Genomic DNA, 72,089 nt, shown 5'->3' on the forward strand with positions numbered 1-72,089 from the left:
AACTGAGGAGCTAAGTGATTTGACAGCTCAGCATTCCTCACATGCTTCTCCATCTTCAGCCCATTTTGAAGCAGAGGTCCCTCAGAGTGACTGAGGAGGGCAGGATTTGGGTGCAGAAACCCCAGTTACAGCAGCTTCCCAATCTGAATGCCAGAGTTTGTTTCAGGGTTTCGCAAATGACGTATGCGTGACATACTCTAAAAATGATCAATGGTCTCAGGGAGGCATGGAAGCCAGAAAGGCAAGCCTTGAGTTCTTCAATGGATAAAAGCAGCACAGGTTTGCTCTGCTCCTGGCAGGGGAGGAAGGGGAAATTTCCCTATCTAATGGTACTCCTGCTGTTCCTTGTAGGACAAGTCCTCCTGAGTAGGAATTTAAAATACAGAAGCATAATTCTCCATTATCTACACTGTGCTAAGGAGCAGTACTTCTGGTACAAAATCGTGAAGTGCACTGTCCCAGAGCAGCAGAATGGGACATACTGTCTCTGGTTCCAGTGTACAATAGAGAGCATGAACTGCTCAAGAGGTTCAGAGAGGCTTGGGAAGGGATACAAAGTCCCTAGGGCCCTGGAAGCACAGACATGAGCTGGCCTGGTGCCATGGCTGATAGAGAGCTGGGTCCTCCCTAGGCTTTCCCAGTAATGGTGAGCAAACCCCATCCTGCTGGGTGTTGAGCATTTCCACTCAGAGCTCAATGCCTCAGCCATGCTCCAGCCTCTGCCTACTGCAGAGAGGTGGGAGTTGACCCAGGCTGGGGCTGACTACTGTGCCTGCAGCTACGTGCTAGGAAGGAAGGAAGGTGTGTGGTGTGAAGCTGCATTTTTCTCTCCACAGGTGTCTTTCTGAGTCAGGCATGTGAGCTCCAAAAAGCAGAGGTGCTCTCGTTCCCTGTTGTCTTATCAGGCAGGTTTGGTGCTCAGTAGGCAAGCTGTTTTCAAAAATAACTTGGAAGCTCTTCACTTTCCTCCTGCAGTCAAGCAAGGAGGCAATGATTTACTTTGCCTCTAGGATAAGGCTCCTTCTCTGTATTCCTAAATTAGATAAAGGTAGAAATTCTGACTGCCTCAAACCATTTTCTTCTTTCTCATGGCCAGTAAGAAAGAGATTTCTTTCTCTTCTCCAGTGTTCCTCTGTGTTTGTGGCCACTTAAGTCCCAGGTTACACTCTTTTAAACACACAAGAGGAAGAAAAATCACCATCTTAAAGAAATTTCCCACTTTGCACCTGAAAGACAATATTTTAACATTAAGCTATGCAACATCTTCTTAGGTTTAATTCATCAAATGACTCACAAAAGCAAAAAGTGTGTGGTCTTTCTTTCACTTTTTTTAGAAAAAAAATTGCATTGATTTAATTGCAAAATCAAATACAAGAATAAAAACCGACAAAAGATAGTGTTCTAATGCAGATTAGCATTCACATTTAAATATATTTAATATTCAATTACCTTTTTTTGTTTGACCAAAAAAGGTGGTATCCATCTGTTATTTTGTTTATATTTCAATGTGATAGAAGTAAAAGCTACTTTCAAAGATGTGAGGTAATGTCCATCAATAATTCACTTTCAATGGCTATAGTATTTAAAGATAATCACTCACTGGGCCATTTATTAGGCCTGACAGAGTGAACACAGTGTCAGATATCACTGAAAGGCCTAGAAGATTAAGGCACCAACCCTGCAAACTCTGACATGCTTGCCAGTCAAACTAGTCTCCAGGACATAGTTAAACCATGTCATAACCCTTTGCTTGAAGTTAATGCATTTAAGTCTGTTCATGCTTTGGATCATTGCCTCTCTGCCTGCAGGGAAAGTATAAGGGTTAGCTCAGCGCTGGTAAAAAAATTTTATATAAATGTAATATACCTTTTTTTTTTTTGGTACATCATATAACAGATACAGTCTGTATCATTTGTCTATAAAACTAATTATATACTCTATAAAATATTGTAAAAACTAGAAGTAAAAAAAAAAATCAGACTGGTTGAATCGTTCAGTGAGGTTAGGAATTCAGTAAGCAGACACCTCTCAGCAATTACTTTAAATCCTTTAGTTATGTGCAAGAAAGAAAAAAACTTTGCCTTCAAATTCTTGAATCATATTTGCTTATATAAAAACACTCCACTTGTTTTCTGGTTTAGAGAGCACCATAAAATCAGATCGTGCTGCTATAGCATCAGGATGCATTTTATTCTTGTAATAGCTATGAGGTCCCTGATTTTCTGTGCATCCAAGGAAATAAAAAAAATGCCAACTCACTAATATTCTTTTTTCCCTAACTTAACACCTTGTCATATTGGGCTAACTGGTAATGTATTATGATTAGAAGTAATGATGCTAAAGTAGGATAAAAATGAAAGACTGAATATTAAATCTGATCCACATGTCCAGGTCAATGCTGCTGCCTCATGTAGCAAATACTCTTTATTGGCAGTACCCACCCCTTTCTCTGATCTGCCATATCGAACCACGTGCTGGTTGACAAGTGTGCATTAGTCTCATTTAGCACTCCTTCTCCTGGAACAGAAAACAGGACAGTAATTGGGTTGGGCTGTGTTTGGAGAGGAGCCCCATTACTGCCCATGCTTGGCCAATGACTCCTTCAGGCTGCCCATGCTCCTGAGGGGAGCAAACTGCTTGGCAGCAGCAGCAGAACCATTCCTGACCCAGTGCCCAAGTTCTCCATGCCCAACACCCCAGCCAGGAGGAGGAGGAGGAGGAGGAGTCTGTCACTGATCTCCTTCCCAGCTGGTGCTGCCCTGCTGTGCCCTGCAGAGCCACCTCCCAGCCACCTCTGCCACAGCATGGCTTTATCTTCCCTTTGCAGCCACCAGCTCCCTGCTTCCTGGAGGGCAAGAAGTTCCTGCCAGAAGCACAAAAACCATTTTATTGCCATGTCAATGTCATGAACTGCTGGAACAGAGCCATGGAAACTTCTTCTAAATGGAAAATTAAACTTTTTTTTTTTTTTTAGCAAACTTGGGAAAACTAGGTATGTACTTTGCTGCAGCAGTGTGTATGGAGCTAAATGTGACCCACAGTGATGCACTGTGTGAGTAAAACAAACCTGAATGCTTCTAGCCCAGTCTCAAAGAGGCTCAGCTTTTCTTGCTTGGGTCATACTTAGCTTAAACTCTTCCATTTAATTATTAAAATGTTCCTACTTTGACCCAGAAAATCCCTTCTGCCCTGGAAGTAAGATCTCAGTATGTTTTTCTTCTTGCCAATTTTCACACTCTTCCCAGAGTAAAGAAGCTGATTTTTCTTTTTCCAATACATATAATTTACACTTACCTTAGAGCCACAACTTCTCATATACAATATGCATTCATTCCATCCTTTTCTAAAATACAGAATCTGAAAGAAAACATAGGTAATATCTAATATTCAAGAAAATTTGAAAAAAGAGAAATGGAACATTTGTTCTCATCAATTTTTTTGTAGAAAGTCCATAAAGTCAGATTATGACAGAATGTCCAGTATTATGAACTAATAAAACTCAGCCCATTATTACAAGAGTGCTGCTGAAGGCAATTAGTGTGCTGGATATCTTCTTATATTTTAAATCAGTGAGCTTATTAATTAAATATAGAGAAATTTTTTAACACTGTAACTGATTTGAGTGTCATTGTTTTGCCATCAAGACCAAAAATACCTTAAAATTCAGTGAAAAAAACGCCGAAAAATGATACAAGTCCTAAGTTTTTACCAGGAAAGCTGAAGCAGCAGTTAGTTCTATCTGGGTCTATGAAGTGGTGTATGCATGTGTTGCAGCACTTCAGAGGTGCTGTTTCCAGAGGCTGTCTCCCAGGTGGACTCTCTGCTATCTAACGATGCAGCTGAGCACTGCAGCCTTTTCATCACTGAAGGAACTAATCTGGGTGTTTCACAGGGGGAAATGGAGCCAGGGAGAATTAGTTTACAGACCTGTTACACCTTTGAGATGTCTACCCTTTCAGTCAAAGGTAGCTGAAATTAGCTGACAAATGAGCAATTGTAAAGCAAGAGCTGAAAAACAGCTCACATAAGCCCAACTCCTTTTGGAAAGTAGGCTATGGAGGCAGAATGGACCAATGCAGTTCTTTGCATCTCTTGTACACTGAGAAAAGCAAACTCACACTAACAAATAAATCCACAAAAAACAGCTGGTATATCTGATAGAGGGTGTCAGGAAACAAAAACATACACAAATGATGTAAAATTTACAAAAAATTCTCCCTTACTGTTTAAGGGAGAATTTTTTATAAATTTTACATAATTTTGTTAACCACAGGGTTTTAACCAAATGGCATTATTTTCAATAAGAGAAACAGAGTTTTCAGGACAGAAGAGGAAAAACTTCAATGAAGGCAAAGCTTCAAAAGGCCAAGATGCTACTATTCTGCTTCTATGTCAGAAGGAAAGACTTCAGTAGAAAAACAGTAGGTTACACTTATCTTTGGTGCAGCTCTCAGGTAATTTCATCAGCCTTAACAGAGTGATATCTGTCACCCAGGAATGTTTTCTATTTTTGGTGAAAGTGCAGAATACAGAGGGATTTTCTGTCTCTGCCTGCCTCTGTGTTTCCATTCTGAAGCCCAATTTATCCACCAGTTTAAAGCCATGCCTAATTGTGCCCAATGTCAATTGTGCTTTCAAGTCTTTTGCTGACACTGGACCATTGTCTCTTTCAATTTTTGGTTAGGTGGCCATTGTGCCAGTAGTAGACAGAGAATGAATGTGTAGACTTAACAGCTGTTTTCAAATGTTTCCAAATTTGTAGCTTGGTTCACACATTGAGCCATTGTCAGATTGCTGTGCTGAGCAGAATCAGTACAGTGTGCTTTAAATATCTAGACTGAGACAACTACAGAAAGTGATCAGCAAATGGCATGAAGCAGATGTACAGTAGCTATAGAAACCACAGCTTACACAAAACAAATAAGCTTGGACCATTACCTACAATTTGGTTCACGTTCCTTCAACAGCACCATAACATCTGTTGTAAGGAATCTTGTGGGGTGGGCTGAGAAAATATGCTAAGCACAAATATTGCTGAACAAAGAATAAAGCCGTTTCAAACTTAATGGTGCTACAAGGGTATTTAAATGTACCAATAAAGAAAGTAATGAAGGATGCTGTCAGTGCCAAATAAAAACATTAGAGAAAATTAGCTGCAGCGACCTGCCTGTGGAGCAGCACACATCATACCACACTGCAACAGCAAAACAGTGTCATAATAGCTTCAGCATCAATTTTAAAAAACTCAAGCCATTAAGAAGTTTGGCACTATTTTTATTACTTGATGGTATACAATATTACCCTTGAAGATTTTGGGTTTTCTCCAAAAAGTGGGACTCTTTCCTCAAAAGTAGGTTTGAAATGAAGATTGGATTGTAGCTGACAGCAGTGACCACAAGCTTCTTTGCCTCCTTCAGGGTCTCCAAGGGTACATCAAGAAAATATCTGTCTTGTTAAAAGCAAAAAAAAAGTTAAAAAAAAAAAAGAGTGACAGAGAAGAAGATATAGAAACAGACATCAGAAATAGTGAGGTATATATATTTATAGAAATAGATATCCTATATATATATCTATATCCTATCCTAAGGCACAAATTAAATTCTTACTACTCACCTCTTTGGTTTCTTTTGCTTTAATTGTAGATCCTATGTGCTGATGCCCTGGAGAGCACTCTGATGCCAGAAAGGTGCAGACTCTAAGTCAGGTTGATGAATCCGGAAAGAAGCACGAGAAAGCAAAGAGAATATTGGGGAATCAAGTGGTTTCATAGCATCATTGAAACTTTTAGTTTGGAAAAGGCCTTAAGATCATCAAGTCCAACTGTTAACCCAGCATTGCCCAGTCCAGCACTAAACCATGTCCCTAAGTGCCATAAGAGTGCCTAAGGGCAGGGCACACCCAGCAGCTGACCTTGAGAGGCAGCAAGTTCAGCCCAGAGCTCTGTCTGAGCAGCTGTGTCAATCGTGGTGGGTGTGGGTCTTAGACAAGCCATGGCTTCTGCTAGGTGGATGCCATCACTCCCTGGTCAAACCACGAGGGTTTCAGCACCCTTCCTGCATGCTCCTCCACAAAAACTGCTGCCCAAGCTGGCATGTCATTCCCTGTTTGCCCGCTCTGCTTGTGGAGCTCCTGGTTGTTAGTGTTCCGTTGCACTAGGTGATACACAAATATATCAAAAAGAGATGATCCTTGACCTTGAATTGTTGCAGTTTGAATAGACAAGAGAAAAGGACTGCAGAAAGAAAGGGCTGTTGAGCATGTTTTACAGGTAAAAAGCTGAGATGTAAGGAGATAATACTTCAATATACAGAACCTGCAAGTGCACTTAAAGAAGTATTCCTGCTCTTTCTCATTCCAGAAAATATGTCCTCAGTCTGACAATAGCCCATGTACTGAAATAAAAAGAATCAGTATTTTCCAGGTTTTGAGACTGAGGTAATTTCACAAGTATCCTGGGAACAGAGGTAGGAGTGACCACTCTAGGTAGGAGTGAATAATGCTCTGTCAGTCTGAAATATGCAAAGAAAAGAAATAATCTCCTTCAAGGAGAATGAACCTTTTTTTTTTTTCTTCTAAAATCACCCCCTGTAATAGCTGTTTCCAACCTATCTTTTCGTTCTTTGAGATATTCTGCAATAACAATCTCCAATGCTATCTAAAAATTTGATTGGTATGTGGAAAATCAGTGTATGTCAAGTTAGAAGCAGGACATGTAGGACATTTAGTTTCCCGAAGGATTATTGAATAATATTCCTCAAATATCTCATTCAATGCATTTAATGATATTTTTCCATACATTATTCATTTTTCATTACTTTCACACCTTATAGAAGAATTTTCCCCAAAAGTTTAAATAAAATATTTTCAATTTAGTTCATTTCATTATTCATTAAAGTCTTGCTTTCATTTTCTTTTTCATAAGCACAATTCTTTAAAAACAAGTGTTTAAGCAGTAGATAGAGGGTGGTGATGTAACTGACATAATATGGAAGTAAAGAAAAAAATCCCACAATTTTAAGTTTTAACATCTGGAAAGCAGAACTCAGAAGGCGAAAGACATGAGTTTCTCTGTGAACAAGTATCAAGTTTGCAGTGGAAAGGAATGATGGAGACTGCTCCCAGGGTTGCCACTAAAAAGTAGCCTTCTTTTATGCAAAGAGGTTTTATTTGCCTCTCCCATAGAGCAGGACACACTGAACTATGCAGGCTTGCTAATTGTTTTTAAATTATTTAAAATTATTTGGTATTGGATTTGTATCAGTTTGTATTCATTTCTGGTGAGTGGCTGGAAAAGGTCATTTGTGAAGAAGCAGGAGGCACCTGAGCATTGTGAAGCATTGTGAAGAAGCAGGAGGCATCTGAGCACAGCCTGCCATCAGAATTTAATGAGATGATCCAGCCTGTGCATGTGTTTGTAATGTCACAGCCATGATAATGGAAAGCATATGTCTAATGGTTGTTTCTTTTTTTTCTTTCCTTGTAGATACAGGAGTTAAAAATGGGGTAGATAAGCTAAGAAGGGGAAGAGGAAGGAAAGCTAATATCTCATCCCATGTTTCCCATTCTGTAATAAGGTGTCATTTTTAGGATATCTTGTCTCTGGTTAGCTGAATTCATACACTGCATAACTGACCTACTGGGAATTTAACTAGCAAACTCCAAGTTTAAACTGCAGCTCTAAGCCAAATTTCCATATTTTCCCAAGGGTGAGCTGTCAGCTCCTACTCATTGGCACTTTTTACATTAAAAGTGTTGCATTAGGCCTAATGCATCTTCCCTTCCTGAAACATGAGTAATTGGTGTTGACTTGAAAGTTCCACATAAAAACCTGTGGTAAAAAAATTAGACAGAAATTATGTTATAAACAAACAGGATATTTCTAAAACTATATTTCACATTATTTATTATGGAATATTAAAAATGTGCCAGGAGGCAAAACAACGTTCATTGTTGCCAGTCCATACAGAGGCCTCCAGAGGAGGAATTGGAGGGTCATGTCCAACCCCCCCTGCTCAAGCAAGGTCACTTAGAACAGGTTTGCACAGGGCCATGTGCAGTCAGGTTTTGGGTACCTCCAAGGACAGAGACTCCACAATCCATCTAAACAAACCTTTTCAGAGTCTTACCATCCTCACAGTAAAAAAACCCTTTTTTCTTGCACTTAAATAGAATTTCCCATATTTCAGTTTGTGTTCATTGTCTGTCCTGTCCCTGGGCACCACTGAAAAAACCATCATTCTTAATGCCTCCCATGAGGTATTTATGCACAGTGTTAAGATCCCCTTGAGCCTTTTCTTGTCCACACTGAGCTCTCTTAGCTTCTCCTTGTGTGTCAGATGCTCCAGGCCCTTCATTGTCTTCATGGCCCTCTTTGTCCTATCTCCAGTATGTCCATGCATCGTGCTGGGGAGCCCAGAACCAGACCCAGCTCTCCAGATGTGCCTCACTGTTGGAAATGTTTCTTCCCAAACAGGTTGAAAAACAGCGAAAACCATCCCAGTCACTTGAAGATACTGCTAGGATGTGAACCAAGAACTTCTAGGCCCAAGAGTTTCCTCTGCTTCACTCATAAGGAATGGCTTTAAGCTCCTGTTGGAGCTGTTATCGTCACAGGTCTGCTGTATCCCAGATATTATTCTGTTTTCACTAATTCTTCTACAATTGTTTCAAGATCCTTTAAACTCTCATTATTCTTCTCAGAGGAGCCATAAGCACGTCCATTTACACCCTTTAAATTCAGTCTAACTTTGTAGAATATTCTTGCCAGGTGATTTTTCCAACATCTGTGTTTTGCGTCTGTGTGGAAATGAGAGAGGACTAATGAGTTTCTATTCACTTGGGAGTAGAATATCTCAAATTTCAGCTATATCTGCTCTTTATGCTTTGTTTTAGCCCCAAACTCAGCCACCAGAAGCAGCTGCAATCAAATTAACTTTTTTCCTTGAATGTTTTAAGTAAAGAGGATCAGATAAGCACTGACATAGCCAAAACTCCTCAGGTGTGCAAGACAGAAGACATCTCTCCAATTAAAAAAAAAAACAGATTTGTCCTCAGAGGATGTAATTTTCTCAGGAAAACATCATCTGATATGCCAGCTTCTTCAGACATACTACCTATCATCACTAGTATGCAATACTTTTGTCCTCCTACCTGACATTGAGTCTGGCAGAGAAAAGAAGTGGTTAATGAGCAGAGAGAAACCAATTCTAGTTTAAAAATATTGCCAGTGAAAAAAAGTCAAATAAAAAGGGAGAATAAATTTCAATTTCCACATCAATAGTTCTTTAAAAATACAACCATGTAAAAATGTGGAAGTGAATATGAAGTACCAAAAATAAATTGATTGGCTCCATGTAGTTTTGTATGCCCATTATCCTGTGTGGAAACTGGGAAGCTGGTATATTTATACACTGTGATAATTATTTCTTATCTGTTCAAATCCAAATTATGTTTAAATATGGATTTTCTAGGATCGACTTTATAATACCTTCCTCCAAAAGCCTCAGGGAATAGGGGGCTTAATTAAGAGTGCTTTAGAACTGGACTTCAGAGTGACATTCATTATGTTTACTTTAGCAATCATTTTACATGGAAATCTGCAAACAATTGCCTACCAGAAAGATGTCCACTATGAAAAGTGTTCCTCATGCAACCTCAGATATTTCTATCTTTGACTTTTTTGTCATTGTTTGCATTCTTAATACACTGAATAATATAGAAGCACTTATTAATTGTGTGCAATTGTAGCAATTAATTTAGAGTTCATTTAAATGAGTTTATAAAAGGAATCAGAGATTCCTGTTGCCTCGATTTTTTAAAGTAGAAGCTAGCAGCACTGCATATTTTACACTTGGTCTTATTAATTGTTCTATGGTGTTACCTTAGGACTTGCTGATGACAATAACACAGACATGGATATGCAGGAAATATGCATGTAAAGAAAAAAATAGATTTAATGTAACACTACATTTAGCTTAGACTTTTCAGATTTTTGAAGGAGTACTTGTTAATAATTTCCAGTTTATAAATGGTAGAAAAATTAAGCTCTAAAATCCATTTGAATACTTCTAGAAAATTCTAATGGTAATCAATTACTCAAAGAAAATATCAAGAAAGTACTTGTCTGTGGAAAAAAAAAAAAAAATTTCCTGGAAATTCAAACATTTGGTGTGTCATCCTCATCTGCAGTTCACTTTGTTCTGCTTCTCACTAACTTGCATGTCTCTGATCAAAATATTGTGGTTTAAACACATTTGTGGGCCAGAAAAGTTAATCGAGTGTGTTCTGCGAGACACTTATGAGTTTTCAGTCTGGTTTCCCAGGGGAATGCAGCTTACATGATCTTGCTCTCTGTCCATCCATCTATCACATGACAACTACAAGCCCATCTGACAGAAAGGCAAGGTATCAATGACAAATCATTTCCTGCAAATTCCAGGAAAGTCTGTGGCCAGGCAGATGAGAGAGATCTAAACAATATCCCATGCTGAGACAGAGCACAGGAAGGTTGCAGAGGGAGCCCAACCTGGTCAGAAGAAATTCCTCACAGGCACTGGCTGGCTCATGGGTCAGCACATGGGCTACTGTGACCCACACACAGCCCCTGACCCAGCCAGGGAGAAAGAGGAACACAACAAAGACTTAGGGATATCATGGGCATGGGATGATGGGCCATTCAAGCCCAATGGAAGAGGCAAAATGGAGATAATGCAGGGGAAGTTGGACAATGATACAAGGGGACAGCTGGTGGCTTGTGGTGACAAGGAGTATGGAAGGTGCTGAGTTACTGTTGGGAGGAAGTGAGGAGAAAATGGAGAAAACAAATCTCTATGATGGCGTTTGTGTTAGTTTCATTGGTTCCAATGAAATTGTTTGCAATTTGTTTTCCTGGAATAATAATGGAAATTACTTTTATATTTGCTGTTTTAATATGACATTCTTGAGCATTTCACTGCAATAGAGGCAGAATGCAAAACTCAGTATTGGATCTATTAGCATGAATTTTGCTGAAGGACTTTGAGGACTTAAAATGCTGGGATTGGAGTCAATATTAGATTCAAGCCTCTTGAGGGGAAGTAGAGCTATGTTTGAAAATGTATTTAATATGGTCTATTTGTTTATTTATTATATTGTAGTTTCTCAGTATTTCCTCCCACAGTTACTGTTAAGAAAAAACCAAAACAACAAAACAAAACCAAATGAAACAAACAAAAAAAGTCCAAACAATAAAATTACATTTAGTATTATATAGAAAAAGAAATGGGAATAAGGTCTGTAGATAGTATATCATTCTGGAACCTCTGTGAATGGAAAGATTTAATACTCCTATTAAGAGCAGCAAATAAAGAGTGATTGAGTACATGAAGCCAAATAGCTTGTGTTCCATTAAAGTATGTCTTCCATCCAGGCATAATTTGAAGTTATCTAAAAATTAGGAATCTGCTACCAACACTGGTAATTTGTTTCTCATTGATTACAAATAATGCATGTTCTTCATTTTTCATTTGTATTTAAAAAGCTTGAGCTTACAGCCATTTTTTTTACCACAGAACTATAGAATCAGAGAATTATTTAGACTAGAAAAGACCTTCAAGTTCATCAGGTCCAACTGTTACCCCAAAAGTGACAAGTCCTCCACCAAACCATGTCCTTAAGGGTCACATCTACACATCTGTTGAATAGCTCCAGAGATGGTGACACCACTTCCTTGGCCAGTCTCTTGCAATGCCTGACCACCCTTTCAGAGGAGAATTTTTCTTAATGTCTAATCTAAACCTCCTCTGGCACAATTTAAGTAATTTCCTCTTGTCCTATCACTTGTTACCTGGGATAAGACACCAGTCCTCACCTGGCCTCACCCACCTTTCATGCATTTCTCGAGAGCATTAAGGCCTTCCTTGAGTCTCCTTTTCTCCAGGCTAAACAAACCCCAGCTACCACAACCCACAGGATTTGTGCTCCAGAGCCCTCACCAACTTCATTGCCCTTCTCTGGACTCACTCCAGCCCTCCAGTGTCCTTCTTGTAGTGAGGTGGACACAGAACTTGAGGTGTGGCCTCACCAGTGCCCAGTACAGGGGACAATCCCTGCCCTGGCCCTGCTGGCCACACTATTGCTGATCCAGGCCAGGTGCCATTGGCTTTCTTGGCCAGCTGGGCACAGCTGGCTCCTGTTCAGCTGCCATCAGCCACCTTTTCCTCAGGTCCTTTTCCTCTGGGCAGATTTCAAGGCACCCCTCCCCCAGCCTATAGTACTCCAGGGAGTTGTTGTGACCTAAGGACAGGACCCAGCACTTGGCCTTGTTCAACCTCATGTAATTGGGCCCATCAATTAAGCCTGACCAGACCCTTCTGCAGAGACATCCTGCCCTCCAGCAAATCAATACTTGTGCCTACCTTGGTTTCAACTGCAAACTGACTGAGGATGCCCTTGATCACCTCATCCAGATCATTGACAAAGATATTAAACTGGGCTTGGCCCAACACTGAGTCCTGGGGAACACCACCTGTGACTGGGTACCAGGTGGATAAAACTCCATTCACGTCCACTCTGGGCTCAGCCAAACACAGGTGGCAAACACAGGGAGGCACCTGCTCATAGCAGGGGCGCTTATATGAATTATCTCACTGACTGCAGCACAGTCATATATAAGTAAATGTACTCTGCTGCAGAAGAACCCTCACTGAGAGTAAAGGTGCACATGAGATGTGGGAAGGTGCAATTTCATCCTTGCTGATATTTGAAAAAGCTACAAATTCATCAGGCTTGAAATAAGATTGTATTTTGAAGTATTTTTAAGCACCTGGTAGCACTTGTGTAGTAGAAAGTCTGTCAGCCTTTTCAACATGAAATTATAAACACTTGATAAGATCTAGGGGCTCACACAGTGTACACAGTGTCAAAATGACATGGCTGGCTAGTTGTTTTTTGGTTTGTTTTGGTATTTTCCACTCTGAGTTGCTCCAAAAGGAGATGTCTTTCTATGAAAGAAGAATGGGGACGTGTAATTTCTTTCATTATGACAGGCAAAATATTCCTCAAAATGTATGATTATGTTTAAAAAATATTTAATAACCATTGTGCTGTAGCTTAAATGAATCCTGTGCTACATATTGGTTTTGACTGTTCAGTTCTCTTTTCTTTAGTATTTTTAAATTATTTTAAAAAGCATGGGCTTTTTTTTTCTCTCTCCTTGAGATATAATTTGGTATCTGAAAAACTTGAACACTAGGTGATTTCAAAGTGACATCTCCTTGCCTGCTGGCAGCTCTCCTCTAGGTGGTCATCTCCACTCCTGCTCCAACCCCTGTGGCTGCCCAGTGCCCAAAGTGCCCTTGGAGCCTTAGCTGGAGTAATGCTGAGGTGTGCAGAGGCAACAGCAAATGTGCAAAAACTTAACAAGTGACCAGTGTGCAACATTTGGGTCTGATAAACACACACACTCCAGTTAGCGTTAATAACATCACTCACAGCAACCACCAGTAGGGATCTTGGGCAGGTCCTGCTCCTTCTTGTCACCTTCAGTCCTGATACTGGGTGCACTGGAGACAGTCCCAATAGGGGATGATCAACTGAGATCTTACCCCTCTTCTTCCTGGCTGGGTACTGGGGAGATTTTTTTTTTTTTTCTGTTCTTTTCCTTTCACTCTTCTGTCTTTTATTTTTTCTTTTTCATTTTTTCCCCAAGACTTGATTTGTACCTTTAAAATCAACACATTCCATCAGCTTCAGATGCTCCTGATCAATCATTTTGCAGATGGACCAGCCTCAGCATCTTCTGTGCAGCTATTTCTCCCACTATCTTTGATGGCCAACATAAGTGAATGTCAAGAGCAGTGTTACAACAGGTAAGTCCATAGCAATGACTCCCCAGAATACCTTCCTAGAACAAATAACTTGTGATTTAGGAACTTTCCTGACCCAGAAATTCTCAAGTTAAATGCTCGCAATTAGGAATCCTGGTTGGAATTTTCATACACATATTTCCCATGCTTTATAGACCCAAGCAAGCTTTTAGCACCTCCAACACATGTTGATGGGGATTTCCATGTCCTTCTGCACGGTGTATGTAGCTCCTTTCTAATTCATTTCAACCTGTAATTTTCTGGCTCTACCTAGTGCCCCTCATTCTTGTATTAGAAGGAACTATGAACAGTTTCCAGCCTTTTCCATGCCACTGCATGCCTCAGCATGACTTCCTGGCTGTTTTTTGGGGTTTTTTTCCCAGGCTGTAAAGCCCCAGTCATGTAAGCTAGAGGTTCATGGCCCATGAATGAAGAAAGAGAGGAGTGGAAGACATCTGCTCACGTCACACCATCAATGGGCATGTTTCTGAAAGGCTGGGAAATTCCATGAACAGAAAAGTGTGCAGTCTGCCCCAGCACAATGCAGGACCATAAAAACCAGCATGATGAATGCCATACCACTATGCACAGCACAGTGAGTAGCTGTACATGAGCTTTCAAGGGAGTGCACATGATAGGATTTAAATGTCCATCATCTGCTTTCCCAACTTATTGAGGAACCCAGGTAAATTTCCAAGAATGAGGAACAAGGTAATAGAAATTGTATTTGATTAGCAAAGAAAATAGAAATTGTATTTGATAAGCATCCTCTTCTGGCTAAATATTCAGTGATTGCAAACAGTATTTTTCCAAATATATAAATTTCTCATGCTTGGGTTGCAAGACAGGCACAAGTTCGAGGCCACTGGTGTGAGCATCTGCACATGCAAATTTTTGATATGTATCTGTAAAAGAGACAATGCACACAGAATTCTCATCAGGATGAAGAGACCTTGCCCAGACAGGAATGGAAGGCTGCCCATGTCAGAAGACTCCTACTTGCACACAGTTCCAAATTAAAAAGTGTTTTATATTTTCATGTGAAGTCATACAGAGAACTCCAAATGAGCCAGAATCTCCAACAAGAGAGACAGCTCTTCCCCTTGAAAAAGAAAACAGACATAGGGGAAAAAAGATAACTATAAAGACACTGTAAAGTGTAATCTTTGTTATGGCATAGTGGCTGAACAATGAAAGGTCACTAACATCATAACAACTCATAATTGCATCTCAGACCTTATTGGTGTGGGACTTGAACAGCAAATGAGTTTAAATGCAAGTTTTGCTTCTAATTTTCCTTCTTTTTGGTTTTTGGGGTTTTTTAAGCCTGCTTTGTGGCAACTCTTAAATCTATATTTCTGGTTTAATTAAAAAGCAGCATAATATGTCACCTTCTATGTGATGGCATGGAAATTAATTTTACAAACTCTAGTTATAAGTAATAATGTTAAGTTTGCACCAATTTCATGAATAAAAATAGCATATGCTGCATAGTGAGCTCCGCATACTGGCAAAAGAATAGAAATAGGCAAAGAAACATTTACTATCATTTAGTCTTGTAAAAGAAAAATGGATTAAAACCTTGTTTGAAGAAGGTCAGCTCAGACACCAGCACTTTTCAGAATCAAGACCTCACATTTCTGCCATGTTGACAGATATTTCAGTCAAGGAGAAGTACACACTGAGGAGCAGCTGAATAAAAATATTCCCTCTTGGTCTAAATTGTGCAGTAAACAGATCCCTGGAGTACTCATGCATTTAAAAATTAGTGTTCTAGGCAGATCCCACAAGCAACAAGCAAATGGAAATTGTTTAGTTAAGATAATGCAGCACAAACTTTTGCTACATGATGGACTAATGCTCCCATGTCCACTGTCTCAGATCCTTGGCTCACTCTGATTTTCATTCTGAGTTATATATGCAGACCATCAAAAAACCATATCATCCTATATGCCTTAACTGACATGCAACCTAGATAGCACCAAGTTACAAATCAGCCTTTTTCTTGATTTTTGCTTTGTGGACTTCCCAAATGCAGTCAGACAGCTGGAGGACAAATGGCAAACCTGGAAGTATACTCCACTGTGAGTCATGGCTCAGGTAACAGCTTTCTGCCTGGAATGAGCACCCAATAGTCACAAGCACCCTGTCTTTTCTGTTCTGAGAGGGCTGAATGCAGTGCTGCCCACAGGCCCGAGGTTCTTTCCCTTCAATAAATGGAGGCTAAAGCTGTTCAAGAGCAGTGGAGAAAACAAAAAAGCCATCACAAAAACCTGAGAGCCAGCCGTTTATATGAGCAATGGCTTTAGTCACTGAGATGCTTTTGTATGCATTTCTAATGCATTCATTACCATAATAGCAATGAAACAATTCATTTTCTTCCTTTCATTTTACTGTTATGATAATCATTTCTATAAAATAAGAGTTACATCAGCCAATTTCATATAAGATATTGCCCCAGTTTAAAAATGTTACCTATATTGGGCAAGCAAGATCTGTATTTCAGAAATTATTGATCTCCAGGGGGTCACAGCTCCCACCACAACATTACTACACACAGAGAAACACAACCCATTATTTTCTGCAATAAGAACTGGTACACTATGGCAGATCAGCTCAATATGCATTAACTGAAACTCCCAAGAACACATTTTCTAGGGCTTCCCCCAGGATAAATTTTTGAACCAATACTGCATGTCCAGATCAACTCTCTCTGACTCTTGTGTAGGAAAAGTATTTCCCTACCAAGGGTGGATACATGCCAAGTGAGAAAGGAAGGACAAACTTTGTCTTGAAAATATATCTGAGCTCAGTATAGGATCTCAGCACTGTCTTGCGCACCATTCCCACAGTTACCTACGGACATCAGGCCCAGCTAAAAGTATCAAAAAAGCAGTCCACAAATAGTTGTTAGAATACCCCAAGAGAAACAGAATGGGAAGGTATGTCAAGTGAGTTGCCTTATAGTTGTCTCCTCTGCTCATTCTACTCAATATTTTCATTTATCTAGGGCTAAGTGGTAAATGAGAAGTTATAGAGGTGACAAAAGTTGTGGAAGACCAGGACAAATTCTGAAATGAACTGGTGATGTAGCTGTCCGGAATCAACAAGATTAATTTAGCCTGTCTTTGCTTCAAATGGATTGTGAAGGGTTTATTCCTGGCAAGCTATTACAGAACAAATCAATGGGGATAACAATCAGCTAGACAGCTGTGTGCTGGTGAAAGAGCCGGGTGTATAGGAGTCACAAAACTGGTATGGATGCAGCAATCTAGCTCTGCAGAAGAAAGACAATACTCATTTTGGAAAGCATTACAGAAATGGGGTGTGCAACAAGACAAAGACATTTCTTCTGTCACACAGAGTGCCAGTGAAAGGTTTCCTCAAGCACTGCATCCTGGCCTGGATTCTTGAACATAAGACAGAGAAAATGCAAGGAAATATGAGCAATAAGAGCAGAAAGAGGTCTAAAAGAGAAAATCTGTAGAGGAAAAAAAAATCTGTGGTAGTTCAGTTTGGAGAGTGAGGACAGAGAAGGAAATGGAAACCTTGCATCATTATAAGGGCTTTTACAAGTCCTTCTTGCTAACTTTATTCAGAGCAGATACTAGGGAGGACTTCTTAGTAGGGTAGAGAGAGGGTAGCATGGTGACCACAGAAGACTATGAACTCTGCATCAGTGCAGGATGCACAGGTTATGTCAATATCAGCAATTAGCAATAGTAGAACATAGACTTGGGCTCTCAGTCATCCTCCCTGAGAAACCATCTGGGTCCATAAGCACTTCCTGTACAGGCCTGGTGTTCCCAGACAGGTTTAATAGGAGCATTCTTGACAGCAAGATAGGAGAGCTTCAAAGTATATTTCCCTGGCCTTTTGGTCTCAGGGCCAGAGAACTGTGTCAGGTATATTTAATGTTTTTGTACTGCAGTCAACCAGTAGAAGTCTGTAAGAAGGCAAACCCAGCTCTGCACAGGAGGGGTTAGGATATCTTGTAATATCTTGTCTGGTCCTATATGAGTGCAGTTCTGTTTACTTACTATTGACCTTTGTTGCAAAATACAGAAAACTTTGGGCTACAGTACAGTCTCAATTAGATCCATTTTCCAGATTCCTTATAAAGACATTATGAAGCTGACCTTCATACAAAGAAAAATAAGTCCAATATAAATCAAGTCCAGCAGCTCAGCTGAAGATAAACAACTTTTATCAACCAGAAGGTGCGGAAATAGATTTATTGTTATATGGCATCACACCATACCAAATGATGCAAGGATATTGCCCTTTCATCATTTTGGAATTCAGAGGGGAGAGAGGCTCCACACTGCATCACAGCTCTCAAAAAACAGCCTCTCAGCACCAGCTGTGGGCCCAACTTTATCAGGTTTTACAAACAAAGACAATGTCTATAACAGAGTCACTTCTCCAGCTGTGCTGTGATTGATGGCAGCTTAGCTGCCATAGCAAGGAGCTCAGTGTGGGCTCCATCTGCATAAGCACATTGTTGCCCTAGATGGATTCCTGCTGGTTTGGGGGCACTTAACCTAATCCTGGCTCAGACAGGTCTTTACTGCACCTCCAGTGTAGAAATGGCAGGCAAAAAAAGGCACCTCCATTGGCCAGCTGAGCCACTGGAGACAATCACTTTAATTCCTAGAGGGCTCTGTTTCTGAAGGCTCAGCATCAAGAAACACCTTTTATGCATACACTGGGAAATATTTCAGCATGAAGTCAAAGTTTCATCGACATATACTCCTCGCTGTCACCACTTTTCCCTCACACACCAAAGTCCTACTTCATTTCTCCCACTACATCTTGGCATCCTATTTTTTTGGGGATATGGTTAAAAGAATGAGAATATGTAGTCACTGGGTGGCATAGAAAGTGGAAGATAATGTTGAAGATAATTTGTCCACTAATAATGAGCAAAAAATTCTTCACCTTGCTGTAAGTAAAGGAACAAAATGCTAAGTGGCATTTGCCAGCCCATCAAATTGGGGAAATCTTATTCAAAGTGCACACTTCCCTGCTGTGAATTTCTTGCCCCCGCTCCTTTCCATATTCATAGAGAGACTCAGGTTAGGCACTTTCAGTCATCTAGTTTTATTGATGCAAAAAATACAGAGGAAACCACTGGCTTTAGTGTAGGTAAAAAGAGATGATGAAGAGCCCCAAATTCTTGAAATCTATCAGTAGCAGAAGACTAATAAAGGCAGATCAGTAAAATGTGCTTTCTGAACCCAAAATACAGTTTAAAAATAGAGGAGAGAATTTGAGATACTTGAAGTGATGTAGCTTTAAAAGAAATCTAGGTATTCTGAGGTGGAAGGTGACTTTGAGCAATGCTTGAAGGACTTCACCCACTCAAGCCTCGGTCTATTCCCTTGTAATCCCACAGCATTTGGTCTAAGTCACCTGAGAGAAAAAAAAAATGTGAGTGTATAATTTTTTTCCTATTCCTCCTGGGCAGTCTGCTGCATAGCTTGAAATCTGTATTTTTGTAGCAAATATAAATTGACCCCCTTGAGCCCAGCATATAGGTGGGACATTTATTACACTGCACCTTTGAGTCATCAGACCCAGACCCCTGCTATCTCCAGCAATCACACTACATAAACAACTTCATAAATCTATCTTGTTCCATATTAAGAATTTTGTGGATGGTTGCCCAATTTTTAAGGTTTTTTTAAGCTCTATCTGAAGAATGGAAACTTCTTCAAACACGCATTTAACATTTATTCACAGAGAGCTTTACCCTTCGGTTTCATGGCAGGGAACCATTTTCTTAGCTTTTCACTCTGTACAGCACTAACCCACCAATCCAGACAGCCTCAAAACAGCCTTTCCAGCCTCATACAAACTTTGCTTTGCCAGAGGGACCAAGCCAAGCTCTTTCCAATTGCCCCCAGCATGACAGAAAGCCTCTGCTCCTCTAAGTGATCTTCGTCTGCATGTACAGCAGCTGGAATCCACCTTTTTGTTGATTTGTTTGCGGTTTTATTCGTGGGCTTGTTTTGTTTTTAACTGGGTGTCCAAGGTTGCACTCAGTTTTCCAGAAAGGCTGTAACAGGCTTCATACTTGCTAATCTGCAGCAAAAATCATGAAGCCAGTAGGTTTTAGCCTTGTTTTTCCTTTCTTCTTTAGAGCATCTCATTGAGTATGATTCACCATCACATGTATGTTTCTTCTTTCCTCTCTAATGGCAAATCTCAGGTTTATAATGGTAGTTATTGCTCTAAGTTCCTTTTAAATTTTCTCCCATTTCTGCAATTCCAATTTAAATGCTCAGCCAAGTTCTTTATTTGATATTCAAATCCTCGTTTGCAGTGCTGGCACTGCTAACTTTTTCATTAGCAGCAGTTTTCCTTGCCACATGATTTTCTTTTCCTATTTAATTCATCGATGAAACCAGTAAATAATAAGAACTTCATCCTATATGATATATTTTCAAATCCAAAATACAGTATTGGATTTTTTTTGTGTAGAAAATATATGCTATACAGCTGCAGTACCACCCATCCTACATAAACTGTCTTTTTCTATTTTTCACTTGCCCCCATATCTGATTATTTTAATAAACATCTTGCTTTCTGATGCACACTGGGTTTCTGAATGAGAAGAGCACATAAACATTTGGAAAAAAAAAAGTAGAAAGTTCCATATCTTCATCAACCTTTCTACCCTAGATTGATTTGGGAATATTTTTTGCCTGCTGTATTGAACTGTTCAGTAGCATCAGAGTTACTGTTTTATTGAGGTTTCATTTATAAATGTAGAACCAAGAATAGCCTTTATCATAACGCTGTTTCCTTAATAAAAAAATTAGTTGATGCTTGCTTGTGATCTGAGCTTTGCCTGGATGCCTGAGGTTAAATATCTAGATTCACGTGGAAATCCCTAAATAAGTGTGGCCTGAAGCACAGTATAACACCATTCACTTTGATTTGACTACAGGTGCAAGTTATTAGGTTTGCTGTCCTTTTACAGGACAGGAAGATTTCATTTTGGTGAGAGCTGAAGATCACTGGTGTTTCCACGCTCAGTGTCTGCCTGTGAAACCTTTTATCACTCTTCACTTTTCATTCTCTTTTGGAGATAGATTAGGCATTTTGCTGCCCAGTGCTATGAGACAGGCAGCCAGATACAGGATGTTCTGAGGTTGGATGATTCATGCACACTGAAGAGGAAAAGGCTAGAGACAGTGCACTGTCCTCAAAATTAACCCCCTAACAGCAGATCCCAAAATGGAGCAGAATGAGAAGCACCGAAGTGCTTGTTCATGCCTCTGCCTTCTCTAAGGTTAGAAATGTTTTCCTGTTTAGTTTGAATTTGGTACAATTTTGTGCTTAACAGTGGAAACGTGCTAGGATTTGGCAGCTCCGTGTTTTGGAGCACTTTCTTGCTCTGTCCCCAGAAAAATCTCTGAGATAAACTTTTTCAAGCAGGACTGTAAGCATGGAGATCTTCCCCCATAAGATTAGCTTCCAGCCAAAGCAGAAGCTAGCCTGGGACTTCCTGACTAATGTGAAGCCTCCATGAGTTTCCTGTGCTAATTTATTCCTTCCGTTTTGAGCAGCTTTTTAATATTGAGCTCAGCCAGAACAAGGTGGGTGGTAGAAACAGAAACGTGTTTTTCCCTCTCTCTTCTCCAAGGTTCCCTGAATCTGCTGACTAAAAATTTTATTGTGAAGTACTTTGGGTTTCACTCTAAAGTAGAAACAGCAAAGTTTAGGATCATGGAGAAAGCAAAAAAAGAGCAAAAAATTAACAGGCTGAATTTGGAAGAAAATTGTATTGTGTGCTTCATCTGAAGGGGTATACAGTCAAAAGGGAAATCAGTTTAAATGGCAGGAAAGGGAAGAGAGGCTGGATGAAATACACATGGAAACCCTGGAAGATCAGTGCCTTAAATTATGATGAGACAAGTGACTCTCAAATAAGGAGTCTCCACAGGCATAATCCAAGTCCATTTTTAACCTCCCTTGTCCTTGCTAGATTAAGCAAGTGCTTGGGAGCAACTGGACAGCACGCCAGTAGGAATCTCCCTGCAAACCACTGGAATAAGATCAGTCAAAGAGTTTTAGAGCTAAGTACCACAAAGAAGCTGAGCACCACTGCACTGGGGCAGCACTGCATAGCAGTGTGCATGCTGTGACAGCTGACACAAGGAGCAAGGACTGCTCCCCCTGGCACATCCATTCAGCAGTGCCCTGAGAAGTGGAAAAGCCTGAAGGCCTCTGGGAGCTGTGTGTTGCAGCCATATGAAGGACAGAAGGAAAAGAAAGACAAGAAAACCTCACGTGCCATTTCACATAATGATTGTCCTGCACAGGCTGCGCTGAACGCACCACACCTAAGTCTCAGCATTTAAACAGGGCTAGGATAAGAAGAGTGAAGGGGAAGTTCTGTTTACCAGTAAAAAGAGAAAAAAATCCCCAAAATTATAAGCTGACAAGAAGGCTTTCTGCAGTGTGGTTTGAAGTATATTTTGCATTATCTAACATGCCCAAACGCTGACAATCTATTATCGGCTATGGGCAACATTCTCAGGTTGTGCTGCTCACAGCCTGCTTTTCAGCAGCAAATCTCACCTCTGCTAGCTGCTTTCAGTGGTGTCTGCACTGGGAGGAATAAAAAGCTCTGCAGAGAAGCATTATTTTAGCTTTCTACTATTCTCACCAGAATATCCTTTTTCAATCACAAAATAAAGAGCTTTATGAATCTTTTATCTAAAACTAACTTTACAAAAGAGGAAAATGTATGCACACATGGAGAGAGAGGAATATGTATACATGTGTGTGTTTGTTTTGGGATTATTAATCTCGCATATTAGGATATATTATGGATGACTAATAGAGTAAAACTCAGAATATGTAACAGAAATAATTCTGTCTGTCAAAGGTATGAGCCTGTAAACTTAATTACAGAAATAGTGTAGGTTTATGCAAGCAATAAAAACCTAACAAAACAAACAAAAACATACAGAAAAGCCCAGAATTTCTCCAGCAAAATCATGATGTCAGATTTCCTCAGTGTGCATATCTGTGTACCACCTCTTCTTTGCCTTTATTCTGGCTGAATTCATAACTGCTTGCCTACCAAATAATGCAAACAGCAAGGGAATTAGAACATCAGGATTCCATGGTGTTGTGACAATTTTGAAACTAAAAGCATCCTACCTGATGCTTTTCTTTTTTTTTTTCCTTCTTCCTGGTCTGCCAAAGTGTGAACAGCAATGGCATGTATTCAGTGCCTCTGCAATGCCTTTTTGGACAGCCTCCCAGTGCCTTGGCCCCGACACGTGTTGCTCGTCCTTGGCTCTGACCTGTGAGGATGCATCTCAGCTGGGAGCTATGGTACTGCTCCCTCAGCTCTGACAAAGCCCCTCTGCTTTCCAATCAGAGCTGATGTGCCAACACTGTCTCTAAAAAGCAAAGTATGTGCACCTCATGTGATTTCCCTTCTCTTCCCACCTCTCCACTGCCTCTGGGGCTGGGCAAGGATTAGAGTTTGCTTGGGCACCAGTGGAGCACCATACTGGAGACCTTGGTCTTGGCTGAGCAGTTGTGTACTGCAGTAGAACAAATTTTTGGCAAGTGGTAGACGTGTTTACCCCTCAAAAGCTGTGCTAACAGCTTTGGTTTCTTCACTGGATAGTTGGGCTTGATGCTTTGCTATTAAAAAAAAGCACATGCCATTTATGTAGGCTAAATAGTACATTGAACTATAAAAATCACACAAGTTTAATGGATATTCTCTGGGGATTCATTGTTCCACCAGGTGAATAGAATCTAATTAAGAATGAAAATTCAGGAAAAGTGAATGCAAAGTCACATGGTCATGTGTCACCTTAGAGGAGAGGTTTGAACATGAGAGCAACTAAAACGTATGGAGAGCTATCATAAATATTTATATAGCGTTGCAGAAATAACAGGTATGTTATAATAGGCAAAGTGTGCCAAACAGGTAGAACCTCTGAAGAGCCAATCTCCAAACAGTGTAAAACAGAGCAACAGTATCTCTGGAGATGGGATACAGCACCTGTTACCCTGAAGTGGAAGTGCATCAGGCAGGATAAGTCAGTGCACTAGAATCCCATGTGTATGTTAGAAATTGACTGGATTTACCACATGTGTACCTCAGGCAGAGCCTGCTGGAAAGACAAGCTTTAGATCCAGAGCACCAAGCCAGGAACAAGATTATCTTCATAAGATATGGGGTTGTACCCATTTTCTGTTTAGCATTTTCCAGGTGAAGATTTAATGCAGATTTAGAGACACAGATAAACAAAGTATCTCTGAACCATGCTGGGCATCTACCTCTCCTTCAATCCTCTTCTCTGTCCTTATCTAAACTGAATTTAATGCATCCTTTTAACGAGACATTTTGCTATCAAGACATTAAGAGTTTAAATAACTTTTTTTTAAGAAGGAAAAGTATGAAAAATACCATCAGAACCAGCAGAAATGCTATCAAGCATCAATTCATCAGCATGCTGACCTGTTGAAGGGAACCAACCCCAAGATGCAGATCCTTTGGAAACACATGGGTAATGGTACCCAGGAACTATTTTTCCCCTTATGGTTTCATGGCAAGCCATAGTAGGCATCTCTCAAACTATGTTAAAAGCCCGTAGAGAATTTGTTGGTGAAAGTTTTGATAGGGCTTAAAGCTGACTGGAGCTCACCCACAAGACTGGGAAGATTAGTCTTTTAATTTTTTTAAATAGAAAGTTTAGTTTAAAATATTCTCTTCCTTGATTTTTACCTATTTCATCTGCAGAATGACTACAAGCAGCTTTTTTTGCATATGCCATCAATATTGTTCAAGTGACACATACTGCTGTGCTACTGCCCTGAGATAATGTTCTGCTAACTGGGTACCTCTGCGTTACTGTCATACCTTGCTGCTCACCACCAGCCGAGTTGCCTGAGCTAAAACAACTCTGCCTGATAGTAAATTTGTCTGTATTCTTGTATAATTTCAATTACATACCACCAGTTTATCATAACCTCCTTACACTAGTAAGCAAAGTGACATTTACTGGTCGTAAATTCTAGAGCTTAGATGAAATAACACTTTAAATAGCAGTTGGGTCTTAATGCCCCAGAGACAAGCATAGAATCATAGAATAGTTTATGTTGGAAGGGATCTTTACAGGTCATCTATTCCAAACCCTCTGACCTTTATAGGTCATCTGATCCAACTCCCCTGCAGGGATATATTCAGCTAGATCAGGTTTCTCAGACCCCCCATCGGTCCTTGAATATTTCCAGGGATGGGGCATCCACCACCTCTCTGGGTCATCTGTTCCAGTGTTTTACCACCTAGGTTGTGAAAAAATTCCTCCTTTTATCTAATCTGAATCTACTCTCTTTTAGTATAAAATCATAATCCCCTGTCACATCACAACAGGCCCTGCTGAAAAACCTGTCCCTATCTCTCTTATAGGACACTTTAAATATTGAGAGGCTGTCGTGAACGGCAGAGGAATTGCCTCACACAATATACGTGAACAGCAAATCCCAAAGTTTATTGATAGCTCACACATATTTCTATTGGTGTTAATGAAGCTTATATATATTGCAAAAGCTGAGCTCATTATTGGTTAAAGCACACTTAGATCAACCACACCTACTTCTATGCTCTAATGATTATTTTGTTTCTATGTTTACATTCTTATAGCTACTCTACCTAAGCTATCTTCATTTTCTGGCAAGCGATTTTCTCCCCCATCTTCCCGTTTCAGCGAAGGTCACTATGACCTTTGTCAGTGATTGGACATTGGTTGCTTAATCCCCAGCTTGTTTCCGCTATCCTTATCCAACGGTATCACATCGAAGTGGCCTTTCTCAGCTAGCCAATTATTCACAAAGCTCTCCACAAGAGGCCTCAATCAGGTCTCCCTTTTGATGTATTTGCATAAATGACGTACACCTTTTCCAGTAAAATTCCCTGTGCTGGGTGCATCTTTCCAATCACTTTGTCACCAGGGCCAGTAGATGTCATGCTATCCAGTTTTCCACTTCAGCTATCTCAAGGTTTCACATTAAGTAAACAATGAGAATATCTAAGGGGAAAAGCTGGATAGTTTATCTACTCACTCACCAGGAAGAGTCTCTTGCACTATGGACACAACACATATGACCTCAGCCAATGGTAATTCCATTACCAACACTTGTAAGAAGCTCATGAGAACACATTCCTTTTTTCCCAAAACTTAGCTCAGGTATTTGTGAGTCATGGAGGAACTCTTCTGAGGCCAGGGGTGGGACCTATCTCCCTCAGGTCTCAAAAAGTTAGTTTCCAAACCCTCAGCTATTTTCACTGCTTTCCATTATAGGCAGATGGGAGAAGCAAGCACATCCAGGGAGAAATTAATCTCCTCTGGAGGTAGTTAGTTAAAGTAGGTCAGAGAGATTGCATGTGTGGGTTGCTCTTCCATGAATGTAGTGGAAGCCTAGAGCAATCAGTAGAGAATTAGACAAGTAAACCTTAAATATCTCTACTAAGATGGAAATAAATTTGCCCAATATTTTTCTGTCAAACATAAACAGCTGCTACATAAAAAAAGAAGTTGTGCTCTTGGTCATAGTTTCATGACTTGGCTTGTAAAACATGCCCTGCTCCAGGGTCTCCAATGTCCCCAGAGGCTCCTCAGAGTGTTATGGTGGGTAAGTAGGTCAGCTCTCCTGCTAACGTTATACCTCTCCAGTGATAAACCTTTTGTTTCTGCAAAAACAATGTTTAAATGCTACTTCTCTAGCATCTGTTTGGCCATGATAGCAGGAGTATGGCTTGCAGTATAATATTTGTCCTTTTTAAATAGATCCATTAATTTATTCCCTGTACAGGAAACCTTTGTACAGATTCACTGCTGGAAGAAAATAACAGTTGTATAAAGGACAAATGCCTCTGAAAGGGCAGCTTGTTTTAATCCACATGCTGATCACAATACCTATGTTTCTTTTCTGTTTTAGAGACTAAGCATTATAGAAAGTACATCTAACCTGTGAGGATTGATGAGACTTTTTGGTGTTGCTTGTATAATATTTTCCCAAAAGAAAACTGTGATTTTATGTTTGGTAAAGCAAATTAAGTAGAAAGATGAGATAGAAACAATTTGGAGTCTTGAAAAATCAAAACTAATTTTACACCACTGTTTCTACCTAACTGCTCCACTTTTACTATTCTCGCCAGAATATCCTTTTTCAATCACAAAATAAACAGCTTTATGAATCTTTTAACTAAAACAATCTTAATTGTGGCTTTGTCTTTATGTATAATCCCTATTTGAAGATAGTGATAAATGACATTATTGTAGCCAAATATGAGAACTTGGCTAGTAAAATGATGGAGCTCTACTCAACAGACATGAAGAAAGAATGTATAGCTTATCCTCTAAGAAAAGCATGATATTATATTTATTCAACTTCTGTCTTATTGTCACCTTACAGTAGATTAGATCAGTCACATTTTCTTATTTGCAAAATAAATTCTGAGAACAGGTACATTTTTTGATTACAGCTTGAAACTTTTTCTTTCAAAAGTCTCAGTCAGAGTTAGAAAGGCCAATCATTTATGGAAATATCTGTGAAACAGTTCAAGTCATTTTGATAAGTTACATTTTCTAGAAGAGTGTTTTCCCTGAGTTTAATGGCAAGGGAGCACAGCTTGCTGCCTTCAGTTCAACAGGACCAGCTGGCCATTTTCTCTCCTATTAAGTGAATTGTGGGCATATTGCAGGCATGAAGACTGCACACAGCAGTTATCACCAGCTCCTCACTGTGTGTCAGCATATATTCCTAGATTTCACTCCATCAACAACATTCTTCCCTCAGGTTGTTTTTTTTAAGCTCAGATTTGAAAAGCCTGTGTTGATCTAGCAAAATTTGACACCATTAACTAACTTGGAAACTTGAGCATCTTTAACTGTAACTTTGAAGTTAAATGGCACTATATTTTTAAAAGTACATTATATTCAAGTTCTTAATTTAAAAAGACAATGTTAATGTTTTTTCTGCTTATGATAGTGTCAGTAAAACATATTTTAAAATGTATTTGGAGAAATTCTCAAATTTTATCTGAGTATACAGATAACAGTCCAAGTAAATTGCGTTTTCTAGCATGTTGAGGGCCTACTAAGTAGCACATTCCAAGACTGGATAATATTTTGATTACAGCGATACTTTTATCAGCAAGGACATTTTATGGTAGTACAGATATGAAAGAGACCAGATGTTCACCTGACCTTATCTGGTCCAACCCATGTCCAAGCTGTTTCTTGTGACAGTTCTCTGTGACTCTGGGAAGTTGTGACTCTCCTTCCCTCTCTCTGTGCTGAGATAAGCCATGGTTTTAATTCCACATCACCAAAGTCATCTTTCCAGGAGGTCTTTGGTTGAATACTTCACTTAACAACACTTGTAGCCATTGAGCTTTTACATAAACACCAAAGCTAACACTGATATAAGATTTTCTTGGCAATACAGTACTGAATTCCACCAAAAGATACCTCCAAAGTTCTCCACACACAAAACCATGCAAGCTGTTTTTCCCACAGTTTGCAGCATCCACATTCCAGAGAAACCCTAATTCCAATAAAGCTCTATTATTATTGTATAATCAAAATATTTCTCTAAACCAGAACATTTTTCAGATCTCTTCTGCACATGTCTTTAAATCATCCGGACCTTTCTCCACCTTCCCAGTCTGATCTTAGGCTCAAAATGATTTATGTTGTTATTCTGATGACAAATACTACAGCAATGAGCCAGGGCATGGATATATTTCAAGTTGAAAACCAGGAAGGAATCATTAGATACGTGAAAAATCAATTATTTGAACAAAACCACAATCATGAATGAAAAGAAAGAAACAGAAGAGAGTCAATCAATTTTAGTGACTGACAGAAGCAGTAGGATATAAGTACAAACTTATTTTTTCTATTTTGTATTTCTTATGAGAATGCAATATGCTTAAGAAATGTGTCAGTATATTTCAGTGATATACTGTAGAAGCTGTCATGCAGAAGAGGAACCCATCAGCAAACAGGACACTGGAAGTAGCAGCTAGGGAATATATTTCAGTGTTTCAGACCAAATGTGATAGAAACTCATGTGAGTAACTGAACTGACCTAATATGGTATTTGTTGATATTTCAAGCAGCTGTTGTCCAGTTTAACCAGTTCTTATATACAACCACTCACAAAAGCTGATGTCTGTCTGAACAAGTACTTGGAGTATGTCTGGTCTTCATACAGATACTCTACCCATGAACAACTGAAATTTTTATTTGTTACTCAGCATCTGCCCTTCTGGTGAGACTGCTCTGATTCTCTGATTGGAGGGCAAAAGCAAGTTCTGGATGATACAGGTGATCAGAGATGATGGTAAGGACACAGGGATCATGTCACTAATCACTCATCTCCTTTAGAAAAATTGGCAGAAGACAAATTTCCTGTGCATGGAAATAGAATCATATTTTTCTACCAGTCATAAAAGCTATGATATAAAGTTATGTGAATAAAATGAAGGACAGAAGTTGAAGGATAAATCAATAACTCACACACATCACTCACTCACACACTGCTGTCTATATAACACCAAGAGAGGGTTACATTGAATTTTCAAAGGCAACTGAGCTTCTTGCTTTCTGCAGCCAAGGCTAACGTTCCCTCTGGCAGGGCTTTTGGCCAGGGTGAGACACTGAACTCTCAGTCCCATAAAGAACACTTCTATCTCTTGAGCTGAAGGACTAACATCTTCCCTTATCAATGATGATGACAGCAGGCACATTAAAGGCTCTATCAGAAATTCAGTGCTGATTCTGGCTGGGGCAATTGAAGCTGACACTGCACCCATTGCACTGACACTGACACTGTTCTCCCCTCCCTCTATCACACCTTCCTGCTCCACTGGGGCACAGGACAGACATCCAGAGCTTGATTACCAGAGCTTACAGCCTCGTAATTTAGACAAGACCACTGCTTTAGATGTTTCAGCTGAGGTACCAGATGAAACAGGACAGCTGAGTGCACATAACCTTCTACCCCTGCTTGAAGAGGATTACCTGCTGTAATACTGATCCCCACCATGGCTTACTTTAGCAGGGAACATGTGACATCCTCCGCTCTTATCTCCCTTCTTGCTGCTTTTGATTCCCAAGTGACGTCCAGGGGTCATGGAATTAGGTGTAGTAATCAACATGGCTTCCCATTAAACCAAAGTATACAAAAGGTGAGAGGACATAGCAGTTGAGCAGAGGATGGCTGAAAGCTCCCAGTTTGGTACAGGCAGCCTCACAACAAATCTGCAATGTGGAACAGATATATTGGTGCATCAAGCAAACATGAAATATTAATGCACCTGAAAAGAACAAGCGATGACTGACAGGGAATGTAGCAAACAGTGCTGGTAATTTCTGCACCAGAAAGAGAATCTCAACCTGTAAAAAGTGCATAGCAGGGTAAGGAATTGTGGAAAGTCTTCGTAGGAGAAAACCTAAAACTGCTTGTCTTTCTTGCACTAGAAGAATGAAGGCTGAGAGAACAGGCACCTGGTTGCAAAGATCAGGGAGGTAGGAGGGCTGTCTAGGTGAAAGAACAAGTACAATCTGATCCCAAAGAAATGTAGCCTGAAAATTAAAAGATTGTAGCAAACTGCAAGAACTTTAGACATCAGCAGTGTACTCAGTCTCCATACCTGATCCACCAGATGTTGTCACTTGTGCTACAGATATCCATGTGCACTGGGAACTGGAGGGAGTTCTACAGTCCAGAATCAACATGGTTGTCCTTAGGATTCTGGAAAGACTCCAAAGCTTATAATGGGTATTAGCAATGCCATTTGACTGGGGGATACCTGTTGTTGTAAGGTCCTTTAAAGCTTCTTTTACAGCCCTGCTGTTTGGGAAATGCTGTGTGCCAAACTTACAGTAACCCTCAGAACATTTTCCAGTGCAGTGATCAGTTTAAGGCTATGGTTAAGAACTAAGCAGTGGGGTGGCAAACTTGGCTCTGATATTATTGTGGAATTAGGATCCTCCAACACGTATCAGTGTAATCACCCCAGATTGCCATCAGTGGAAAAGAAACAAAATTTTGTGGGTGTACAGCTGCAATCATTTAACTTACTGTCATGCAAGAAATACAGGCAAGTGTCAAGTAACAAAGACATCATGTGCCAAATTATGATCTCCTTAGCACTTTGGTGACTTCAGTGGACAAGAGCAGGGTACAAAAAAATTGTGCTTATTCCTGATTTTCACCTTGACCAAGAATTATTTATAGCTACCAAAGGGGAATTTAAAATTCCCTCAGTCTGAGAAATTCCTCACCAATAGCATTTTGGAAAAGCCTTCTTGTCTTTTTAGCCATTTCTTTATGAAGGATTTCATTCCAGTTTTTAAGTTATCCCACGTATCTATAGGTAGGAGTCTCTTAGAATCTGTGCTCTGCAGCATTCACCTGTCATTTTAATGGCCTACTTTTCAAATGCAAAACTGAAAATTGAAAAGAGCTGAATTTTCTGGTAATAGGCTTCATTTTCCCAAATGGTATTATGATAGATAGATTTTTTTAATGGAATTAACAATACCTTATTGAGGACAGACATCGAAATTTACATTTCCATTTACAGAAAAATTTACCAAAGAACCCTAATTTCAGGAGGGAGCATGCTGTACTGAACTTGTAAGTAACTAAGATACAGTAAGCCAAAGAAATCATGCTCCAGAAGAGGCAAAACTGAATAATCTAATATACTGATAAACCACAATATTAATACATTGAGGTGATACATTAATATAATCCACAACATAAGAAAAATAGTCTGCTAACTCCTGTACAGTTTTCTGGTGTGTTTAAAGAGGCTCTTTGGAAAGATAACAAAATATGGCAGAAATACACCACTTATTTGAAAGCATTGTGTTTTACAATATTGCTCTCCAAGGAAATTCTGTTCTGTAAATTTTGAGCTCATCTCAGAGCCAGAAGGCCCAAGTTGTGCTGGCAACTCCACAACTGTCCTTGACAGGAAAACTCATTTTGCTTCTCATGAATACGCTTTGTAAGCAGTCACCTTTCCTCCATCTTCAAAGAAAGGCTGCCACCCTTATTCCATGAGTACAGTCATCTTGATCTCTGCATGCATAATTGTTGGCTATTCCAAGACATTAGAAAGAAACAAGCAAGTTGCTGCAGAATGGCAAAATTATTTAAAGATAAATGGCAGATCCATAAAACCAGGATTAACCTGTAGTTGGATACTTTTGATATTGCTGTTATCCTGCAAAAATGTTCAGTAAGCCTCTACCTGAACACTAACTTGCAGGATTGTTGAGTAAGAAAAGCAGTAAAAACTATTTGAAAATCTTATTTAGGTACTGAATCTTTTAAAACTGCCTTTCTGGGCAGTTTGGTAATACTGTCAAGTTGCATTGTTCTTTTGCTTTAAAAGGAAAGTAGGAAGTCAGAAGTAATCCCAGAACTGCAGGTGACTTTTTCAACTGGCACCTGCACTAAATTCTTTTCAAGTCTCTTGCCAGATGTGCAAAGGTAAGCAGCATCTCAGGAAGAATAGTTTTCCTGGCAAAAAAAAAAAAAACTGAAAAAAAAACCAAAAAAAACCCCCAAGAGTTTATTTTGTGGAATACATTCTACCATTCTTTTAAGATGCATTTTCATGTCTCTTTTAGAAGCCTGTATGTTCAGTATTACCATGTGATGTACTGCAAGTCTCTGCATGATTGTTCCACACAATGAGTGCCAGTGAAATTAAAACTAGGTTCTGCTGTATCTGGTTTGGAAGTGAATATGATATGCATTTGCCACCATTTAAAATTATTTCCTACTTTTATTTGCCAGCATGTTTGTCATCATATTTCCTTTTTTGATCAAAAAGGAACCCTTTGCTCCTCAGGGCCAGACCCTCAGCTGAGCTAGTCACTCAGCAGTACATATTGGCAAGTGCTGACATTTGAAGTGCCCCTGCTGGAACATTATTTGACTAATAGAGGTGAAACCTAACACTTTGTACTTGGTGCTATAGTTCAGGATCCTTTCAATTATTTTAATCCCTGTTTGTCAGGGCTTCTTTGGAAGCAGCTTGTTGTATTTTCATCTCATCAGCACACCTGCTATTTCCATCCTTGAATATATTCTGCAGCCCACCCTGTTCTCCAATATCCTTCCCACATTTCTTCTTTGCTTGGCTCAGCAAAAGGCTTGACCCCTTCTTCTCCCATCAGTCATTTCAGCAGTCCTCACTAGGTCCCTACTCCTCAGGCTATTCCCCTCCTCCTGAGGATCTTCCCTCAAAGCAGAGGATATTGAAACAACAGTGATGCTGTGTGTGTGACCTCGTTTAAGATCTCTGCCCTCTGGGTTTTCCCCTCTGAAAAAAGATTCTCTCTTATTCTTTGAAGGTTAATTAATATTTGCACAGTTCTTTGTCCTTAACTAGCACACTGAAAGTGCCAAGTAGTATCAAAAAGTGAGGATTCCAGCCCTGGTGAGGCACAAAGTAAACATCTGTTAGATCTTTTCCAGATATGAAACATTAAATCTCTCTTTTGTCTAGTGAACCGAAGTGCCCTCTTAAAACTCCAGTTTTGCCTAGGAGAAAACCAGCTGGCAATGGAAATCCCTTTATCCTTCTCCTCACAGCAAGTTGGTAGGGGAGCAAATGAATCTCAAGCCTGTCCCCATGTTGTGTGGTGGCACAGTGGACTCAACCTCCAAGGAGCTGGGCCTGAAACTCCTGCCTGGAGCAAGTGCTGCATGTGAAACACACTGAGGATGGAGCAGAGGCCTGCCTGGGCTGTACCCCACAGCAGCTGCCCCAAGGAGACCTGCCAAACTGCACTCCCCTGAAGTCTTTACACTAGCAGCAGAGAAATCTTGTGTTCCTCATGTTAGAGCCAACTCACAACACCTTCATTTACCTCATGCCTGCTTCTGTAGGTACCTGACTTCAGCTCCCTGATCAGCAGCCATCTAATCCTGTAGGCATCTGACATCTGCAAATGCAATATTGATTTTTACTGATGTTTACCTATTTCCCTAAGCACTTCTGGTGTTGATACCAGAATTACTTCAGACTGCTTGTCTCTGGCAAAGAGATGAGAAGCCCCTCTCTAGCTCCATTCCTTGTCAGCATCCAAATCATGGGTATTTGGAAGACTATGTCTTTATAGGGTTGGCTACAGCACTGCTGTGAGGGAGTTACACCCCAAAAAGGAACATGAGTTCAGACATGCCTCCTCCTTACACATTTCCTACTTACTGCCTTTGGCTCTCTGCTCTGAGCAGGCTGGCCTCTCTCCATCCCAGTATGAGCAGCCTTGTTCTCCCACTGAATTTCATCAAAGCCCTGGACACCTGCATCGTGACAAAGTGAAATGACACTGTGTTTCTGTGAGACATGCTTGTGACTGAGCTAAAACATTTTCTGCTTCTGTTCTGGCACTTACACAGCTAGCCTGTGTCACACCCACAGCCCATTTGGATAACTCACCTCTGGAGCCCCACAATGCCTCACAGGTGAGCAGGCTTAGACCACCTCGTGCTCTGGAGCTCAGTGCACAGCCATACAGCTTTGTTCAGCCTGGTGCTGCCTTGTAAGCAGCAGGAGGAAACTGCAGACACATTGTAAGTGGCTGGCTGACTCCCACAGCCACTGAGCATCAAAGGATTTTTCCAAAGGAAGGCAGCACTGATGGTAGCAGTTGTGTTTGCTCAAATGCTTGGAGAAAGCTGGCACTAATTTTGGACCGAAGCCCAGAGAATCTTTTTAATGAGTTGCAACTTGCAATATGTCTGATCTGTGGATGAAAGCACATCCGTTACAGGGAGTAATTGTTAACAAATTTTTTTCCAAGAGAGGTTTCTGTTACAGTAGAGTCTGTCAAAAAACTAGGACCTTCCAACCTCTGAGGCTTTGAGCCTCATTATCAAGGGGGGATTTGCTCAAGTGTCTCCTCAAGAACTGAGGCACACCAGCCTACGATTCTCCCAAGAATTATATTCAATCATCTCTGCCTTTCTTTCAGTTATAAACTTGGCTGTTTTCCTGGAGTACTTCTCCTTCCTTCTCCCTCTCACATTTTCTAAATCCTCAATCCAAACACGTTTAAGCAAACTTCATGCTTTGAAGGAAAGCAACTGGCTGCAAATCAACCGGTCACTGTGTGGCCAGCTCTGAGCCAAGCTGTCTGTCTGGCACAGTGTAAGGGCTTTACATGAACCATTTTACTCCAGGAAACCTATCAGGTGGCTTTGGGGCTTGCCAAGGCTGCTGCTTTGTACAAATTTGAGGCACTGATACTCACAGCTGGAGGTCACCAGCTCAGAGATTTAATGGGAATGCAGTGTCATACCCTGGTCTTGGATGTGATCTTGCAGCAGGGATAGTCCCATGGGATCTGGTCCCATGGTCAGGGTGAACCATCCTGTTCTTGCCTTGCCCTGGACCCACCTCTCTGCCTTGGAGTGTATGGGAAGTCTCTTAAACCATCAAAAGTACAGCCATGCTGGTAGAGTTCTGTATTGTTTCTTTTGTGGATGAAATAATATTATTGCATTATCTCCTCTAATTTTCAAGATTCTTGGATATAAATATCTGTTGAAGAGCATATTGTGCAAGCTGCTCCTCCTTTACTGTTCTTCCCCAGTGTGGTCTGCAAAAAGTTCTTTCTGTGTACATTTTTTGGTAATCATTACACAGTGTCAATCACCCTTACTACACATCTGTCTTGCCTTTCCTCCACCTTCACCTGTGCTCCCAGGAGAACTGGATGCATTTGACAGACAAGCAGGAGATCAGCACACAACAAAACAGCCATACACAGCACAGTGACCACCACAGAAAACAAGAGAATAGATTAACTTTCTCCTGGAGTACTTTTGAACAAGAACTTACCCAGAGTAAATGGCTGCTCATTTAGTTGCACTGCTGAGAATATGTACAACAGCTGCAATACTTCCAGTCTTCCCCTGTTTTAGTAAGTGGGAGCATCCATTTCTGATTATAGTGATAATGATCTTAGCCCTTGACCAGGTTTATCCTGAGTCATTTGCTAGTTCCTATTATTTGCATGCAAATAGTGAAAAGCACTTGAACCAAAAATCACAGACAGTTCTCTTCCAAACAAAGTTTTGTGTCTGTCCTGTCCTCTAGAGCAGCTTCTCCATGGATTTACCCTTTTTCCCTCAATCAGACATCTGCACTGCACATGTTTGAGCTCTTTGTAGTTGCCCACATTCTAGTGTAACTAATCCAGAGACTTTTCTAATGGCAAACAATTTTCTTATTGTACACATACACACACACATACAAGACTATATATTGAAAACAATGCCTGTCTTGGTAGATTTGCAAATTGCATGGAAAAGCAGCATATAGGGAAAAAAACCAAAACAGACAAACAAAACCTAAGACCTTGGTCTATAATATACTTTTGTTTGTAAGTGTTGAAGTCATTGACTACTTTCCACCAATTCTGTTTGATAAAAAATTATCTGGCAAGAGTCTTTCTCTGAGTTACAACAGTATCTGGTCCCGTTCACTTATTAAAATTGATAACTAATGCTTTGCCTGTTTTATGGTGCTCTAAAGAAATCATTTTCACCACTGAATGAAAATCATTCCTTGGGTGCACATGAGTTCATACTTGACTTTGCATGCAGAATTCTGAACCTGGTGGAGCTCTTCATATGGAAAACAGTTCACAGCCTTTCATGGACTGGAATAAGTCTGCATGTACACAAAGGCTTGGGCAGTTCCCATTTAAAAAATAAAAAATGAGAAAAAGAAGGGTACTTCTTTTTAGAGTACTTCATTCTCATTTGTTTAAACTTAGTGAGAATGGAAAAGGACACATTTATCTGGAAATCATCTTGCTGGCAATCTCTACTGTAAAGATGAAAACCAGCTTGATTTTCATTACATTTTGTTCTCCCTTGAACAGCAAGATCTGTTCCATGGGCTTTGCTGCAGAAACCTGGTGGACACGTAATGCAGCACTGACCTCAATTTATTTATTTTCCACCTCCATTTTTTTTTCAGTGAAGCATGACTCGTGTTTAACTGTGCTATTCATACAGTACCTTATTTGGAACTTTTTCCTACCTGTTACCATGTACTGTAATTCATAGATGAGTATGTGTAAGGGGTTTCATTGTGACCCCTGGTGATGATACAAAGATTTTGTCACAAAGAGGTGTTTCTTTTGAATCAGTTGAGACATTTCTGATAATGAAATATAGCAGTGATATCCTGTTTTTCCATTTCCTAGGTTTGTGGGTTACGGCGCATGACATTGTTAGGGAATTGTTAAACGCCATGAGGCAGCTTCTTCCAGTCTCATACAAGAAAGAGCCACTACCTTTTCTGTTGTCATGGGAGTGGGAATTTCTTTTCTTCTGTCTGGATTTATGTTCCATCCCCTTACACTAATCTCTCTGAAAATCCCTGACTTTGACATCCATGTAATGATGTCGATGAGGAAACCACAAAATCAGAAAAAAAAAAAAGCTTCCAGTCTCCATTGGGAAAGCAGGATTGATTTTAGGACATACTTGTCTCTGGTTTATTGAAAACCAAATTTGACTGGTAACATCTTTTTCATGGTCATGGAAGCAGAAGTACTCACTGAAGGAGGGGGCAGAGAAAAGTGAAACAAATGTTTATTTCTGGAGAAAGGCATTCAGCTGGGTGAACTGAGCAGGCAGCAGGAACTCCCATCCAGGGAACTTGCAGCATCATCCACCTCTTCATCCCAGACCACAAAACAACCCTCCTTGCCCAGCTGAGCCCAAAGGAACGAAATAGCTGGGTTTCTTCCTTTTTGTGGTCCTGTGTCAAAGGTTCCTCTCAATGTGCAGTGGCTTTGCATCCTCATTTCTCCTGTGATGGGATGGTCTGAAAAGCTGCAAATGGTGCAGCTCAGCACAACCTGCTTGGTGTCAGCCTGGCAGGCACTCATGGCCAGCCCAGAGCAACACCTGAGTTGTGATTTCACAAGAGCAGTCACTCTGCACAGGTTCCCATTGCTCCCTGTGTACCCACAGCTGGAGCAGTGTATGGGGAGCAGCAGGGGAGACACAATGGCCACACTCTCACCTGAAATCCCTGATCAACTTTTTCCAAGGAATCAATGTTATTTATAAATGTAAAAATGTTGGGTTTGTGGTCATGGGGGAAAGGGATGGGACAGCCAGAATTCTCCCCAAATTGTCTTATTTTTAAGGAGTTTTCTTAACTCTGATTCTATCATCATGTTTCTTTCTTGGTTGTAAGTTAATCTTATGTGATGAAGGCTGGATGAATTTGGGTTCCACGACACTCAGCATCACCAAATCCTTTCCCACTGATAAAAAAATCTACCAATATCAACTGAAAATACGAACATTCATGAGGGAAATGTATGCAGTATACTGTACAGCATATTTAAAAATTTGTTTCTCTGCCTCTAAAAATATATTTTGAAATAAAACAGTGTTGTGCAAATATGCATAAGCACATCTTCTACTTTCAGGTCCTAGATAATTATTCAGGATTGAGTACATATCATAGAAGTGCACAGAAAGGAAAGCCAAGAAGAAATTTTTCAAATACATTTAAAGTTTACTTTGCTGAGATGCTGACACTGATATAATGAGACAGAAAATGTCAACATCTTGTCTTTTTGAATTAAGAACTTGATATTTATAGGCTTTAAACTTAAAAATAAAGTCACATCTTCAAACTTTCAGTTAAAAAATTCTTATGCTGACAAGTTTTAACACTGCAAAACTTTGTCAGATCAACAAAAGCTTCTCAAATCTACTTCACCCTCCAAACAAAAGGGAAGCAGTCAGAGAGATTGTGAGCAGAAGGAAAGGTTTAGGAGGGAAAAAATGATTTTCCAATATTAGAATCTCCTCAGGTTGATAGGGAGATTATTTTAAAGTTTTTGAACAGTGGGAACTGTTGAAAGATAACTTTTCTGAAGGCTTTTCCTAGACAAAAATCAGAGAGAGAATAATCTTTGGCAAGGTCTCAAACAAAATGGGGTTATCATACATAAGCACTAGGTAAATATCTCCTTTAAAATGTCCTTTGAAGAAAAAATCTTTATCTTTTCTTCCCGCAGCACTTCAGCTCTGATCATGCACAGAGCTGCTTTATATCAGGAAGGGAGGAGTTATGAATGATTATGTGGAATACTTGGAATTTTCCAGAAGAAAAAAGTTTTATGAGAATTATTAGAGGTTCCACAATTAGTACAACAATTTCTGTTCTCATCCTACAGACTGAACTGCCAGGTTAAAATCATACATAATTAAAGTTACAATTAAAATCAGAGGTTAATCTGTGTCAGATTTTTATCATTTCAGAATGACACCGTTCCTCAGCTGGAAGGATTAATTCTTTCTATTTTGTTTTTGTTTGTTTGTTTTGTTTTGTTTTGTTTTTCTAAAAAAAACAACATTGCTGAGAAAACCAAGATGTGTCCTCCAATGTCTCTTATCCCTGTAGAACTGACCTTGCTGGTTCTACTCTACAAATGAGCACAACCAAGATCTTTTGCAGCATATCAAAAAACTTCTGGCAGACAGTGAAGTTCTTTGTATCCTTTATGCTAGTAAAGCCACACTGTGGTCAGCCCCTGAGGTCTGTAGAAAAATGGTAGTTTCTCCTTGTTCTTTCTGTGACTTTTGGCCTCTGCTTTGTTTTTTTGTTTTGCTTTGCATTTTTGCTCATTATCACAAGAAACCCCACTGACTGAAAAATTGTGTCAACAGGGTGTAGAGTATTGCAGCTTCTGTTAACAAGCCAGGTTGTATATACAATAAATGTGTTTATGCTCATAGGTGGTGTATATTGCAAAAAAATTTTAATGTTTAACTTCTCAACTGTATAATCTGATGCAAGAGCTATTTTTACATGAAGGAATTGAAAGCCAAATTCTGTTTTTCTTTGTTATTCATAAAAAACAAAAAGCTTTGCAGTGTAATTGAAGTTGGTGAAACAGAGCACAACGGATTGCAATCATTCAATCTATAAATATATCTCCATAAATTTCTTCAAACTTTGTCAAAATATTTAGACCATACATTTACCCCACTGAATCTAGTTGCAGTCTCCAGGAGGGATGACATTTCCATATGGGTCTAGCCCTGAGGTCCTAATTTCTTCCTCCCTTTCTAGTGTCCTCCCACACCTTTCACCATTGTCATATCAAGGAAAATCTATAACTTACTTTCTTCTTCTCTTCTATGAGCACATTTTTCCTTACCTATAGTCACTGCAGGTTATCAACTGGTACTGAGTGATAACTTAAGAGTTCCTCACCTTGAAAGACTTTCTTTTTCTGCTGAGAAGAAATCACTCTTCTCCATCACAGCATCCAAGGATATGGAATGCGTCCTTTGAACAATTTCTGAGAAAGTGCCTTAGGTACCAATAGCAAAGAGAGAGGTAAGGTGCAAAAAATCATGGCAGCACTTTCAGATCTTTTTTATGAAATAATTCATGTCCATCTAAAGCTGACTTGTCACCATCTGTCTCTCTGATAGTGCTTTTCTACTTTTTTATATGTGATGTAAAGGCTTGAATCAATAAAAAGACTCAGCTGCTGAGGTACTTTAAAGCTGCATTTTCTCTCCATGTCTCTTGACACAACACTGGCACGCAGCAATGAGAAAAGCACAACATCTATCCCGTGTGACACAAATTACACCTTTGCTGTCACAGAGGCTTCTGCTCAGAGTACATGATAAGCACATTATGCATCCTCTTAGGCTCAGCCCCGAGTCTGGGTGCAGGTCTGGAGTCACTGCTTGCTCTCACAGTCTGCACTCTGGCTTGGCCAGAGCCCTCCCAAACAGACTGAACACACACAACTGGCTGGAGCTGGCTCTGCCCCAGCCCTCAGCAAGCCTCACAAGCTCCTCCATGCCTCAGACCATCAAATTCCCACTGACATCCTCCTGCCTGCTTCCATGGGTATCAAGTCTGCAAATCTGCTCTCCCATTTCTAGCACTGTGTCAGATATTTTGATGATCTTCTGCCTACAACCCCTAGACAAGAGAAAGACTAATCAACAACTGACATGATTTTGCAGATGGAAAAAGAAAGAATCCAGGTGTCAGCCAGCAGAGCTGAAATCTGGCTGAGAAACGGAGAGGAGAGGAGAGGAGAGGAGAGGAGAGGAGAGGAGAGGAGAGGAGAGGAGAGGAGAGGAGAGGAGAGGAGAGGAGAGGAGAGGAGAGGAGAGGAGAGGAGAGGAGAGGAGAGGAGAGGAGAGGAGAGGAGAGGAGAGGAGAGGAGAGGAGAGGAGAGGAGAGGAGAGGAGAGGAGAGGAGAGGAGAGGAGAGGAGAGGAGAGGAGAGGAGAGGAGAGGAGAGCCAACATAAATCTGTTTAGGAATCTGTATCCACGTTGAAGAACTCTTGCAAAGCCAGTAACCAGCTGTCATTTGGGGCTTGGGGAGACTAATGTGTGAAAGTGCTTCTGCTCATTCTCCATGGTAGCAAGGATTGGTTGTGCTCCCATATAATAAGGACCAGACCCTAGGACAGCCACAGGCAGCCTGACCCAAACAAACCCTTCTGCTCATCTCTCTCTGGGCCCTTCAAGCCCTCTGCCCCCTGCTGTTTTCTCACAGCCCAGCAGGCTCGGAGATGCAAGATGCATCACTTAACTGATTTCTGTATTGAATTTCAGCCAAGAGGATCCCCAGGTGGTCCCAGACCAGCCTGACTGGTGGCTGAGTGGTTAATGTGCTGCATTAAACTCGTGGTGGCCTCTCTTCTGGATCTCTTTTATGGCATCATATCACATGAAATGGGTCTTTAGCAAATGTGGCCAGAGAAGAAGTCATACTCAAATATCTGCTCTAGTTCCCAGAGTGGAACCTGAATAAGCAGGAGTTTCTTGAATCTCCCATCACTCTCTAAAGACTAGAAATAGGTACAGCAGGGACATATCAATAACAGGTCCTCTCATGCAGCAGAGTCTGATCAGCCTGTCTCCCTGCCTCCATCTCTTGTTTGATGCTACTGTCTCCCACCTGAGTCTTCAGCAGCTTCACTAACAGCCAGGACAAGGACCAAATGGCCAGGCTGGGTGATTAGGGGCTCCATAACAGAAGATGGCTTCCTGTGAGCCTGGAATATTCACACAGGGAGATGAGAGCTGGTACTCTCCTTCTCCACCAGTATCAACCCCTGGAAGAGGCTTCTTCCACTCAGTCCTCCCATTTTAGCAATTAGTAAATTGGGCAGTGTACCTTAGTGGAGATACACCCTGGTAGCCTCTGCATGCCCTGGTGCAGAACTCTGAGGAGTGCCATGCTGAGCCCTACAAGACTGCCTGGCCCTTAAGAGTGGCCAGGCTGGCAGTAGCACAGAGCCACACTGCATGTCAGTTCACCTGGGGGTGGCTTTATTGCTAGGCAGGACATAAAGACAGTATATTCATAGAAGGACACAGGGGAGCACAATTGTGATGCAAGGCTACAAAAAAAAAAAAAAAAAAAAAGGAGACATTTTGCCAAAATTAAAGATATTTACAAAAAAGTAACAGCATTGCTCAGTTCTTTCAGTACCTTAGCTGTGGTGGGAGGCTCACTAACTGTTTTTTATGGCTCACCCCAGGCAAACACCTCTCAGAAAGGCTTTTAGAGCAGCAACATTTTTTTTCCTCATGTTAAGATGAATAGCAGATACAGAGCAGGTGCTCTGGGCAAGTTGCCTCTTCCTTGTGTACAGGGAAACAGCCCCCCCAGCTTTGCCTTCCTGCAGGTGTGCCAATCCTCCCTTGTGACAGTGCTCTGCAGCATTATGTGGTGCTAAGGCTGGGCATCTCACTCTTAAATTATTTTAATACACATTTTATGGCATATTTGAATGAACCAACTTCTGAGTTAAGTCCTTGTAAACCAAGTTAACTATAAATTTCATTAATTAAATGCATCATTTCATAATATAACCAAAATCAGCCTACTCTTAACATGTAGTTTAAGCACAGTAGTTATGAGTGATAAAACTCAGTTACAGAGTGTTGGAATTAGTTGGCATGTCTGCTGTTAGCTCAGGAGCAAACTTCACAGGCTGACTGTCTGTGCCTGAAGAAACCATATGGACAGGCAGGCTGTTTACAAGTGGTTTGCATGTAGTGGGCAGGAGCAGAAAGATGGTGAGGGAGGTCAGCAGAATGGGTCCTTGTGCTCTCCTACAGACACCACCTCATCACTGGTGATGGTGCATCAGCCACAGGTGCAGCAATTGTTTGTCTGTGCTGTGCTGGCAGCAACCATTCCATCACAGAAGGAGCAGGGAGAGACATGGACCCTGGGGCTGCTGCTTTCTCCTGCTGCAAACCAGCAGCCAGGCCCCAGGCACTAAAGCCCTGCTTCTTCCCTTGATGTGACACAGCCAGAGCAGCCCACAACAGCAAAGGAGCTGTTTGACATGGCACAGCTGCTCAAAGGGCTCATTCTCCTTAGCCACCCCATTACCAGCTTGGGAATCAAAGGATTTTGCTCCCCCCAGCAGCTGAGCAGGCAAGGTTTACACATAGCTTCCCTTTACCACTGTGTTTTAATCTCTGCTGCAGCAAAGCCCTCAAATTGGTCCTCAGTAGCTACTGTGCCTTTTTCCCAGGGCTGTTCATTCCTGCCATCATTCACTTTGATGGCCCCAGCACACAGAAATAGTTTCCAGATTACTAAAAACCTTTGCATCAAATCCAGTGCCATCAGGAACTTTCTGTGCATTTTAGAAAAACCCAGGCTGGTATAGAAAGTTCCCTGGTGCAACAGACAAACAGGAGGGCCTGAGTGAGGGCAGTGCCTCTCCTGGCCATGAACCCATTTTGTGATGCCCTCAGACAGGTGAGCTAAAAGTGCACAGAGGCCGACGACCCGCTTGTTTTGTTTTTCTGGTTACTGCAAGCAGCAGCCACAATGTCAACTTCTCCTGCCACATGGGACTGCAGACCTACTTTCAAGTTTTACAAGGGTGATTCAGGGATCCAAAAGGGCAGGAGGGAGCAGAGGCAGCAGTAGAACTGAAGCCTATATCTATTTCTGCTTTCAAACTATTAGACCAAAGAGCAAAGCAGGGTCTGAATGACTCGTACTTACATGGGAATGTGGTGAGATCGTAAAATCCATCATCAAAGGTTTTCTCAGTGGTATTTGACAGTGATTTGTCAATAAGCAAGACCTTGCACATACTGAAGGTGGCTGACATCTGCAGTTGAGGAGGTAGGAAGGAAGAGGGTTCTGAGTACAATTCCACCTGGAATGAGATCACCCAGAAATGGCAGAGAGGAGGATCGAGCTCGTCAGCAGAAACTGGGACGTGCTTCCGAGCATGGAGCATAAACTGGGAACCTGGCTGCAGGAAGTCAGGTGTCAAGGACAGGCTGATACTTTTAGCACTTGTCTTTTTACTCTTAAAGCTGCAAAAAAAGTGAAGTTTATTGCACAGTAGCTGTGAGTGCTTTAAAAGTATCCGTGAAACCAAGAAGAAGAAACATGAAAATCTCCTCTGTAGATTTGCTTCCACCAGCTCCCATATGGTGGGAGGACTATTCAAGGAGATCTTCCAGCTCTCTCCCATGATTATTCCATAATGTAAAATATGAATATTGAGTGGGGGAGGTTAGAGAAAGGATTTTCTTCTTTTTCCTATGTGTAAAACTCTTTTTTTTTCCCTGACAAGTGTTCTTTTATCTTATAAAAAACCCCAAAAACAGTTTACTGAATTATGCCAGGTGGCTAATTAAAAGAATTAAAAGCTGATCTAGAGAAAATGCAGACCCTTGCTAGCATATAGAACTTTTAAGACAATAACTTTTATTTAATAAGTTTATTAAATTAATAAACTTATGTAAAGCTATCAAATTCCACAGGGACTCTCAGCTACCAGCGGAAGGAGAAAAATTTGGCCTAGGATACAGCTACCCCCTCCCTTCCTTTTTTCCATTTGTGAGTTTTCATGCATTAAGGCTATTTTGAGTTCCATAACCAAACAGAAGGAACAAATCAAAACCAATATCCCTAATAAAAATCTTCCCTCTACAGTGACAACGGGAGTTATGTAAGACACTTCAATAATCTAACTCCTAAATGGGAGAATTGAACAAATCAGCTGTAACCATAAGAAGAAGAAAAGTGTGAATTTAAAGATTTTTTTTTTCTGGAAGTGTCAGCAAATCAGAAAATGAAAAACACTCAGTTCATACTCATAAAGTTCAGAAATTGTCCCAGCACCAGTTCTCAATCTTCAGGCAAGTGGTGACCACAGCTACTCTTTAGCCACCAGCCATGAACTCCAGTAAAAAAGTTTTACTGACTATCTCCTATTGTTTTGATTTGGAGACATTTTCTGATTTGAAGTCTAGAAAATATTTTCAAACCAATGTTCAGAAATCACAGTGCAGACTCCTTTTCATTTTCCCAAGACAAGTTTCTCTGGCATACTGTGGACTTGCAGCAGAGTCCAGGTCCTGCCTCCCACCCTATTTTTATCTTTTTACAGGTATTTCTCTGATAGAGTGAGACTCCCTGTGCTTTACAATCCAAAGTGAATTTCTTAGCTAGACACTGAAGAGGGAAATCAGGTAGAAATTTCATGTATGCAGAACAACCAATGCAATTTACATTTTCTGACCACCCTTATATAAAAAGAGCCTTGTGAGTAGTATTTCCAGCTGGCTTAAATAATTTCACCTCTGAAGTTATGTGTGCTGTTGCTCTGGGGGTTTCAGTCCCAGTTTCTGGATTATTTATGTCCAAGTGAAAACAATAGTTCTCAATTGAAAGGACTGTGTCATTGATGGAAACAATGTAGAATAACAGCTGGAAACAGCAATAGCCAAAGAAAGACCAAAGCCCTGCATTTTGGCTCAGGTATTGGATCAAGCAAGGTAAATGCACTGTATGGCTTGTGTTGCTCTTTTTAGTTGAGTCCATCTCCAAACAACAGCTGCTGCACAGCAAGTTATTGGTATTAAATCACTTTTTCATCTCATGGTCATTAATAATTTTTCTAAAAAGGAAACAGGCCTCTTAATGCCCCTGGTTGCTCCTTGCAGGTGCTGCAGCCAGCACAGCACCAACACCTTCCACCCAGCTCTGCTTTCCAGCGCCGTCTGTGCTGGGAGCTGGGGGTCCTCACGCCTGCTTATGTGGCTTCTTCTCTGCCAACACTTTAAGAAATGATGAAAGCAACACGATTTAAAATGCCAGTCCAAATCCATTGGCATCTGCTGGGTTTTCTTTTGGGAAGGAGAAAAGGTCCGGAGGTATTCATCATGGCCACCTTTCTGCAGTGCCCTGTATGTCCTCTGTGGGGGATTGTGAAACTGGGTAGGGTTTCACTGGCTTCAGGATTTTTGGGGGAGGCTGTGAAGTTCAGAGTCTTACACAACAGAGGTCAAATAATTAAATAAAACTTGGGTAAAAGTATTGCATGGAAAAAGAAACACAGAGCATAACAAAAACATCCCCTCATCATGAAGACCTGGAGGGTGGGTACTCTTCTCTGACATCCACTGGCAGTCTGGCATTGCCACCAGAGACCAGCAGCAGGCAAGAGCAGACAGTGGTTGCTGCCTGCTGCTGGGAGTTGTTCATTCTGCAGAACAGAAAGAAGGTGTCATAATTCCTGCTAACACAGAGTAAAGTATTCCAGTAATTACTCTGAAACAGAGATGCTGGTAAGGAGTGACTAGTATGACTAAACATGCCTCTCTAATGACATTTCATTAAGGTACCTGAGCCCTCCTTATAGGGCTGTCAGGTCTGACACAGGACCTCTGGGAAAGCCATTGCCCTTCTGGATCAGCCACTGGAAGTCAGACAGAAAAGCAAGGGCACCTCAAGTAATGCTAGACACGCGTGTTCATTCCCAGAGGATCCAAAGGCATGCCCTTCATTTGCTGTATTGTTTGAGCAATGTTCTCTGTAGCAAAAATAGACACAAAGGACATGTAAAACAAAAGCTAAAAGCCATTTAACTGCAAAGAACAATTTTCACCTGAGCACTATGTGGTTTCTGGAGTAGGAAAAAAGTCACCTACTTTTCTCTCATTGTTAATATGCCTTTTTATTAGTGTTAGTCTTTCCAGCTCTACAGGCTCTTTGTCTGGCTCTTGAGGCACTTTCAGGATAGTTAATCCTGTCCTCTTGCAGAACAGGTAGCTATAATCTTGCTTGGCATGTGGGTTGCCAGCACCATTAAATGCAGTGCCATTATGTTACTGGGTAAAAACGACCGATCCCCACCTGGCTACAGCCTCCTTTCAGGAGAGCAGTAAGGCCTCCCCTGGGTCTCCTTTTCTCCAGGCTAAACAACCCCAGCTCCCATCACCCACTCCTCATGAGACTTGTGCTCCAGACCCTTCACCAGCTTTGTTGCCCTTCCAGCACCTCAATGTCCTTCTTGTAGTGAGGGGCCCAGAACTGGACTCAGGAGTCCTGCTGGACACACTTTTTCTTTCCCATGTTAAAGGGACTTTGATGTGTCCCTTGTTATTCTGCCCTTCCATGAAACTTCTCTTTGTTCATTCCTTCTTGTTCAAAGAGATTCAGAAACCCCTGAACCCCAACACTGTACTTTCATTTAATTTCTCTCTTCAGTAGAGCCCTTTCTCCTCCTCCATTCTTGGATGACCTTTTGGACCCTGGCAGTTTCTTATGCAATATAGTTTCCACATATTTCTGCACTGTACCTAAGAATCTGTTTTGAGAACAATATTCTTTCTATGAAGAGCGAATGTTCCATCTAGATTTCCCATCTCAACACTTGTTCAGTCCTTTAGTGAGATGCATGGACATATCTACATGATCTGCAGATGCAAAACCCTGGAAGGCTCCAGTCACCCAAGCTTATATTGTACTCCTGGAGATTTCATGTGATGGACTCAATTTTTTCACACTTCACTCAGTTCTTGGATTTCTGCAGTAAATATCCTCATTCCTCTATTTTCCACCAAATATAGTTTCTATGAAACTGGGGTTTCACAGATTGGCAACTTTTGTGGTTTTAACTTCTGCTTTTGAAAGATAGTGGTAGGTCCCAGCAGATTCCTCTTTCCTTCTACTTTTTAAAATGTAAGTAATTAATTGAATGTGGTAAAAACCTTCAGGTATTTGTGGATGGAAAAAGAAATGTCTGGTTCCCAAAACATGTGTTCAACAGATGGTGGTAAAAATGCACTACTTCTTTTGTATTTGAAAAACAGTTTTTAAATCCTCATTTTTTTAGGAAACCAAACAGGGATCAAATTTTCTATTGTTGTAAAAATTGTACGAGTAAAAAATAATTGTTCCACAGTAGATCCTAATTAAGTTGCCAATCCTCCAGTGTTTTCAACACTCACAACCTTTTGGAGCTTTTTCTCAAAGAGAAAAATTTCAAGTGATTATGAGTGATCACTTGCAAAATGGTCCAAATGGTTATTCTGCAAAGAGCTGCAGAGGCTCTTTGCAGAGAACAGTTAGATCTGCTGGCTCTTTCCTTCATATGGTAGAACAAGGTGTTTCATGATGGCACTCCTACATTCTCCAAACAGGGTTTTTCACCTGGTTTTTTTAACACTATGCATACATAAACGTGTCCATGGCCATACAAATGCTTGTTTGAAATACTTAGGCACAAAAGGGTTCATTAGTTCACTCTTCTGTTTCTTGCGTTAGCCTTCACAGTCAACATTACCCAGAAGCTGATCCAGGTAAAACCCACTTGCAGCTTGAAGAGCTATGCCAGTCATTGCACTGAAAGTCTCATCATTGCCATTCTCTGTGTCCTATTTACTGGCATAGAAGATGCTCAAATAGTGATGGTCAGAGAATCAGAAAAGCAGTGAGCACTCCCTGGAGTTCCCCCTGGCCTTATGTAAAACCCTTCCATTCTTTATTGCCATTAAAGCTGATCTGCAGTATTCAGACATCTTCTTTGAAGACGATGTATTTCTCATTATTTATTTACTGAAAAACAGAGATGCCTCTTTCTCAGTGGGACCATATGCTGATCTACTACCATCCTGCTGATCAAGAATATTCACATAAAATTATGCCCAATGCAGTGCCCACTGTGCTCTCTCATAAAGCCTAAAGTTATTTCTAACTTCAGAGCAAGCACCTTTCCTGCTGTACTTGCCCAACTTACCCAAGGCATCTCAATAAAGGTGATCTTCTACCTGGCTGAGCTAATTAAGTTGTTACAGAGTGGGTAATCCAGGAAGGCTGTGCAGCAAGTCTGCCACTGACAGGGGCAATTTTCTCACTAAAATTAGGCAGAGCTTCTGAAAAGGGAAGAGGTGGATGTGCTTACAGCAAAAAGAGAACATGACACAGCATGACAGCTTTAGGCTGTACCACAGACAAGGGGATGTAAAGCACATCTCCTGGGCTCAGTGGCATGTGCTTTAACACAACTGTACAAAGGCAGCTGTGTGCAAGTATAAAAAATCCTTGTAAATGTATGCAAGCACATAAAAGAGACTGGACACAAGACAGAGTTTATCTCTAGTATGCAAAACTTTTCTCCTGAAGCAGCCATTTAGTCACCACAAGCTCAATTCTCTCCTCCCACCATTGCAAGGAAATGTTGAAAGGTTCCTTGCCTCCATTCTCCCCTCCTCACCTCATGGTTTCCATTTTATTAAAGCAGATCAATTTTCAGGTTGAGTATCACCAGAAATACCTCCCTAATAGAAACACAGGAGACAAGCAGTTGTCATGGGGAAATGCTGGCTCCCTGCTGATGACTTTGTGGTGGCTCAGACAATTCTCTCCTATTTCCACTGAGATGGAATGATAAAACACCTTTGTGCCAAAAGGGTTATGAGCAAGTGCAGTGGTTACAGTACTTGCTTCACTCCCCTGAAGTTATGCTATCAGTAGCACTTTTGGACCTGGTTTGTCCCACCCTTGTGGGTACTTCAGCTGCCAGGGGTGGGAAGCCCAGACAGCAATGGAGGCAGGAGCAGCAGAGAAGAGGGAATGGAGGCTGCCCCTCACAAAAGCACCCAGGGAGTCATATCTGAGTAAGAGGAACAGCCAGGCAGAAATCACAGGGTTTCTGGCAGTGCCCTCTCCATTCTGACACTGCCCTTTGAAAGACTGTGAATATAAGGGAAAGAAAGCAACTTGTTCCACCTTTGTTTAATGCAAAGCCGCAGATTGAATTCATTGTGTGTGTCTGATGAGAAAATGATGAAAGAAACCTCAAGCCCCTTCTATTGGAAGCTTCTGCAATGCAGGGCACAAGTTATCCACACCTTTTACTGAACTGGTCCCTTAGAGGAAAGGCTGAATACTCATGAATGGTAAAAGAGAAAAGGAACTGCCTTTAATTACAATATTCAAATATTTATTTCAGTATCAACTATTCCTCTTAAGATCCTGAAGGGTTCAACTGTTTGTTACTGCAGCACACTCAGCCATGAACATTTTCCTTGGTAGCATGACTGGGGGTATATTTAAAACATAAACACAGCTAAGAGCAGGTTGAAGCTGGAAATTTCCAAATGAATGCTTTTTCTTCCTCCCCCCTTTCTTTCTTGTCTGCCTGCATCACAAGCAGCCTACTTTCCTGTTTGCCTAATGTGTCAAGGTGATGTCCTGTGAGGATTTTAGCTATTTCATCACTTTATACCTGTAGTTCAGCAGCAACATTCCAAAGTCCTCAGGAGGCACTTTCCTCTCAACATTACACATCCCCTCTATAGATTGTCTATAGATGGAAGGAGATCCATAACTGATGGGGCTGGTGTCACAGGATTCCAGCGGCACAGCAGTCAGTACGGAATGCGGCGCTAATTGCAAACAGCACCTATCTGCTCAAATTACTGTCGGAATGCTAACCTTGGGAAAAGATATTTTTATGCATAAGCTTTTCTGCAAAGGAAATATTACTGGAAGTGAAACAGCCAGGCTTTCAGTTATGAGAATGAGCTCTGCTTTTTCCCTTGTTACTGCTGCTTTCGTGAAGGAAGAAAATATATCTTCAGACCAATTTCCCACTGAGGTTAATAAAAAAAAAAAACAAAAAACCAGTGTCCATGGTAATTCTGAAAGGAAAAAAAATCTAGATCCTGTTATTTTGTAGAGACAGTGTTGTTTGTTTTATAAAACATAGAAATTTCCCAGATGACTTAGAGATACAAAATGTAATGTGAAAAATATTCTCATTTGCAGTACAGTGTTTTTAATGGTGTGTCTGCATTTTATGTGGCATCGCACGCAGAAAACTTTTTAGGATACATAGAGAAGTATTTTTCAAACACATGTCACAAGAGACTGATTTTAGGATAGTTCTGTGCTGCTTACTTCTACAAAAATATATATTGATTTGCAAGAAGGTCTGGCTTTTAGGAGTGAGGATCCCTTGGCCACCCTGGGCAGCTGTTTGGGTTCAGGATGAGAAAGAGGTTTTATCACTTGCCAGAATGAATTTCAGCACAGAACAATTCCCCAGGAATGAAACAACAGTGGAGAAGAGGACCTGGTTCAGGGGTTTGGGGAGAGAATACAGACAAAGTATGCCAGCTGCATCCACTGGCAAACTAATTAGTACAAACTAATGATCTTGATGACCACAATGTGATCCCAGACCCAAGGAAAATATTCCTTTCTCAGAGTAATCAGTCCCTTGCCACCTGAAGATTGCATAAGGTTTCTGCAGGAGAAAAACTGAAAAAAAAGGAAAATAAAAAGAAAAGAAGGATTAAATCAAAGAATTCTTAAGACTGGTGAAACAATTTTCATCCTTCCATAATAGACTCTTGTTTTAGAGACTGACACCATTTATTTCAGCAATCTGTTGATTAGGATTTACTTCTTCTCTCACAAAAACTTCCCACCTGGAGTGGAGGAAGTGTTTTCGAATTGTACTGCTGACCAGAATAGCTCCTTATTTCTCAGCATGCCATTTCTATCATAGGTACATATTTTCCCACTGCACCCGAGAACTATTCAGCATCAAAGCCCATCATGAATTATACACTGAGATCTCACATACAAAATGTTCTCATGTTTACTCACCCTACTGTTAACTTCTCCAAAAGCCAGTTAAATTACCTTTCATGTGGACAGACTCTTCAAAGCAACATGGTTCCCGTGTTCATTTTCCAAAAACAGTAAATCAACTAAATCTGGGAGTATGTTCTCATCCCTCTTGAATTCCCTGAAATGCAGTTTTAAGTAACTGCTCATCTTTTGCTACGAGGACCAGTAGCAAAGTAAGTAAGATGATGCACTGTGATGCCTAAGACATGCATTCATCTTGCCCAGATTCATCCTAAAACCGGCTCCCTATTGTCCTGGCTTAAAATAGGTATCTGGACAAAGGCACTGGGAAGTGAAAAGTAGCCAAATATGATGTAAACTTTTTTATACTTATGCTCTAAAAATGATGATTGTTCAAAAAGCATGAAAAGTCTACCAGTATCTTTAAGACAAAAATATAATACACACACACACAAAAAAAAAAAAAAATTTTGAAAAACTGGAAGCTGAAAGAAATCCCCTTTCCAAGAATCACAGAAGGGTTAAGGTTAGAAGGGATCACTGGAGGTCATCTAGTCCAACCTCCCTGCTCAAGCAGGATCCCCTAGAGCATGCTACTCATGATTCTGTCCAAATGGCTTCTGAATATCTCTAGGGAAGGAGATACTCACAATGCATGTAAATGAAATAATGAGGTATTTTAATATCACTTCTATTCATTCACATGTATTCATTACCTGAGCAATCTAGGTTGAAAATGAAACTTTTACATTCACACTCCTACAAGCAAAAAGCTGAGGCAGCAAAACTGAAGTTCAATTAGCAGCTACCTGGCAGCTCAATTAACAATTCCCTTCAATGAGCTCCACCTGGGCTATTATAGCCCACTGGCCCTGGGATAGTTCAGCAGCAGCAGCTAGCTAGGTTATTTGGCTCTCTACTGTTATCATGAGAAATGGAAACAGTGCTAAAGTAATTATTCTTCAGGACACAAGAAAAATTAGTGTTTTGACTAATGAAACGTAGTAAGCAATGAAACCTCCATTAATATTATCAAATTTTTTTAATGTGTTGGATGATGAAGCATTAAGGTTTCTATAGCATTTGCTGATTTCAGCTCTTAGGAATACTGACCTTTTAAATCTCATTGTTCAAGTGACTGTATCCTAAATTGCTATTCTTGAGAGTTTTTCATAGTTTAAATACTACATTAAGGAAACAAATTCTTCCAACTTGACCCTCTGAAGAGCTGAGTGAGAACACTAACCCTGTAACTACTTCTATTACCATTTGCTGACAGGAATTTTTTTTCTTTTTTTCTTCTTTTCTTCTTCTTTTTTTTTTTTTTTCCAAAGCAGCATCCAGTCAGAGGTATGAGCAAAGAAAGCATGATGTCCAAAGAAAGTATTATCAATGCAGCTGGTCCACTGATCATCTGTAACTTTGAAAGCAGCTCTATTTGAAATATTTCATATCTCCATCTGGTTCCCTCATTGTCAGAAAAGCAACTGCATAAAAATAAATCTTCAATGAATGATGCAGGAGGATTTTTTCTGTTGACAGCCCAATATTCAGTCAGATTTTTTGTTGTTGTTTTTACAAATGATTCTGCATTTAACAGGCAGATAATTTTGAAGAAACTGTTTCAATCATCTCATGTGAAAGCCCTCACCAAAGCCCAAGTTGATTTTGCCTGACTTAAGTATATAAATCTTCAGGTCACCTCTCTCATTTTATGATTTTTCAGGACAGGAAATTAGCAGATTGAAAATGTGTGAAGAAATTACCTTCCTCTTTTCTTCTTATTTAAAAGAAACATTGAAAATATTCTCCAATCCCAAATCCAAAATATGTAGCAAAATGCATTTTTCCTCTGGCAAAGTGCAGCAAAGTCAGCCAACAGAGTCAAAACAAAATTTCTTTCGCCCAATTTTCCTTTCTGCCATCTCTTTCTCTCTACTCCTTTTCTCTGTCCTCAGGGATAGAGGCAAAATGCAAGGACAAAAGCTATGGAGCATCCTCTGACCTTACCTGAAGTTGTTTCCCAAGTCACACAAGCACAATGGAGGATGCTGACCACTATCCAGTTGGGCTGGTGCAAATTTCTTAGTCCATGCTTGGACTGACACTGACCACTCGAGCCAGGAATTAGAGAGCACATAACCTGGGAGACCATCCAGAGCTTGACTGGATGAACATTGGCACTGGGAACATTTTCATTCTTCATGGAATACCATGGAAAAACCCACATAGCAGCCAGAACACAATGCCATGCACAGCCAGAAGACCCCTCCACTGCCTTGCCTGGGTGACAGAAATGGAACAGCTCTGCCAGCTCTGCCAGAGTGGTGCTCTCAGCCAAAATACATGTCAGTGTTCTCAGAGAGTGCCCCTACTCACAGAACTCTCAGGGTGACCCATGCCTAAGCCAGTCCGTGGTGACAGATCAGAGTAGCTGATACAAGACAGAGTGAAAACTCAGCGAGGAATAAAAATGTAATAGCAGTAACCATAGAGATATTTTCCACCTGCATTTCTCTGAGACAAGGTATTACAAGAATTTCTTACAGAATCAACAGCATGTGGTACTGTCTCCCAGGTGACAGAACCTCAGCAAGTGGTCTCAAATTTCACTAGAGGAGGTTTAGATTGGATATGAGGAAAAAACTTTTAATGGAAAGGGCTGTAAAGTATTGAAACAGATTGCCCAGGGTAGTGGTAGGGTCACTGTGCCTGGAAGCGTTCAAAAAAATGTGTGGATGTGGTACCTGAGTACATGGCTTGATAATGAACATGGTAGTGGTGCTGGATTGACAGTTGGACTCGATAAATATAGAGGAGTTTTCCACCACTAGCAGTTCTATGATTCTGTAATAGCAGTGTCATGTTAGATAGAGTAAGGTGGGGTTAATTAATAGATCAAAAGTAGCTGTCATTAGAGAAAGGCTGTGCAATTAGCAATTAGGGATGTTTTTATAAACTCCAATTTGTTCAGAACCTCTTCTGATGGTATGAAAGCCCAAATGGTCACAAAGTTGCTGCAACAACAGCAGACCAAGGTCACCTCTTCCAAAACACTGGATTACCTTTCCTCCCCAGTCTGTTGTATGATACTGTTAATTCCAGATTTCTGTGCACAGCTCTTTCAACTTCATGTTTGAGTTTCTTCCTTCACTAAATATTTCACTGTTCCTCACTGCAGCAATACATACTAGGTCTTCTTGGCATGGATTTTTCCTTCTGGGATCTGTCTCTCTGGCCTCTTCATGACCTAGCCACAGCTGGGACCCCAGATGCTTCTTTCCAGCATAGGCTTTTCAAAATCTGCTGCTCTAGAATCTCTTTCTAATCTATTCTCTTCCACAAGCTAGGCTTCATCTTTGCTCATCTGCATAGCTTCACTTGACACAGAGCTTGGCCCTTTTTTAGCCCAATTTACGTGGATAGGCAGTATTACACTGCTGCAGTCGTCAGAGATGACGCGTGGTGGGGAAGAGTCCAACCGGTCAGTGGCTTGGATCCAAAATCCTTGAGCTTCATCTCACCTACACTATATTTAATTGGTTCCATCTAATTTCTCTAGTACCTAATTTTACATCATTAACAGTCTCAAGGTCTTCACTATGTCAGTGGCTCTAGTAAAATAAACAGGAGTTCATGTTCTTTATTCTTTAATATCTCCGCTTTAGGCTAGAGCAAGGAGACCACAATTAAATTACAGACCACAAGTGGCTTCACACCAGGGGTGTTTGTCTGTTCCAAAAGCTCTCCATTACCCAGGCAGCTACTAAAATTTGATCCATGGTTTCACACAGTAGTACTTGACACATTGCATAGACCTACTATGGATTTACTTGTAAAGACATTTCTAACATAAATAAAAACCATATTTTGTCTATTGGACCCCTGAGCTGCATATGATAGCAGCCAGGATCTCCTTCCACATAAAATGTAGGGAGCTAAATTTTTCAGAGACATTTGGAGGTGAGGAATTGATCTGATCCAGTTCTGTTTTACCACCTATGTGCAGGACTAGGTGGGAGAGGCATTAAAATATTTGCGTTTATATGTGTTGTCCATTTTTAATTCTTTTATTCTTAAAGGCTGAGTACAGTCCAATGTCAAATGCCATAGGACTTTCCCCTCTCCCAAGACAGTATAGTTGCAAAGAGCTTAATCTCCTGCTAAGACAGGACTGCCCCACAATTTAGAGTGCACGTGGAGCCAACAGCAGTGGATTTCACTGCTGCAGTGTAATTCTCAGCCATCATATATCCTGCACAGAACAGGGTTTCTGTCCTGCCTTTTTGACTGATTGATCATTGGGTTATTGCATGATAAGCAACAACTAGCAGGAGTAACATAGCTGTCTGAGAACTCCTGGACTGTATGGTAAGAGGTGATGAAAGCAGAACACCAGGACTGGGGCAGAGAGGTGTAAGTGTGAGCATGAAACACCTATGAGCATTGACATAGTACTGCCTAAGCTGTCAACATGCAGTCACATTTAAGAAAGAACAGTACTGAAACCTGAGGTTCAGCCAGTTACAATTTTAACATTAAATGGAGCAGACATCTGATACTCATGAAACAGGAAAGGCCACCACTGGCTGAGGTGCAGTAGGCAGACCTGTGCTTGGAGAAGTGTTTTGCTGATATCACCTGAGGTGGAAATACCATTAGAGAGCAGTGACTGAGGCCATCCTGGTGCTAAGTGGACACAATTTTGTGTCTTCTGTTACCAGAGAAATTTGTTTAATGTCCCTCTGTGCTCCTTTCCCCATCACATCTCCTTTAATGGACTCCAGAAGTACCTCTGCAACGAGCAAGGTCTGTCCTTTCAGTCACCAGCCTGCTTGAATGTTATTGATAACCATGAAGATATCATGCCCAGAAGTTGTCTTTGTTTATTTTTAACAGGCAAATAATACATTTAATTTGTTCTGTGAATCAGAAGAATGACTCTCTCCTTCTAATATTGTAGGGTGTACGCAGCATGGTATGACATTGTCCTTTTCATCCACACAGTCTCTTCTAGAAACATATCTGCTATTATTTCAAACTCTTCTTTCATATTAATAAATCACCATGTAATAATTAATCTCAATTTCACCTCTTTTACAATACAATAATCATAATCTTTGATTTTACACATGGAAGAACTTGAGGTAACTATGACCCCGTTCCCCCTTTTTCCATACCATATTATCTTTGTCACTTTCTTCCTTACACAAATCACACATAGAAAGATTAAAGTGACCACACCAAAGCAATTATAAAGCCCCCTGAAGCTTCTCTTGCCTTTTGTGGGGACACATTTTGCAGAGTCACTCATCTCAGCCTTTTCTACACAGAGCTGTGGTGGTGTTTCAGGACAATGTCTCCAGCTACCCCATCAGCCCCTCTGAAGTGCATCAAAGAAGATCACCTTGGTATGCAGGCCAGCAAAAAGAGAAATCTGATGCATGTTCTTTCATGCCTCACAAAATTACATTTGCCAGACATCTTAATGAACAGTAAATTTAGATGGAGTAAACTGCAATTTTTTTCTCACCTAAATTTTTATGAAAGTGCATGACCATGCATCTTCTAAAAGCCATTTGAAAGTGATAAAGAGAGATCCTTGGTTACTAATTTTGGAGGGATCCTCATGACTTTAGTAGTCTGTCTCACCCACTCTGTCAGGAACACTTATTTCCCACTTGGCATTCTGATACTGATGGCTTGATTTGTGGGAAGACTTGCAATTGTGAAGGACTTGGGCATTTTTCCACTCCAGGACTGGATGCTGGATGCCATTTTCTTGGCAGACCAGCCAAACCCCAGCCTAATTCTGCAGCTGCTGACCTCAGGGCCAGTGGCAGTGTTTCTCAGCTCCAAACCACTGCCCTCCAAGGCTTCTTGGATTTACAAACATGCATAGCTTTTCTAGGACAGACAGTTATTCCTACTCACCTGCAACCCTAACTCCTTCAAAGCAAAAGCACTGCGGATTAACTTTGGGTTTTGCCAGCAAATTTGTTCCCTCACAAGGTGAGATGGTAGAAGAGTAATGTCAGCTGTGAAGGAGGTGAATTTCTCAAAAAGGAGATGCGTTGATTATTTGTGAAGCAGTGGGGACCTTGGTGGCTGTGAAAGTAACTAATTCACATTTAAATGGCATTTCACATTCAGAAAATAGCTTTTCCTTAACCGTGAGGAGTGATCATTCCATGACAGTGTTGAAATTGGTCAACAGTCTGTAAATAGTCTCTCCTGTCACCCATGCCATAGCTTCTTAGAGGATTAAAAAAATTTAGTGTTTGGCACTCTCAGATTATACTCACCAACATTTATTTAATCTCTCCATCTCCGTATTCTCATTGTGTGAATGGAAAGACAAATGTAAGAACATTGAAATATGATGTTTTGAGAACATGGATCTGGACTTGTGCCCTGTGTCACTTCAGCTTCTCTGCCTCTAGATCACACATAAACTGCTCAATATATCATATCTAGCCTTAAAGTCTGGGCTCACTCTCCCCAGCCTCTAATAGACCTTGTGAGAAATACAAGCACAGCTTTACACTCTATCTCAGTTGTTTCCAAAACCCAAGAAACTGTTACAATAAAGAGAGAAAAAATGAGTTTAAAAGGAGAAAATAAATTGAATCTGTCAAACCAAATAGCAAGTAGGCTAGCTGGTTAGTTAAATAATTTTTATTGGCTTTTTCCAACTAATCTGCCTGCAGGATTTATTAGTCTTCTACTATATCCTCAAACAAAGCATCTGACTTTAGTTCCAGTTTATGCTTTAGCCATTAATAATTTTGTACATCCTAGAGAGCATTTATATTATTTATTAATTTTATCTAACCATAATTACAGTCATTGTGGCTGTTTAATGAAAAGTTACTCCGGGCCAAGTTTCTAGAATTCAAATTGCATTTCATCATTTTTACAGAGAGGGCTTTTGGACTGTTTGGTTCAAGGGCTTCCTACAGCCAGAAAAAACTTATGAAGAAGGAATAACTAGAATGGGTTGTGTCCTGGCCCCATGCAGAAGAGAAGCGCTGCCATGCCTTGTTATTCTATTAGCAGGACTGTCAGAGTCACTCCAGCTTGCTCCATTCAGGTTTGCATGTCCACACACAATTCTCATCATGCCAGAACCAGGGCACACAAGGAGAGAGGAGGCAGAAAGACTCTTTGCATCTCTCACCTCTTTGGCTTCTGCAGCAACGCTGAGATCAAAGCTTCTGATTTTGAGGCTATAGGTGCACTTGCAGCTCTGTGGTCTATGGTAATGAGCCACAAGTACATCCTTGTGCAGCCCACATCTGGGTTGCTCCATGGCTGTGAAAATGAGATGCTTGAGTTACCTGAAAAGATGTCTTCTTCACTTTTCTCATAGTTTTCCTATGTGGATCTTGTCACTTTGCTGAAGAGCAGACAGTATGTGGCTCTCAATCTTCAAAGTCATTCCTTCATGCTGTAGTTTTGTCTTTTCAAAGTCTTGAGCAGCTGCTAACCTCCAGCCATTCAGGAGATGGCACTGACTGAAATCTCTTCTGTTGTTCAGGAATCCTACACCTCATTACTTTGAAGCGGGCAGGAGAAAGTTCCCTCCCTTCATGTATGCCACAGGAAAGGTTTCAGTGACTCAACTCTTTGCAGTATAGAAATGGCACTGCTGTAGGCTACAGAGAAGGGAAAAATCCAGGTGGTACTCTGGCTATTTCTCCTTTTTTCTTTTTCGAAACTTGTAAGTTGGATAGGCTGTTAGGAAAGAAATCTGACCCAGCTTATCTAAATGCAGAGAATCTTCTTCAAAGAAGATCTCAAGGCATTTGTGTCTGGTAGGTTCAATATTCCATGAATATATCTGAGAGAAAAATTTCCATTAATAAAAGTAATATTAATCTATATAAGGTAACCAGATAGCGTTCAGACAAGATTATCTTACTCTATGTAGGTTAAATTAATATATTCATTTGCTGCTCGTGAACAAGCTGGCTTTAGGACCTTTGCCCATGTGAGGCCATAATGCTTTCTTATTTTGCAGTCAGCTGAATTTCTTCTTGTTCCAGCTTTTTCACTTTAACAAATCCAGCATTAGCCTAAAGTCTTTCTACTCCTTCAGCAGTAAGTTGTTCTCTATATTGTGGCCCCAAGATAATTCTAATTACTCAGACATTTTCATGCATTAAATCTTACAGAATGGATTAAGATTTAATTTTAATTTTAAATTTAGATCCTGAATTTCAAATTCAGTTCTCATCCCTAAAAGTCCGAACCAGGGACCATCATTTATCTGGTCTTCCCAGCCACAAGAAGTCTGGGGTGTGGACAGGTGATTGCTCAGCAGAGACATGAAAACACTGCCTGCTGACAGACCTGCTCTGGGATCCCAGTGTTTCCACACCCCATTTCTCAGGGATCATGATGTTTCACCACATCACTAGATCTCATCACCTGAGGGCTTCTTCTGAGATGCACAGAGAAGGCAGCCAGGCATTTAGCAGAGCCAAAAATGTCTTTGAACATCATGGAGTGCAGTGTGCAGATTTAGAGTTTTGGAGAGAGACTGAGGGAAAAGACAAACAAGGGCAGGAAAAGAGAACAAGGAAATAAACAGATACCAAAAGGGAGCAAAGCACAGTGCCTGACGTGGATGCTTGCAGACAGATGCACAATTTGTTGCTTGCTCAGGCTCATAAGTAGGGTCCATGCTGTGGGTACCCTGAGGGTGGCTCAGCAGTCCTGACACTGCTCCTGGAGCTGGCAGTGACACCAACTCTCTCCCAGTGCCAGCTGTGCCACAGCCCAAAGGTGCAGGACAGGGGTGAGATGGCAAGTGCAGGTGCAGATACGGAGGAGATTCCATGCAGGCAGTGACAGGCAGGGGGGATCAGGCAGAGCCTTCCCACCCCAAATGCAGCTCTCTTTACAGGATGCTGCAGTCTGTCGTCTCCTACCTGGGATGAGACCTAAACCAAAGTTGATTCCAGGGCAGAGGAGCTCTCAGGGCAGGTGTATATGTCAATCCCTGTTATGTGTCAGGCAGCATCAACACAAGCCCTGGAAAATTTGCATCCTAAGCTCACCCTGTGCTGCAGATAGCCACCAGCATAGGGTTGATGGCCCTCCACAGCTTCTCAGGGTTTGTGCCCCCATCCATTGGAGTGGGCTCTGCTGGGCCAGACACATCCACAGGCCACAAAACCACAGGGAAGAGCAACACGGGTAGGAGGGGAAAATAAATTATTTGAAGAAAAGTGTTATGTACTAACACTTTGTATTATTTGTAAGAAAATGTATTATTATAATTACTAAGTATTATTTAATACTTAACTTAGTAATTATAATTATTATTATAATTACTAAGTATTATTTGAAGAAAATGTGTTATGACAGGCTTTTTTGCTATTGTTTTCTTTTCCTTTTAAAGCAAATACTAAAAAAAGAATTATTAAGGATGGCAGTATTAAAATTAGAGAAAAAAGGAGATACTTTCATATGAAAAATAAAGCATATATTAAAAATATTATAAAACTGTAATAAAGGTGTGCAAATTCTGTAACATTTTTCAAGTTACAATGACATTAATAAACACAGTGCTAAGAACTTGAATAAAATATAATTATCTTTTCTTTTAACCACTTAGTTCTCAATCTCATCTGTTTCAAAACCACAGTTTCAGTAATATCTCAGTCATCCTCAATCAACAGGACTCTCTCCTCATCCTCTCAATCAACAGGACTAAGGGCTGAATCCTTTCTGCAAAATACTTCTTTTTTTCACCTAACCCCTTTGCATGGCATTTGAGACTTTTAAAAAGAAATACTGACTGTATAAATTAATATGTTCTATATTAACAAAAATTATAAAATAAAAATATAAATTCCATCACTGCTGCTGTACCCTTAAGTAACTACTTTGTTAAATGTAAGGAAAAAACTATCATTTTATAGTTAAAAATAAACAGCAGCTTGCAAACTAGCCATGATCTGAAGACAGCCATAAAATTCTGTTAAAGCCTTTAGACTCCATGCCTCTTTACTCCACAGGGAAGAGAATGCAGGATGAGCAGGAGAGAATCCCAGGACATCTGATAGCCTGCAAGAAACAGAGAGAAAGGGAGCACAGGGTGGCTCTTATCTAGAAAAAGAAATAGCAGCTGACACAGCTGTGAGCAGGCTTATATTATTTTATTTCCAATGTACAACTGACATGCTTAGCAAACATTTCTTGAGATTTGAGGGCTCTATCTCCCAAGCATCGCAAGTAGGATGAGCATGGGTACCCACTGCCTCCCCCTGCACCTCAAGGTTATTAAAAGAATGAAGACGTAGGCATGGATTTAATGCCACTGGAGCCTGTTCAATCCCCTGGCTTGAATTGTACCTATTCTCAAAGAGACCTGTAAATTTTGTGCTTGGGAACAGCCATTAAACATCATTAGCTTTCAGGCCCTACTAACTCCCACTGAAGTCAGAGCTGTGACCTGTCCCCAGAGCCACCCAAACCCTGGCACAGGGAAGCAGCAGCCCCTGCAGCACAGCTCAGTCTGAGCCTCTGGCTGGGCCATGGCTGCAGCATCAGTGATCCTCACCAGGAGGGGACAGTCCAGCCTGAATCGGTCAATTTGCCTCTCTAAAATTGTTTATACAAAAGCTCTGGGAATACTGCAGCTGTGGGGACACAGGGAGTCTAGCAATGGGTGCTGCAGGAGGGGAGCCCTGTTACCTCATGCCATACCATCCCATCTAATATCTTTTGCATGACTGCTGCCTGAACTGAAGAAGCTGAAATTCCTCCCAGAGGGAGACACTGTGCCATGCCTGGAGCTGGCATGACAAGGGCCAGGAGGCCCTCACTGCTCCCCACAGAAGCCCATCATCCACCACTTACCTGTGCCCCTGTCTCTCATGGCATGGAAGGTTTTACTGCATGAAATCCATGAGAAAGCAATCCTCCCAAGAAGGAGGCCAGCTTTGGAGCTTAGATTTGTCTGACAGCCACAAGCACAGCTGAAGAGCAAAGAAAAAGAAGGACCACTTGCACATAACTCTAGCTGTAACTTTTTCAAAAAAGCAGCCACTGAAATACTTGACTGATGGGAAAAGGACAAGAAGGATGCTTTTACTTTTACAAAGTGTAAGCTTTTTTCTATTTGTCATCCAGCCACAAATTATTGCTTGGTTTTCTGTTTTTGCAGGAAAGGCCAGATACACATCAGAAAGTCTGCAATGTGAGCAGGGCATTTTAGGCCATGTAGATACCTGTCTTCACCATGACTTCCATTATAACTTTGTCTTAAATCTGACTGCTTCCCTATGTGTCCTCATCTTCCCTTTTCTTCTCACAGACTGCTATCAAATTTTCCATTGCTCAGCCTTTCCCACTGCAGGTTTTCGTGCCCTCCTTTCCACAGTGATTTCCCCAGCCCTTAGCTTTTCTGCTGTCTCTTTTCCCTTTCCTTATAGTTACAGATATGTTCTACACATCTTTCTGAGCTACAAGATTTCCCTCTTCTCTTCTGCCAGTATTCTCATTCAGAGCCCCCTTTCACTGGTTCCTCATCCATTTTCTCCCCATTACCCAGTTTGCACGCTCCCATCTCACACTACACTGTTACCCTACTGCACAGTGCCCCATTTAAATTGAAGCTGGGTACATTCTTGTGCTACTTAAACCTACATGCAGGTTAAAATATTTCAAAGAACCCATAATGGCATCTTTACCACAAGCAGGTGGAAACAGCCCACCCTCCCCTTCTCCTTGCTGAAATCACATGCTTTATTCTTCATCTGACCTCTTTACTGCTTCATTTATATTCTCCCTGATGATTTAATTTTTTTCTTTGAGTCCTTTTCTCACATAGTTTGGGTTTTACCTCTCTTCCCCCCCCCCCAAAAAAAAAGGATTCTTGGGAAAAAACATTATCTTGGAACCCATATTTCACATTTTTCTGCATTTCTTCTCTGGATCATGAAATTCACTGAACCCTCAGTTGTTACCCTAGTCTGCAATTATTATTTCCAACTTTGGCCTGGATGTCTTCCAAGCTGCTTTTTATTTTTACCACTCTTCACAAACCACTTGGAGTTTCCAGCCTCATCTTGTCTTTATTCCAGGGCCTGAGCAGCCTCTTGATCTTTCTGCTGTTCTTGCATAGCCACAAATGGCTCCTCCACCTTGCACTGGCCACCACACAGTGTTTCATGGTGTTAATCTCTCCCATTGATCTCCTCCCTCTTCCCACTGACTCTAATGATGACATTAGACAGTACTCTGGGATATTAGATGATTAGAGATGATTAGATATCATCATATTCCGATGATATTAGATGGTATTCTCCTTCCCTCTCCAGCTTTCTGGGTGATCTAAGCCACACGAGGTTTCAGCTTCCATGTGTGTGTCCAGGGCATTGCATTTCAATCTGGGCTCCTTTTCTCCAGTCCAGGATCTGACTGTCTCTGAAGCTCTCTGTTTATCTGTAACTATTTACAAGCAGAGGAGTACTTAGGGGAAATTAATGTCATACAAAGCAGGCAGTGAATGTGTGTAAAAACTTCTCTATGCTCTGTCTGGGTTTCTTCAGCCTCATGATGCTGATTGGAGTTTTTAAGCCTTGCTGGGACAGCAATGGGCACTTCCTGTGATTGAATAACAGCTTCTGACACAAGTAGGGAGAAAAGCTGGGGTGAAGAGTTACAGGCATTATTGCACGCTGTCACTTCTGATGAGAAAAAAATAGTGGTAATCTGAAGTGCTGTTGGGAAAACAGGATACACACAGTGAAAATGTGTGTCATGTCTTATTTTCCTGTAGATGTGTTCCAGCACCAGAATGGGAAAGAAAACTGTTGATGTGGGATACAAGTGTAAGCAGCAGCATTCCCTGGTCCATGCTGATATGTTATGGCAGTTTATCTGTGACAGGGAAGGAGCAGTTTATGGGAGAGAGCAATATGAGCGCTGCTGCACTAGGAGGGCTTCTCTGCTGGGCTTAAAGGGAATAACAAATTTGCTGGTGGCACATCTGCCTGACAGGCACCAGGGTCTGGCTCCCAGCAGAACTGGCAAAGTGGAGACTAATATTCTTCTTTATGTTGTGAAGTGCATCCTTTTACTGGTGGGATTTGGCAAGAGCCCTCTGCAAAGGCCAAAAAAGGCTATGGAGGGACAAAGCAGCGGCCCTGTAGGAGCAGTCTATAGGGAATGTTTAAATATAAGCAAAAAAAAAGTCATGACAGCTCTGCTCTTTTTTGACTCAAATACAGAAAATCTGATCAACAGGATGGACTGTTCTTAAAACAGAAAAAAGAGGCAAACATTTTCCAGGAGCACCTGTATAATATGTTCTTTCCTCTCTTCTGGGAAAGAAGAAACACCCTCGGGAAAAAAAAGATTATTCTACTTAAGTATGTTGTAGACACACTTTCTAAGAAGCTAGGAGATAGTAGACACTATCTGGAGTTTGAATAAAGCCATTTAACATTCCAGATAAAAGGTCTAGAAGGAAGGCAAGTCTGCAGTCAAATATTCCCTTTCTTAACTGAGTGACATTGATTCCTTCCATTAAGCACACACTTTTCAATGACTGCAGCTTTACCCGCCCAGCTTTTTCCCTGTTTTAATGTGCAGGATGCCAGGTGCACTCTGATTTTGTAACCTGATTTTTGAATTGATTGTGACCTTGTGGACTCCTCCCAGGGCAACCACTCATCTTGGATCAACCTTGGCACCCTCTTTGATGTTCTTTGCTTGCAGAATCGAAGTTGCTCGAGCTTCCAACGCTGCTGTGCAAACCCATGCTCAAAGGGAGCCTTCTTTCCAGACAGTCAGAAATTCCTATGGAGTCTCCCATTTGCCTTTGTCTGGGCAGAGATGACCAAGCACAGATTTTCAGGAGCAGCTGAAGAAGCTGTTTCCTGACTGGCTGCTCAGCTTGCACAGCATCTGCTCCCCTACCACAGGAGATGGCCACAACTGCACAGAGGCTCTTCCTGCAGACAAATTTTTGTGCACTAGAATCTGTGGTGATTCAGCCACTTGCTTTCATAAATGAGCTTAGTGAATTAGTTAACTTTATTTTAAATGAAGCATGCCAAGTGAATCCACCCGCTTCAGTAACTCTTACTAATAATAGTACTTTTCCTTTATTCCCCTGGCTTATTATTAGTAAAAAATGACATAATTTGCTGAGAATATTCAGCTTAAAGTCCACAGATATGGTGTGGGGAGTTTCAGTCTGGATGAAAATTTTCCAAAGCTACTAGCACATGAAAAACTGGTTTTATGATGGAACCAGACTCTTAAACAGCATAACCAAGGCACTGCTACAGTTATACAGTTATGTCTGGAGACAACCATTCTTGCTGAGTGCAGTGGTTTAGCTGTACATTGCTCAGCCATGGATAACTCCATCTGTGGCTCAAAACCAGGAGGGCCATGATCAGCCCCCAAAGCCCTGTAGCATCCTTGGGCAGATAGACTAAAGAAAAGGGAATGTAAAGAGCATTTACTTCTTTCATACTGTGTCCCAATCATCACTGTAGAACTGATTCTCCAAGATGAAGACATCCTAGAGAGTTTTCAGGGAAGCCCATGGGAGGAGCAGAGCCTCATTTGACATAGGAAACAGCAGCCACAAATTTCCTAATTTGGTTTGAGTTACTGCTGTGACGCTCGAGCAGCTCCATTCCCTGAGGGGCAGGTGATATTTGTGTGGATGCAGATTTTAACCTTTTTAATCTTTACTTTGTTTCCGTTTTCAAAAGGCCACAAGATTATTTGCATGATTAGTCAATTTGAGCAGAACAAAGAGCAGGCACACACCAAAAAAAAGGAAAAACAAGGAGTTATCCTAGGGCCATTTCTGCCATCCTGTAAGACTGTATGACAGCAGAATATGAGAAGGGAGGTGCAGGGAAACATTTCTTTCTGATAACTACATTCTGCAACACTGAACTTTCCTTTGCAAAGGAAAGGAAAAAACTAGTGAAGAGATATTCTTTCTTCCTCTCTGTCTCCTTGGTGAGAATCTCAAGGAAGCAAACTGCTGTGTGCTGCTTTCTGACACCAGGCTGAACAGAACCGTGCTTGCATCAGCACTGCTACAATGGCAGGTTTGCAGATGGGAGGGACTTTCCTCTAAAGCTTAAGACTTCGTGTGTGTCTTCCATCATGACAGAGCTCCTTGCAGGGTATGTGCTGAAATTCCTCTGCAGCATCTCTCAGGATTTCTGGCAGCATTTTACTTACTTTCAGGTTTTTTTTTGAGCAAGAATTCTCTCTCCACCAGTAGCAGGTAACCCAAGCACTTGATTCCTATGAAACATTTCCAGAAATGCAACATCTCCTACAGAGTACTTTTGACTCAATCCCATTATTCACTTCCCTTTTCCCATTGGTGTATTTGCAACTGTCAGGGAATGGGTTTATCAGTCTCTGCCCTGCACCATGAAGTGAGGGCTGTGTGCAGGGCTCCTTGTCCTGTCCTGCCATCATCATAAGGGCTTGGCAAATCAGTAGGAACAGAACATACATATTTTGCAGGCAGGCTGGAGAACACTGGACTGATGTTCATGCCAACAGCTCTTCCTCAGAAACAGAGTGAACAAGAACTCATTGGTGCATGGGATTGTGAGAAAAACACACAAATTTGATGGCAAAAGGCAAAGAAAACAGTCCAAGGAATACTAGTGTTCCCACTGATCTTTAAGATTTGCAAATAATACTGCCTTTCATGACACAAGCATTTAAGGAACTACAGCTGCAACCCTGCTCTGCATTTTTTGGTCACCCTCAAGATATTGCAACCAGTGTTGCAGATGAGATCTGTCACTCAGCCTTGCTGTAGTGACTGAAATGGCCACAGGACAATGCTAACCAAATGTCAGGTTTTGTACTACCAGGAGGTGTTGAGATCGTTGCCACTGCTCCTCAGTGCTAATGAGTAAGTAAATGTGACTGCACTGGACCCAAATGCAGAGGACCACAACATCACTCATACAGGAGATTTAAGTTTCAGTGCCATTTATTCATATGCTCATAACTCTTTCAAAACTTGCTTCTTTTCAAAGATCAGTAGTTTTCAAATCTAAACTGACAGGCAGCTAAAAATTAGTATACCTTAAAAGAAAAAGATGCTTGAATCTGAGATACCCAGGACAGTGGTGATTTGAACAGAAAATCATTAGGCTAGTTCAAATGAAGGTCTTTTAAGAAACTTTTACTGGAGCTGTGATTTTTTCTTTACAAATCAAGTAACTCCCACTGAAGTTTTACAAATGAAAATATGAAACCACTGGCTGTCAAAAAGAGATTAGGAATACATAGCCCTAAATCAGTTCTATTTGGCTGGTAAGCAGAACAGCAGGATTTTTACCCTTCCATTTTTTTTAACACAACTCATATCTGTGCACAGTAATTTAAATGCAGAGCTAATGGTACCTCTGCCAGGATGTAGAGTGACAAAGATGGATAACAGAATGATGGAGTGTTGATTCACTGGAAGTTTTTTACAATCCTGAACATCCAGCAAAATGGTCCTATTGAGTAATGGCACCAAACATTCCCCAATCCATATTCATTTAATTGTAAAGCTGACAGTTCTGTTTTCATGCACTATAGTGCAAAGCCAGAATATACACTAGAAGCCAAAAAATGCTGGTCTTTTGCATGAAGCAGAATGGAAAAACAAAGTTCGAGATTCCTGTTGTTCTGATATCTCATTTAGGTGAAAGGTGAATTAGTTTGAGCATTGGCTCAAAAATATTGGACCCACAGATGCTGTTTATTTTAGCTTTCTATTAACAGTTATAAATTGACAAACACATCCCATGCAACAGCTGCACATTCTTAACATTAAAAAGTAACAATAGCCAAAGGGCTTTTTTTCTTTATCATCTCTTACTGAACTCAAAATGTCAAGTTAGAAACAGGACTGGTAGCAAATAACAGTCATTGTCACATACAGTGAAGTATAAGTGACACACAGCACAGAAATGATGCTTCCACTCAGTAATTCTGCATGTATATCCAGCAACCAGTGCTGCTTCAGCCCATCCCAACAAGCTTCAGCTGAATACATGGTGACAGTCCCTGCATTTTAATTTGCCTGTGGATTTGTGACTGTGGATCAGATTTCTGATGAGTATTAAGATTCTCTCATTAACATAAACTATAGGAACAGCTTTATTTAGTCAGAAAAAGCCCACCAGGTTCAGTGACTTCTGTCTAAGAAGTGGGTAAAAGCAAATGTCTGGAATATGAGTAATGAAAAATAGAAACATGTAAGATGTCAACTCAGCCATGCCCAGCCTCCAATTGTTTGAAGGTCCAGGAGTTCCAGACCAATTGTATCTGGTGTATCTCTTCTGGGATCTTGTCTCACTGCAAGTATAAATTCCTAATATTTCTTCTACTGCTTGATTAACAGAGAACCAACTCATTGGAATGTCTTGTCCCTATCTCCTACAGCTTCATTTGGTGCCTTCTCATTCCTTGCAGGGACAGAAAACAACCATTCCACCCCTATCCATCCATCCTCCAGCAATCTCTTGCATTTTTACAGTCCTCTATCATAATTACCCTTCAGCTGTGTCCCAGGCTGAGAAGTTCTCACTCACTCACCGACTGTCACACTGAATCTGTGTAGATCACCTTTCTCTCAACCCTTCCAGTCCCCACTGCACCCCTCCTGAGCCAGAGGGATCAGAACAGCACAGAACACTAAAGACATATGTGAATCATGGGTTTATGCCAATGGCATGGTGCTGGTCTCCTTTCCTTGCCTCCTCTCCAACCTTGCTGGTATTTAAGATGTTTTGAAGTCCTCTATGCTGTGATTCTCCCCCAGTTGTTTTCCCCTTATCACAGAACACAAAGTACTGTACATTTCTATTTGAAGCTTCAGTGCTTTTTTCTCCATCACAAATGCTGCCAGCCCTTTAGTAATGTGGCTGGGACAAGGATTTGGTCTTACTGTCTCTCAGGGCACTTTGAGGCTCAGGTCATGCTACTGCCCTATAAATAGTATTTCCCTACCTCAGCAGCCTAAGAGTTCACAGGACAAAGGAGTCCATGAAGCATCCAATTCACCACTTCACAAAGCCATTCCTTCATCCCCTGATCAGAATGCACCATGACAAAAAGATTTTACAGCTGTTTTCTGGAAACTCGTCATGGTGTCAATGTTCAGAGCTTCATAGAGCAGTTCAGTCCCACTGCTCAGGGCTGCCTGAAGCAGTTTTTCTATTCAGGGCCACAGAGAAATTAAGCATCCCTCTCTGTCAGTGCAAAGCTACCTCTCTCCTTTACTCCAGGGTCTGGCAGTCTGAGCTGCTCTCTCCTCTCATCCATAAACCCAAATCCACACTGGCCCCTGGGAAGCAAAGGGGCTCCCTCCACTAATACCACTGTGGTTTGTCAGTCACAGTGGGACTTGGATCAAGCTGATCCCTGAGCTCTTGTAAGCAGCAGTGCCTGGTTGTCAACCTGCCACAAACAGCCTGTAAAGCATTTTAAATAAAAAATGAATGATTGCTTTAGTGCTCTGCATGAGCAATTCTGTGGACTCAGCACTCCAATAAATCACCCACGTACAGGGTGAGTGCAGTGCTCAGGAACTGGAGGGAGGTTTGCAGGTTGCAGAGAGACTGAGCACAAAATTCCTCTCTGGAAATGCAGGGGGGAAGGTGGGGGGTGTAAGGGGAAGGGAAAAAACAGGAAGAATAATTACAGGTCTTGCATCTCTTTGATAAAGGAGGAGATTTTCAATATTTCAACCATACTTGCATAAATTAGAAACCTATTGGTAGAGGATAATTGGAGCAGGTTTGTAACTCACCAGTCAATGTAGTCATCATAGCATGAAATCATGCTACAAGGCCAAAAATATGTTTTGCTAACCATCCATTAAATCTTAATCTCAAGTTTTGCAAGCCATTAAAATTGCAGAGAAACTTTCCACTTCAGCCAAATAAATCAGGAGAAATGCAACTTCTGTGCTTGCAAAAACAACCCTTGGTGAGGCAATCAACTCAGAAATGAGCATAAGCTTCTGCTCACTTTTCAAGTCCATATTTGTAATTTTATTTTAAAATTAATATAATTCTCACAAAAAGTGTTGAACTGAAAGAGCCTGGAACAAAGCTCAGAAGTAATTAAATGCTGGCTTTAGCTTTGCAGGATCTATTTATCGACTCCTCTCAACATGTCTTTGATCTGACTTGAAGAAACAATGCCTCAGACAGAAGTAACTCAATTTTCTGGCTTTCCTAAATGTTGTTCTCTCTTCTAAGATTACTGGTGCTACCTTAGTGCAGATGGACCAGACAGCTGGCAAAAAAGGTACTGCTGGCTCTTACTAGCTCTTGAGCCAAGGCAAAGCATTCTGCTCTTTGGATAAAAATTCCCAATATTTAGCCACTGAGCTACTGAGCAATCTCTGCCTTTGCTTTTGAAGAATCAGCAGAATGGGGCACCACCAACTGCAGTGTACCTAAAAGTGGTACTGGATGACTTGGTCTTGGAGAGCAAGATTATTTCTTTTTGAATATGCCTACAATGGGATGTGAATGAATGACTGGATTTTTCCAGGTTTTGAACATCCAGCAGCTTGCACAGAGTTGGGGGGGTCCTAACTTTTTAGACACCCATTTTCTGAAAGCTTTTTCCAAGGATCTGTTTCACTCCCACCTCTGTCGCCTTCAGTTAGCAAAGTGTGAGAACCTGACATGTAAATGACAATGGAGCTGAGCTATGGCTGAAGTCATTCCTTTAATTCACTGACATTTCTGGGACAGTGAAACTAAAAATGTCTGAACATTCAGAAGAAGAACTTTTGGTTTGTACACTAATAGTTTCCCTTGTCCTGCTTATGCAATTGTCATCATTTATTCTGATTCCCAACCCAGCAGTTTGGAGTGTCAAGCAGATACCAGGGATGGTGAGGCTCACAAACACTGCCCTTTTCCCTGTTCTTAAAATACAATGAAACTTACGCACTGGCTGCAGCCCCTCCAAGTGCTTGCTTCCCCTAACCAGGCACTCATTCTTGTAGATGCTGTGTGGACAAGAGCATCACATTTTTGTAGTGAGCCTGTCACAGCAGAGAGAAGAGCTGTAAAACAGGATGCCAGAGCAGGTCCCCTCTGCCAGCAGCCTCTCCCCCTTGCTGCTTGCAGCCCTCACAGATCTTGCTGTAGTGATTCATCTGAATCCACTGATGCACATGGA

General features: G+C 40.9%; 1 long non-coding RNA gene across 1 annotated transcript; it reads right to left on the reverse strand.

Moving 5' to 3' along the window:
- Positions 1 to 5,276: 5,276 nt before the first annotated feature.
- LOC143693691 (uncharacterized) lies at positions 5,277 to 34,530 on the reverse strand. The gene is made up of 3 exons (XR_013181627.1): positions 34,363 to 34,530; positions 5,614 to 5,695; positions 5,277 to 5,445 (listed from the first exon to the last, which is right to left on the reverse strand). It is a non-coding gene; the product is annotated as an uncharacterized LOC143693691 (long non-coding RNA).
- Positions 34,531 to 72,089: the final 37,559 nt, after the last annotated feature.

The sequence above is a fragment of the Agelaius phoeniceus genome, chromosome 3 (assembly GCF_051311805.1).
Source record: "Agelaius phoeniceus isolate bAgePho1 chromosome 3, bAgePho1.hap1, whole genome shotgun sequence".
Taxonomy (NCBI): Eukaryota; Metazoa; Chordata; class Aves; order Passeriformes; family Icteridae; genus Agelaius; species Agelaius phoeniceus.